This window comes from Esox lucius, chromosome 15 (assembly GCF_011004845.1).
Source record: "Esox lucius isolate fEsoLuc1 chromosome 15, fEsoLuc1.pri, whole genome shotgun sequence".
NCBI lineage: Eukaryota > Metazoa > Chordata > Actinopteri > Esociformes > Esocidae > Esox > Esox lucius.
In genome coordinates this window covers 27,395,069-27,453,819 of record NC_047583.1, presented here as the reverse complement: position 1 = coordinate 27,453,819, position 58,751 = coordinate 27,395,069, and the positions used below count along the sequence as shown (strand labels likewise).

Here is a 58,751-nt window from a genome sequence, read left to right as displayed (position 1 = left end):
CAATTCATGCCAGAAACCAAAAAAGATTATTGAATGCTCCCACCACAACCTACAACCTGAACAGCTTCCCTATTTGGTGCAACCAGAGAATGGATGTTTACACTTGGTTAATGTAATTGTTATAAAGTAGTGGTTCCCAACCAGGGGTACTAGGACCCCTGGGGGTACTTGGCCTCTCCACAGTGGGTACATGAAAACACTCATGACACCATAGACTTACTAGTGAAATGAACATGAGGGGGTACTTCAGGGGTACTGAAAGCAGTGCAAACACATTTTGGGGGTACAGTAACTGAAAAAGGTTTGATAATAGGTTCCGTCTAGACTATGTTCTGATCTGAATTGGTCTGCATGTGTAAACTCAGTGTAACGTCTACTCCCCGTGGCACAGCGGCTGCCCTTCCTCTCTGGTGCTCCACATCGCCGGTGTACTAACCACCCACAGGAGAGTGATGGCAGCAGCGCACCCCGAGGACTCACCTGTTTCCAATCACTGTTTAGTTTTAGTGTTTTTTTAGTGTTTATATTCTGTTGTTCACCCACAGCACCTCACCTCATTACTGTTTGTCTGTTAGCAACCGTACTGTTGCTCTCTTTTTGAAACCCCTAAAAAAACCATGGAATCAGAAAGAGTTCCCTTACCTGCTTTCCAAACTACCTTTTTCCAGGACTCTGCATGTCCTTCGTAATACCTTTTTTCAGGAAACCGTAACCTGGTCATCCTATTTTGCCATGTAGCCTTGGTAGGTTTTCTGCAGATGTCTTCTAGGCAAAGTGATGTTTTTTTTACTATTACGGAAAGGGGTTTCCTCGGCTTACCAGGCCGTTTGCGGTGTCTATGTTCACTTTTCAATCTTTTTAATAATATTTTAAACTCTTTTAGTTACACCTAATGTTATGGATATGTTTACTTTTGCTGTTTCAGCATCATAGTGGATACCTTGACCGCTTTCTTCACTGACCCTTCTTTGGTCTTGTGTTGACAGACACCAATAGAAGTTGCCAAAAGCCAATGTAAAGCCTAGAATAAGACTACATATTGACAGATGTGCGACGGTACACACTTGACAACCTGAAAGGACAGTAAAGCCAATAGTTTTTTGACTATGTGAAAAACATTTCTAAATGCTTAAACCAATATGTAACACAACTACCCTTAAATAAAAGTGGAGATTTATTTTACTTAACACTGCAAAGTTACATAAAGTGCACATATTTTTATTTTTTTTACTGTGCCCACAATAATAATGAACGGAATGAAATACTATGACCTTGCATTAGAGCATAATCTTAGAACTAAAGCAGATCATTCAGATCAATTTTAACAGAAGGGTTAAAATTAAGGGACCACTGCAAATTGAACGCTTCTGTTCCTTACTAAAAACGTTCCTTTTCAACTTTTTGGAGAGGAAAGAAAAGGTGCAGTGGTCTATTCCGGAGCTGTATATTTATGATGTGAACCTAATCAGTTTTTTTTGTAAAGACTTGATTGTTAACACAGACAGGGTGGGGTGACTCACTCTCAGATAAGGATTCCAGAATGGTTCTTCCGCTGTCACATAGGGGAACTATTTTTTGGAGCCAGACAGAAACTTTGTTGTTTCCATTGAGAACCCAGGTATTTCATGGATTCTATCTTTACATTGGTGTCTGAGGAAAATGCTAAATCCAATCTTTATATTTGACAGCCTGACATTTTCATGACTCCAGGTCCCAGAAAATGTTTTCAGAATAACCTTTAAAGAATCATTGTTCGATTATGTGCTGTTTCTTGGAAAATGTCTGTTTTAGAGATCAGTTAGCAACAATAGAGCAATTAGACAATAAGGCATCAGTGTTACTTATTTAATATAAGGAACATTACAATCAAGGGTCAAATACAAAGCTCAAAACAACACTCCATTAGTACTGCCCCAAAACATTTATAATGTTGAGGCACTTTTGAGGCCCTTTGCTCCTCTAGCAGCCTAAAGGAATTAAAGTAATTGCATGAAGTGTAATATGTTCACTTTCCATAGGCTATTGTTTTTCGATTGTCATGAATGTAGGAATTTACCTAAAACTAAGTGCCTTTCCACATGAGACCACCAAGCAGACAATAATAATTACAGTAAACAGGTTTTATATCGACCAAAATCAACAGGATTTGTTTGTCTCTGTGTCTCAGTGATGCTGCTGCACTTAGTGCAAATGTATACAACAATTAGCATGACCACAAAATGTCTGGTAAGGGTCTCTAAGAAACAAAGAATTATTGATGTGTTTGCTTCAGACAAAAACAGCAGATAACATGTGTTTAGATTTAGTAATACATTTTTTTTGTCACCAACACAAATCAGCAGTACTATAGAATGTCTCCAGCTTGACCAAATTTGACATGAAGCAATAACACATGACATTGAACAATCGTCTCAGCTGCTTTTCAGTGTGAGTAATAGTCATTGCCAGAGGAGAGTGGCCATTGACCTCTGGGAGCTGACTTCTACACAGGATCAAGGGCCATGTGGTCAGTGATGCTAACACTCCAGCAGCCTCTGTTGCATTTATGCGGGTCTTGGCGCCGTGTTATTTTCAATCAGTCTGTCTCAAATGACAGGTCCTATGTGTAGCATAACCCATACTAGGCTTCATCCCGCCATCATACAATCTAATAATCCTTTGGTGTCATATAGGACTTCCTAGTCTGGCAACCATTTCCTCCACTTGGAAATTACAAAATCACAAGCAAAAACTTGGAAGACAGATGTCTTGCTATGATTAATCAGATTTCATGGTTTGATAAGATAACAACTGCGTCATCCACAAAACCTGCCATCTGGTGTCTAGGACTGAACTTTTTTTGTTTTTCCTCAAAGTCAACTACTGAGTTGCCTAAAGTACCTACAAATAGTAAAGAAATATGGTTTGCTGCTGGCTTTATACAAAGCAATGGTTTTAGATTAATATGTATTGGGAATTATTGACGAAGTAACACATCCATTCTAAGCCAACAACTACACTGACTTAAAGCAAAGAACAATGAACACTGGGTAGTGTAAAAAATATAATTCCAGGAACTAATTTGCATTTCAAAGCGTTTTAACTTTGAAATCCACATGAGTGCCTGGAATTGAATTGTTTACGCTACCCAGTGTACATTGTTCTTTGCTTTTTGTCTATCATCTCCACTCCAAGTGCACCTGTGGTGGTTTATAATTTTTCAATACTTGACGCGCTCCTGTTCCAACTTCGTTTCAAACTGCACTGACTTCGTGTTTACATATTTTACAGGTTTACAGATCTTACAGGTTTTTTCAAGTCATACATAGTTCATACATTAGGTAACCATCTATAACTGATCTTTCATTTTATTTCATTAAGACTTTTACCTAGTTATATAGATCTTACATAGAAACTTCCCTAAACTGTTGAACACAGCCAAACCCAGCATAGTACTTTTAGTTCATACTTTTTATACGACTGCCAATGGAACCACAAGTATTTTTCTCATTGAGAAAGTTTTTTCAGGCTCCGTAAATATTTAGTGATCTTTTTTTTAGGTCAGTTTGCTGTAAGTCATGTTTCTCAAAAACACTGAATCCCAAATTGTTGATTATGGAAATGTGACCATAGCTACAAAAACATATATTTTACTCATAGCTATATCCAAACATAACCAAACTAGTCTGCTTTTTGTATATATTATAATCTAAACCTGATTCTTTGTATCATTAACTAACACTTCACCTACAAATGAAATATCACAATAATCTCTCCACTGTTACCATAAATCACAGCAATGTTAGTTTGGGTGAGTTATCCAAAAATACCCTAATCTTTGGTCCACAAAACGTGCATCCCACTAACCAGTTGATTGAGTGCAGTTGGAGAGAATAAACTGCAGCTACTTGAAGGCAACTGTAGTTACAATTAAATTACATGGCTTTTATAAAGTTACAGTAATCCAGTAAAAATGTTGATGCAACACTGACACTGTTTTTGATGACTCAAACTTCTTATGCTGAAGTACTTCAGTTGCATTCATATAGGTAACACCAACATGTGTTGTACAAAAGCCATCAGCGATCGGATGATCTCTTACCAGCATCAGAGTATCACAATGTTTCAAAATGTCTCTTTAACCACGTGTGTTCTGGCTCATGGCCCAGACCAATAGTTTCTGTGACCCCATGAAGTTCGGTTGTTGTTGCCACCGGGCAGTCCTTAGTGAGGTACTCAGATCCAGACTCATTTATGAAACGAAACCAATGTCTGCTGGTGTGGTGTAAAATAGCTGTTTTTGCATTATGGGTAGACTGTGTTTTGGAAAATTGTCTGCAGCTGGGGGAAAATGGTATTATGTCTGGATGCGACACCAGCTTTCGCAGTTTATTTCTCAAACATTATATTTTCTGTCTTTTCCAGTCTCCCGCTGGCTCAACTCCAGGTTAGAAAACCACAGACCTATAAGAAAGAATATCATTTTGGGGAAAAGGAAAATAAAGCTGTGAGAGGGTGAGGGAGGAGCACGGAGCAGTGTAGGAGTAACACCACCAAAAGTTACGAGGGGAAGTTTTGTGCAGTCATCTGTGATTCAAAACAAACACTTTTTAGAGAAGTACTGCATAGATAACATTGGAGGAGTCGATGATTCACCTGACTATGGAGAATTACAAAAACACTTTTCTGATAAGTCAAGTAAATAAGTATAAAAAATACACAGATCGGTTAGCGTGCGTAGCCACTACAAAAAAATGAATGTACAATTGTAAGGCAACAAGCTGTGTTAACTTTTTTGAGTTTGTTAACATTTGTTGATTAAATTGTCAAATTCACAATTTTATCACAGCTGGTTGCCATACATTTGAATCCATATGGCAATGTTATGTTTTTCAACATGCAATAAAGAAAGATGGAAAATATACATGGTTTTATGCAAACCCAGTTTTTTCGTATGCACAGCAAAATCTGAATTTTTACTGAATTAATCTGACAGTCCAATCATGTGACTTGATTCTGAATCATTCGGTTTTGATTTTGCTTTGAGGACATGACATCACCTAGTCGTGTCATTTTAATACATCCAATGATATGCTATTCACATTTTCACTTCCCGCCCTTCAGGGTTCAACATTAAGACCTAACGTCGTGTGCACTATGAACAATGTCTTGTCTGTTTTGACCAATCATAGTTCATAGTGCATTCTAGAGCTGGACCCAAATATGGTATTGTAAACTACTGTACAAGGTAAAGTAAATGCGATCATTTATATTTTGTGGAAAGAACTGGCTCTGTGGGTCAAAAACGATAATGGCAAAGGACCCATGTACTGCCGTTCATGTTGTACGTTTCCGACGAAAGCTGATAAGGCAGGGTCATTTATTAAGGGCACAAACACCAACCTCTTGTCCCTGCAGCATGTCGCGAGTACAGGTGCTGGTCATAAAATTAGAATATCATCAAAAAGTTGATTTATTTCAGTAATTCCATTCAAAAAGTGAAACTTCTATATTATATTCATTCATTACACACAGACTGATATATTTCAAATGTTTATTTATTTTAATTGTGATGATTATAACGGACAACTAATGAAAATCCCAAATTCAGTATCTCTGAAAATGTGAATATTACTTAAGACCAATATAAAAAAATGATTTTTTGAAATGTTGGCCAACTGAAAAGTATGAACATTAAAAGTATGAGCATGTACAGCACTCAATACTTAGTTGAGGCTCTTTTTGCCTGAATTACTGCAGCAATGCGGCGTGGCATGGAGTCGATCAGCCTGTGGCACTGCACAGGTGTTATGAGAGCCCAGGTTGCTCTGATAGTGGCCTTCAGCTCTTCTGCATTGTTGGGTCTGGCGTATCGCATTTTCCTCTTCACTGTCTCTTCAGTGTCTTTGCATTCATCATCTTCCCCATGACAGACCAAACACCTCTTGCAGGCCCCCAGCTTTTCTACAGCATCCAACTTTTCCTCAGGCTTCAGTTCTTTGAAACGCTTGCAAAAGAAGATCTTGTCTCTATGCTTTTCATCTCCACAGACAACACAACCGCATTTCCTTGTGGAACGTGTGGACGCATATCTTCTTTCCGTACAAGCATATTTCTTTTCTGGCTTTTCACTCACTCCCAACTGCTCTAATTTCTCTAGAATTTCTTCTTGTGTTTTCAGGAATTTAAAAAGGTTTTCAAAGTGATTGTCCGGCGTGACACCATTTGCTGGGTTAACCATGAAGACAAACCAATCTCTTTTCATGTTGTCAGGTAACTTACTTTCTATTGATTTGATCACTAGAGGTTTGTTAATGGCCCCTGTGTTTCCAAGCTCTGTGAGGTCATCCAGGGCCTTCTCTATATTCTGGATTAAATCAATGACTTTCCTCGGCTGATTTGCTCTCAAAATGGGAATTCTTTCAAGATCTTCAATTATTTCCAAGGCAATTGTGGACTTGTTTCCATATCTGTTCTCCAGCACTCGGAAAATGTCTTCAGCAGTGGAGCTCCCTTCTGTCTTCTTCTAGTCTTTGTGCAATGATGAATTCCACCTTCATTGCTTCAAGGCTGTTGTTGCATTCTTTCAGATCCTTGACTCTAGCTTCCAGACTGGATTTATCTTCTGCTGGAATCCACATCTCCCAAGCTGCTAGACTTGTAAATACACCTTGGATTACTCTCTTTGCGCCATCCAGCTGGAACTCATAACCATCTCGGTTTACAGTGATAACGGTGTTGCAGCAGCTCTATCACAGGCTGTTTCTGCTTCCTGGATTGCTGTTCCTATCTCCTCTTTACCATATCTTGACCATAAGTTGAACAGGACAATTTCTCTGACCTCTCCCAATCTTGTTTCACATTCATGGATTGTCTTTTCGAAATCAGCTTGCTGCTGCTTACCAAGTTCAGCTTCTTCACCATCATCGGTTTCAGCTTCAATGTCTGCTAGAAGGCCAGCCCTGTATTAATCATTTGTCCCGCTGACATTCCTTGCCTCAGAAATTAGCTTCTTGAACTCCTCTTGTAGTTCACTTTTCGTCAAGTGTTTCGCTCCCCTGCTGAGCAGCAGTAGTAGATAATCTTTAAAAGATAGATTGAAACAACAAAGACACCTTAATATAAAGAAAGATATTATTTAAAGTAACATTTAACGTCTCATCCACAATCACATATTACCTACAGTTTAATCAACTAAATCAATTGATTTGACAATAAATTATAAATATTAAACTTAGAACACATTTCAAACTCAAATATTTAATCAACACAAATCATATAAATCTTAGCATCAATCAATACTGTAGCAAATTGGCAACATCCATCAAATAAGCTGAAACACAATTCTAACATTTTACACCTTATATTTACGTCAACAATTGAAATTAATGTTCATACCAGTTGCGTCTTCAAGTTAGAATTTTGAGCTGAATGTGTGAAAGTCTTTGTCAGTAAAACAAGAGGTCTTCTCCAAACTTTCCCACCGGCATGTGCTCTCAGAGGGGCGCCACTATATTGTTCCCCCCTGGAAACACAACTTCTCAGGTTCCTCCACAGCTACCCCACTGCACTGCCCTCTTCAGGAATTTCTTGGTATGGAGGAACTTGAAGTAAAGCCTCATTTTCTTCCATGACGAAACAATACCCATAGATTTTCTATAGGGTTAAGGTCAGGCCAGATTGCTGGCCAATTAAGAACAGGGATACCATGGTCCTTAAACCAGGTACTGGTAGCTTTGGCACTGTGTGCAGGTGCCAAGTCCTGTTGGAAAATGAAATCTGCATCTCCATAAAGTTGGTCAGCAGCAGGAAGCATGAAGTGCTCTAAAACTTCCTGGTAGACGGCTGCATTGACCTTGGACCTCAGAAAACACAGTGGACCAACACCAGCAGATGACATGGCACCCCAAACCATCACTGACTATGGAAACTTTACACTGGACTCTTATCTTCAATGCTGGCCTTTTTTTACCTATCTTCCAGGGTCTGTCTTCTTTTGCCCATCTTAATTGAGGAGTGGGATGTGATGGAATATACATGATGTGATGGAATATACTCTGTAATGGTTTTCAAAAAAGTAGTACAATGCCTCGCTCTAAATATACTTAAGTAAAAGTAAAATTACAACTGGTAAAATTGGATTTTTGTAAATGGTTTCACACACACCTAGAGCTGCTATCAAAACCATTTACTCAAAGCTTGCACACCAGTAGCTGAGAAACCATTTACTTTCCATTGGGAAGATTAATTTATGTTTACAGTAACAGCATATGCACTGAGCAAGTGTGTTATCTTTCTGGAAGCCAACCATTTGTCGTGTTTACTGAATACTGGTGAGAGCAGTGTGGGAGCATAGTAAACTGTGGTAAACTATGTTAGAGAAGGCAGCAAGCTTGGGAGGTTTGTTTGATTATTAAGTCAATGTTTAATCACTGGATATTCAAGTTGTATTACTGAAATGGAAGAAATATATATATTTTTTCCATTTTGGTCCTACCACCTACCGTTTATCTTGTGGATCAGCTCATTGAGTATGTAGAAGGAGACACATGATTTCAGTTTCCTGTGAGGCGGAAACCAAACATTCCTCTGGCACCAGGCTAGTTCTACATACTTATGTAACCAATGTGAATGTCAGATTGGCCATGCAATTCATAAATGCCCCTGTTGGTCCACATGGAGCTAATTCAATGTATATGAATTCTCAATGCTTAGATTGTTTGACTTGCAGTGTTTTCAGAAAGTATTCTAACCCCTTGATATTTCAAGGTTTCCTACAGTTGTATTACAAAGTAGTAACAAATATATTTTGTATTTAAATTTTATATAATACTAGTCTTATTAATTTCTCAACAGGTCGTTGAAATCAAAGGCTGGAAAGACAAGGTATGTAGCAGAAGCCAGAGAAGGGCACAGATATTTATCGTGAGATCTTGGCCAACAACCTCCTTCCCTCAGTAAGAGCATTGAAGATGGGTCGTGGCTGGGTCTTCCAGCATGACAACGACCCAAAACACACAGTCAGGGCAACTAAGAAGTGGCTCCATAAGAAGCATCTCAAGGTCCTGGAGTGGCCTAGCCAGTCTCCAGACCTGAACCCAATAGAAAATCTTTGGAGGGAGCTGAAAGTCCATATTACCCAGCGACAGCCCCGAAACCTGAAGGATCTGGAGAAGGTCTGTATGGAGGAGTGGGACAAAATCCCTGCTGCAGTGTGTGCAAACCTGGTCAAGAACTACAGGAAACGTATTATCTCTGTAATTGCAAACAAAGGTTTCTGTACCAAATATTAAGTTCTGCTTTTCTGATGTATCAAATACTTATGCCATGCAATAAAATGCAAATTAATTACTTAAAAATCATACAATGTGATTTTCTGGATTTTTGTTTTAGATTCTGTCACTCACAGTTGTAGAGTACCTATGATAAAAATGACAGACTTCTACATGCTTTGTAAGTGGGAAAACCTGCAAAATCGGCAGTGTATCAAATACTTGTTCTCCCTACTGTAGTGGTAGGTCCACATTCTTGGACTCCTTGGTTGTAAGTATTCTTTCTTCCTTCATCACATCCCAGCTTGGGTTTCCACTGCAGGTCTGCAGAATGTCCTCTTGTGCTAAGATTTGGCAGAAAGAAAATGCACCTAGCAAGCAGCATGAGCCTCTATCCCTTTTATCAAGGGGTCATTGTACTGGATGATTGGGTAGCAGTAGCTGTGTAACCAGCAGTTAGCTGGATACTCCTATTCAGTACTCACTTGTGGTTGTGCGACCAGCTTTGTGCTGAAACCAGCTGGGGCAAAGTGCTGTCTGAGCAGTGAAGGTTCCATTGGGTGAAGGATTTTATCTCCCTGGCACATAGCATCAATGGCCCAAAGTTTCCTGTCAGTACTTCACTAAGGATGTAATGGTGCACTGAGCAGTATATAAGGGTTGGCAGGGTATTCCTGGAATATCCTCCAGATCTGCTAAGCCTGAATTGTGAAAGACAGTTGATGTGACAGATGAGCCAAACAATAAAAACAACCTCTCGCAGCAAATACATACTGTATGCCTACATTTTATAACATTCAGTGCCCCCTTCTGGTCAAAATAGTGACTTGCATATACGATACACTTTTGTGGACTGTACATCACAACATACATCTTTTAAACACCCACTCACACTGTGCGACCATATTTTGACTTAAACAAATGCGTTAAATGCATAACACCTTAACAGTGGTTTTATTGCAAACATTTTAACTAGGCATCAGAAGTATGAGAAAGCAACAGGGGAAAAAACTCACCTTGATGTACTTTAGGGTCAGAAGGCAGTAATGACGATAAAATTATAAAAACTTTATTTGTATAGCACTTTCCTAGTACAATTACACAAAGTGCTTTACACACAATAAAAATAGGAATACATTAAAATAATAATAAAAAATATATAAAAACACATTATTTAAAACAAGTTAAGGAAGTCAAAAGAATAAACAAAATAGAAAATCACAATAACAAAATATTCTTAAAACCCAAGTTATAGAAATTTGTTTTTAGGTAAGATTTGAAAGAATTCACTGATGCAGCATTTCAAGAAAAGTCTCTCACTGCCATTCCATACTGTATGCCTACATTTTATAACATTTTAATGTTATACATTTTATGAAACAACAATCTCACCAGCTCATATTGTGTGAACATCAGCTCAGACAATAATGACAGATAGAAAGAACCCCTGTTTATTTTTCTCCTTCATCTTCTCCGTCATTCTCTGTTTGACAGATGATGCATAAAACATGCCATCAGAGTGGCTTCTCCCCATTTTGGCCAACGGCTCTGAAAGAGATATTGTAGGGAGGCTGGCTAGAATCTGCAAGGCTGGATGAGCTGGTTAAAAGACTGATACATGTCAATCACTGTGGTCACAGGAGACCTGCCCTGCATGCTGATATCCATCCTTTCTGTGACAGTCCATAGACACACAGTGGAGACACAAGACTCATTAGGAAGATGGGTGTAGTTGCAGGAACATTTGTTATGAATCCTGGTGACATTTGGGTAACTCTGTGCGCTCCGTCAGCTACCATGGAGGTGCGGCAGTGGGCTCAGGTGAAGCAGTGGCTACATTATTATTTTCTGAAAGGGCAGCTTTCTCCAAAATTCATCCCACGAGTATGTTTGCTGTCAACAAGCAGAGACCCAGGACCACCTCGATCCTGAAAGGATTCAGGTTGTTATCCACTAGAAAGAGGAAAAATGGTGGATAATGTCGAGGGTTTGCTATAATACAGCAGTCAACCGTAAAAGAAATTGAGGTGTCAGCTTGATTCCCTTTTATAAATAAAGGTAACATTAATAAAAAAAATGTAGGTTATTACACACCTCTTATGTAAAACACTGTTGAAATAAATCAGCATTCCATCACAGTGAACACGTAGTTTTTGAGTTAGTATGTCTAAATCTTATCTGATAACCTTGGGTCGAGTGGTCATGACTGTGCCTTTTCAGTTAGTACTCTTCTCTGCTATAAAACCCATTTGTGTATAAAAGCAACACGATTAATTAATATTCTGACAAAAACCCCCAAGAACTTTCCAAATACACCCTCTATAAGATGCTATTTATCGATTTGAATACAAAACATGGAATTACCGACTGTAGTCTACAGATGATATGTGATTTGTTAACTTGTGTTGCTAAACTGTGTTATTTCTTACAGTATATCTTGTTATTTCTTTGCACTATGAGATTTCACTTGGCTTCACCTGTGCTGGTTTCTTTGTTAGCCAGGATGTCTTTCAACTGTGGGCTGAGAGATCTACACATTCAGTTATTCTCTCCTTCTTCATTATCTATCATTTATAAAGCCTGAATCCTTATTTTTCTTTGGTCTATTATTTTTCTGGGGAAATTGTATTCATATCCAAGATGTATGTATATGGAATCTTAACTAGAACAAAACATTTTTGACACATTACTCCAGTATTTGCCTCTTTACACTGGCTGCCTGTTAAGTTAAGGCTAGGGCTGGTTTTAAGGTTTTATTGTTAACCTTTAAAGCAATACATGGACTTGCTCCTACTTACCTTGCTGAAACGATCCAGTCATAAATACCCACATGTAACCTAATATTGCAAGATACTGGCCTTTAATTGTACCTAGAATTTCTAAACAAACAGTTGTAGGCAGGGCTTTCTCTCATAGAGCTCCACTAGTGTGGAATGATCTGCCAATTAAGGTTAGAAATCAGTGCTAACTTTCAAGTGTCTACTAGACACATCTCTTCCGCATGGTCTAAAATTAAGTGCAGTCTGGCCCAGGGGCGTGAAGGAGACCAGAAAAGCTTGATACTGTCCACCCTTGCTGTCTTGCCAGATGGGCTCTCATCGCCACTGGGACTCCTTCCCTCCAGTGCCATTCGGGGGCGGAGTCACTGACCTGTTGTCTCTCCGCTGTGCCCATTGTACAACTGTTGTGACACCAAAGGCTAGAATCTAGAAAAGAGACTTCTACATCCATTTCAGTTGTACAACTCTGCTGGCAATACCCGGCCCTCATTTCAGGGTAGTTGTGGTTGGTTGGTGTCCCTGTGGTTAATGCTTGGCAGTGTGGATGGATTGACTCCCTGCATTTTTGGCCCTCTTCGCGACCTCCCCCGAATAGGCCACAGTGTCACTGGACCCCCCTGTCTCAGCCTCAAGGTTTTACGCTGTTATAATATTGTACTGGGGAGTAGGGTCAGTTCCCCTTGTAAATCCTTGTAAATCCAAGGAATGCGCTTTCTAAATTTTCCTTGTCTCCTGCTCCATTTAAACATTGGAGGACATGAGGTCTTGGCCCACACCGGAGTACCAGATTCGAGACTCGTTGCTGTCCCTGTCCAATGTCCTCCTGGTTGTGTTGCAGCTGAAGATTCCAGGTGACATTCTGCTGACCATCCTCCTCTCCCCGGGTTGTCCCTGTCCATGTCCATCTGATCATGCTTCAGAACTGGATTAGGTTTTATAGACTCTGGACACAGCCCACTTGCCCTTATTAATTATTACAACTTGTACTGTTAAATTGTTCACCCAGCACAGCCAGAAGAGGACTGGTCACCCCTCAGAGTCTGTATCCTCTCTAGTTTTCTTCCTAGATTTCGGCCCCTCTTAGGGAGTTTTTCCTAGTCACTGTGCTTCAACACTGTTGTTGCTTGCTCCTTGGGATTTCAGGCTGGGTGTTTTATAAAAGCACTCTGAAAACTGCACATGTAAAAAGGACTTTATAAATACATTTGATTGATTGTTTTTGTTATTTCACTGTGGTGCTTTGGTCGTAAAGGTATTTTAAAGTTGCATTTTCTGTAATTATAAAACAAATTGTGAGTTAGGCCCATCCCTTTAAAGAGAATGAGACTGTTTTTTGGTAGTCTCCAAATTAGGTTGCTGCAAACTTGTTTTTCCAAGCGTATTGCTCAAGTCCGGATTCAGACCCCATCATAGCACTGAGACACACTTGTCTCAGACAATGGCTTAGCTCATGCTTCTTGATCTTTGTGTTGCCTTGATCACTCCCTTCTCTTGGAGAGATTGTAAGCCCATGTTGGGCTACGCCGACATGCTCTAACCTGGTTTAAATCTTCCAGAGTGCTCAGGACCTTTTTTAATAAATGTGCAAACATTTCTACATTTCTGTTTTTTTCTGTCAAGATGGGGTGCTGAGTGTCCATTAATAAGAAATAAAATTTACTTTTTTGATTTTAGCAAATGGCTTCAATGAAACAAAGAATGAAAAATGTAAAGGGGTCTGAAAACTTTCCGTACCCACTGTACACATTAGGCTCTCATGATCACCCCTTCAAATTCCCCTGGTACTTGGTATAAAGCCTAAAGTACTGCGCAGTTTGTTTTGTTGTTAGATTTTATTAACACCTTTTAAGGGGTGTATAAAATCTGTGTTATTTCCTCCTCCAATACTTCACCTACTCAATTTAATTTTCCAACAAACTAAGAGAATAGTTCTGTTGTACTGGACATCCTGCAAAAATTAACTATGAAGCAATACCTGCAACTTTGCTCTGAAAAAGAAATCACTGATGCAACAGAATTAAAGAAACCTTTACGTGTTTATTTATCTGATTATAATTGTCCTGCATACGTTACAAAGAGGTCTTTCAACATGCTTCTTAGTGCTTCTGTAAATGATGTATTTGTGGTTGATCAAAATGTATTTTTAGACTAGAACAGTTCTTTAGGGTGGGGTGGGGTGGATTTCCTGTTCTCCATTCCAACAATTTTGAAAAACATGCTGTAAAGAAACAAGCCAAGAGGGAGAGCACCTGGGTGTATGTGAACCCTAGTGACCTCCTCCACTGGTGTAAAATTCCCATGTCCCTGCTTCTAGACTGACTTGTAGTCACGTTGTCCTTTCACAATATATTTGGTGCACTGGGAAAGCCTTTAAAGGAACAAACCAGTTCATTTGAGTTTTTTTGTAGCTAGAGTATATCAGCTACAACAACGCCACTGTTGTGGTATGTTCCTACCATGAAAATCAGCATTATAACATAAGGAAAACATTATACGTAATTATAGGCCGTACATATATTATGGAAATCTGAGAAATTATTATTACAATATTATCCTAACTGGAAAGGCACAGATGGATTTTTTTTTTGTGCAGTCAAGAATTCAACATTTTGCTACATTAAAAATGTATTCTAAAATTGATGAAATTCTGTTTTTCCTTATCAATCTACAAACAACACCCCATTATGACAAAGTAAAAAAATATTGCGTTCACACAACCATGGCTGGGGCAATGCTGAAGCGATGTCTGGGATAAGTCTGTAAATGTCCTTGAGTGTCCCAGCCAGAACCCAGACTTGAAATCGATCAAACATCTCTAGAGAGACCAAAAAATGGCTGTGCAGCAACATTCCCCATCCAACAGACAGAGCAACAAGAATGGGAGAAACTCCCCAAATATAGGTGTACCAAGCCTGTAGCATTATAGTTGTCAGGTCTGCCATCAACTCACTCCCTCCGCCAAACCACCAATCCCCTGAATGCAACTCACTCCTCAGATCAAAATCACCGGAATTCTAACCACCTGTTTCCCATTAGCCCCAATATTTAGTTCAGTTCCACACACTGTTTCCTTTGTGAGGTATTGTTTCCCCCCCACTGCAACTATACTAAGTCCTTTCTTGAATTTCAACTGTTATTGGATTTTTGTGTACCGACCTGTTTTTGCCTAGTTTACAGTTACGTCTGTACTTTTGCCTGCCTTTTGGATTCCCAGTGTATTACCTTCTGCCTGTCCCTTGACCACACTTCCTGCCTCCTCCTGTGGATTATTTCAATAAACATCAGCTGTGCTCTGCACTTGAAACCAGCCCCTGTATTCCCTCATATTCCTTACAATTGTCAAGAATATGGAAAGTTATCCTCTCTACCAAAGGTGCTTCAAAAACATACAAAGGGAAGGGGTTGGAATACTTTGCAAATGTGATATATCTGTTTGTTTATATATTTGCAAAAAAGTTCTAAAAACCAGTTTCTGCTTTGTGGGGTACTGTGTGGACCTTAATGAGGGGGAAAAATCTATTTAATCAATTTCAGAAAAAAGCTGTGATGTCACAAAATGTAGAAGAATTGAAGGGGTCTGAATACTTTCCAAATACACTGTATATTAAATAATGGGATGCCATGAAATTGGTACATCAAACATCTGTTTCCAACTGACTTCATAATTTATATTGAAATGTTATAGCTTTCAAACCCTTATAAGCAGGAATCAGCAGTTAAAACAAAATCCAAGTGGTGTCCTGGCCCCTATTTGTGTAAAAAGGTGTGGAATGGGGCTGGAGAAATTTAACCACACTGAATGTAATTGCATCTCTTTAGTAACAGTAACATGATCAGGACAAACTTACTTCAAAATCTGAAAAGCAATTGTAACTTTTTTAGACCTGCTTTTGAGCTACTATCCCTTGCCCTGTGTAGAAAACTATGAATGGCTATAAACTGAGGGTCATTGTAACAAGTGGGCTGGGCAGTTTTTGTTGATAGATTGCATGAGCAGGACCAGGGACAGATGACTGAGGTTAGCTCCTACTAGTAAATGTTTTACATTGCCATTATATAATACAGTATCTCAGTATTCTTTTACATACATTTGTATTGATGTATTTCCCTTTTGGATTGAATAGAACATTTCAATATACACTCTCCTAAAGGATTATTAGGAACACCATACTAAACTGTGTTTGACCCCCTTTCGCCTTCAGAACTGCCTTTATTCTACAATGCTCAGGTAGGCTGTGGCATTTAAACGATGCCCAATTGGCACTAAGGGGCCTAAAGTGTGCCAAGAAAACATCCCCCATACCATTACACCACCACCACCAGCCTGCACAGTGGTAACAAGGCATGATGGATCCATGTTCTCATACGCCAAATTCTGACTCTACCATCTGAATGTCTCAACAGAAATCGAGACTCATCAGACCAGGCAACATTCTTCCAGTCTTCAACTGTCCAATTTTGGTGAGCTTGTGCAAATTGTAGCCTCTTTTTCCGATTTGTAGTGGAGATGAGTGATACCCGGTGGGGTCTTCTGCTGTTGTAGCCCATCCGCCTCAAGGTTGCGCGTGTTGTGGCTTCACAAATGCTTTGCTGCATACCTCGGTTGTAAAGAGTGGTTATTTCAAAGTTGCTCTTCTATCAGCTTGAATCAGTCGGCCCATTCTCCTCTGACCTCTAGCATCAACAAGGCATTTTCGCCCAAAGGACTGCCGCATACTGGATGTTTTTCCCTTTTCACACCATTCTTTGTAAACCCTAGAAATGGTTGTGCGTGAAAATCCCAGTAACTGAGCAGATTGTGAAATACTCAGACTGGCCCGTCTGGCACCAACAACCATGCCACGCTCAAAATTGCTTAAATCACCTTTCTTTCCCATTCTGACATTCAGTTTGGAATTCAGGAGATTGTCTTGACCAGGACCACACCCCTAAATGCATTGAAGCAACTGCCATGTGATTGGTTGATTAGATGATTGCATTAATGAGAAATTGAACAGATGTTCCTAATGATCCTTTAGGTGAGTGTAGTTTCATGCAATACAGATTTATGGAGACAGAAATCCTGGAACTTTCATAGTATATATTTATTTTACAAAAAATGAATATTGTGCATGTGAATTACAACATTGCTAACACGTACACATATACTCTCATAAAAAAGTACAAGAATTAACTTATCTCAATTTTTTTGATTAATATAGTACAATTCAAAGGAAGTTCTATAACAGATGTTTAATGCAAGTACCAGTGTGTTGTATAAATAAACACCAATATGTAGCATGGGTAGATGCTATATAGCCAGACAACTCTCTACAACTTTCTTTCTACAAAGTCTTTTTTTTTCTTCAAGAAAGTATACAAAAATTATTAATTGAACAAAAAAAAGGCGCTAAGATTTAGAATGATATCATTAGAATTTACAATACATATGCTAACAAGTCTCCATCATCATATATTGAGTATTGTATGTTCTTCTCAGGTCTTTTCTGCACTGAAAGCAGTCATTAGTTTTGATCGTAATAGCGCTGTTACTGGCAACCTTAAGAGCAGTAGAGCCCTCACATCCAGGTACATGAACAACAATCTGTGTGCTAGTAGAACACTTGGATGGAGTTTGGGATGTGAGAATCCCCACTGTGGTGACACCAAAGGCTAGAATCTAGAAAAGAGACTGTTAATATTCTCAATTAAGGATAAGGATTAATCACCATGGTAACAACTGCCTCTGGATCCCATGGCAGCACAAATGTGATTCACTGTACAGTTCTAAATTTAGAGAAACTAGTTTGACAGAAACAGATGAAATAATGCCCAGCTTTATTATTACCAGACTTTTTTTTGTAAATGAACCAGACATCTAAAACTTGGGCTGACCGTATTTATTGTTTTAAGATCCCTAGAGTTTGAAAATCTGTTACAGCAGGGTGTCAATGGTAGCTTTCTGTGTGATATCACATATATATTTCTCTCATATGGTGTGTACCGTCGGCATGTGAGAACGCTCAAGTATACCCGTTAAACATAATAAAACCTAGATTCACTGGTATCCACAGGCACATATTTGGAATGTTCATGTTAACACAAATTAATCTTTGACCCCAAGGGTACATTTCAAAATGACCTAAAATATTTTTTTGATTAATTGCCACCATAGAATTCACACATTAACACAACAGAAGCTTCTCAATTCAGTTTTATTGTCTAATGACAATACCTGCATGAGGAATATATTTCTACTTAAACATATATTTTAATGGTAATGTATACTACACAACCACATGAGCCATGTGTACCAAGTACAGTTAAAATATTATTCACAAAATTATTCACAAAATTGTGGCAGCAATGTGCTAATGTATCAAATAATACAATGAATCAAATCAATCAAAAGCTTTTTTATGGCAACTCCCAAACAACGTGTGGTTATATAGGTGCCGTCTAATCGTAGTTTTGGATACTTTCTGGTGCCAAAACCCAACTAATCATCTGCAATTCTTTAGTTGTGATCCTTGGAGATTCTTTGTCCACTCAAACCATTTAGATTTTTGGGAATATTTGAAATGAAAGATGATAAACCAAGAGGATTAACAGCAAAAAAATTTAACAGGTGTCAATATTAGTGGAGGGCACTGTAGTCATGAAAATGTGTTCAATACTACCCAGTTGAGTTGTTTGCTATTGAAACGTTTCTCTGTGGGTTAATGCATAAATTCTGTTGTAGCCTTTTATCTACAACTATTTGTTAAACCTTGAAAAGTTGAAATTTGGTCAATTGTCACCGAAGTTAGAATCCAAACCCCTACAGCTGCCATATTACATATCTAAGCTTCCGACATTCTAATGGAAATTGCACAATATGGGCAATTCTGAAACCACAGTGGTAGGTGGTGCTTTCACAGTCGATAATATCGTACATAATTTGATATTTTACCATGTATCATAGTGTCCGTTTTAAAGTAATTACTGCGGTTCATTCTGAAATGTGTCCTAGGGTACAAAGGGCAAGTTGTGTTGATCTGAACATTCCAGAGAGTTTTGTACCCTGACATTTTGTCATACTATAAAATACCTATGGGAAGAAAATAATGTAACATTTTCTATACTCTGTAGATCTTTAAAAAATTACTCTGAGACATAGTAGGCCCAACCAACCCCTCTGCCTCATTGACTATTTTAGCGTATACAACACAATACACTCCAAAGAAAGAAGCTAAATAACAACTAGGTTCCCAACCTACAGTAAAACTACATAATCTTCCTGCCCATAAAAAGAAAACCGAGCTTATACATTTCAGGTTTACCTTGTTCATATACTTTGATGTCTTTCTGCAAAGTTTGTTGTAAAAAAGTTAAATGTCTGCTCAATGTATTTATTGATTGGTTTCAGGTGCAGATTTGCTCTCTGAGGATCTAAAAGCCATTTGTAGGAATTTTTCATGAGAGGTCCATTTCCTGTTGATTTAACAAAGGAAATATAATACTTTAAGTCTTCCTTTGGAAGAATAGATAATGAGCATTAAGAAGCTGAGCCCACAGCTAATGCAGAATTAATCCCAGCGTCCCTTAAATGTTTTAAAATTCATGTCTCTGTTCATCCAAATAATTAAGCAGTAGTCCTCCTAATTGCCTCTCTTCTATCTGGGGAACATTTAAGATGGTCCTGTTCATCAAGTCTGTGTCTTAAGCCCCTTTCAACCCCACAATGCAACACAACAACATTCTGGAGTGCAATGTCTTTTGAAAGTTGGGCGACTAAAGCTGAAAATGCCCTTCAGACATCAGTTGAACTTGTGTGTATTTAATACACTCTTCCTATCCTAAACATGATTTTATTGAGCTATAAAACCCTCAGACTCCATGAGCCCTTTGATCATATATTATGTGACACTCTTGCTTAGAGGCTCTTTAGTTCTTGGCTAGGTGGAGAGGAAGGTGATTTAGAAGGTGAATGCGTAGACCACTCCCACCACCACTATGTTGCCAATAGTAGCGATGATGGCAATCCAAAGCCAGACAGCATCACTGGACGAGGACGGGTCATCCTGCTGGGCCTGGGATGAGGCAGCCATGGAGGTAGCATGGACGCTGGCCGAGGAGTTGAAAAGTGAGTGTTCACCACTGTAGTTGTCATTGGGTGAGGAGTCCATGAATGCCCCAGTCATCACCGGTATCTGGAGGGGAAGTAAAAGGAAGGGGAGGAGGGAGAGATATGATATGACTAACCAAATGGTGTCTAATTTTACATTCAGTTCACTTTACAGTTTCTTACCATCGCTAACATCCTTTTGTCCAAAATGTAGTCACATTTTCAAGCCTAATGTTCAAAGCCTTAAATATAGCATAACGGCTCGACTTCTGCAACAACCACAGTTCAAAAGTTATATTGAAACAGCTGATAAGCATTTTTGAATGAACAGATCACTGAAACACTGAGAAATAGCTGGTTTACTGTAATTTGTTTTGTTTTTACACATTTGGAAGCAGGGGTCATGTAGGGTGAATTTTTTGTTGAACACTGGCAAGAGTTCTATGTTGCTAATAAAGCTTTTACAGCAGCATTTCTGTCTCTTACTACTTTTTTCTACTGTACATTCTGTAAAGTAAAGATAGTATGTTTCCAAAAATGCAGGCATTTGACACTCCAAAAAATGGGGAGTGGTTTACAGTAAAAGGAATCTGAATTATAAAAAACAATTTCCTATTGTCTTTTTTATGCAGATAGAACTGAAAAGTAATGCAGTTTTTGTAATGCCATCAACTGTTAGCATTTTGAAAATTGCACTATGATTAACTATATGTTCCTCTTGGATAGAAAACGTGTTTTGAGAGGATTATTAGACACTGAGTTGGGGTTGCCATGCTTGATAGTGTACTGTATGTATAGAAAGTGTTTTGCATTTTGAATTGTAGAGTTGGTATTTAATTTACAAAATGTGGTTTTGAGTCGAAAATATAATATTAGGCTAATTGTGTGTTGCTGTGTTCATCACACAAAAAGTATCTTAAATATAGGTAAATGGTTGTTTGCAATTGTCAAAATTAGTAACTCTTTGCCAGTAGCTACAAAATATTTGGTCTAACATTAGAGGGAAATGTGAATAGAAGTTATTTTTGAATTCATAACTGCCTCTTATTGCAAATGGAAACTGCTTGCGATGTCTCTATGCTTACCCTATTCTTAACCTGGGAACGGGAGCTTAATTAACATTAAACCAATTTCTAACAAAAGAAAAGTGACAGTGATATTTTGCTTGGGAGAATTAGAATCCTTGACCGGGCCCCTGGTCGACAACAGACGAGAGAGGGAGATCATACCCTAATACTGTATGAAGTGTAGGTAGTGTTAGAAATCAGCGGCTACGTATAGTGGTCAAATAATGTAGAACCCGTATCAAATCGAGGGGGAAGTTTGCTCAAGTTTATTGGAAAATTGCAGCACAGATGTCATTCGGTGAATGTTCCATTATCTTCTCACTGTAAAGATAGTTGCCAGCTAGCCTATACATTAAGGGCGTTTCTACCTTGCAAAGATCAGGTTTCCAAGACAGTAACCCCCATGCCAAATGGTCAATGTAAACATTCCTGTGGTTATCAGAGTGTAACCTAAAGAGAAGAGGTTTCTGTTGTTCTCATTATCTAGGCACATTCACTTCCAATGAAACGTACATTCATATTGTAATTGTTAATGCTCAGATTCCACACTAGTTAATGAACATGACATAATGCTTGGTGTGAATTATCCTAGGGGTCTTGGTCACGAGTGAGGGAAGGATAGAACTGGAGATTGACAGAAGGATCGGTGCAGCTTCTGCAGTAATGCGGTCGATGTATCGCTCTGTCGTGGTGAAGAAAGAGCTGAGCCGCAAGGCAAAGCTCTCGATTTACCGGTCAATCTACGTCCCTACTCTCACCTATGGTCATGAGCTTTGGACAAGATCCCAGATACAGGCGGCCGAAATGAGCTTTCTCCGCAGGGTGGCTGGGCGATCACTTAGAGATAGGGTGAGAAGCTTGGTCACCCGGGAGGAGCTCAGAGTCAAGGTCATGTGGTCTGATAAGACAAAAATAGAGCTTTTTGGTCTAAGCTCCACTCGCCGTGTTTGGAGGGAGAAGAAGGATGAGTACAACCCCAAGAACACCATCCCAACCGTGAAGCATGGAGGTGGAAACATCATTCTTGGGGATGCTTTTCTGCAAAGGGGACAGGACAACTGCACCGTTTTGAGGGGAGGATGGATGGGGCCATGTATCGTGAGATCTTGGCCAACAACCTCCTTCCCTCAGTAAGAGCGTTGAAGATGGGTCGTGGCTAGGTCTTCCAGCATGACAACGACCCGAAACACACAGCCAACAACTAAGGAGTGGCTCCATAAGAAGCATCCCAAGGTCCTGGAGTGGCCCAGCCAGTCTCTAGACCTGAACCCAACAGAAAATCTTTGGAGGGAGCTGAAAGTCTGTATTGCCCAGCGACAGCCCCGAAACCTGAAGGATCTGGAGAAGGTCTGTATGGAGGAGTGGGCCAAAATCCATGCTGCAGTGTGTGCAAACCTGGTCAAGATCTACAGGAAATGTATGATCTCTGTAATTGCAAACAAAGGTTTCTGTACCAAATATTAAGTTCTGCTTTTCTGATGTATCAAATACTTATGTCATGCAATAAAATGCAAATTAATTACTTAAAAATCATACAATGTGAATTCCTGATTCTGTCACTCACAGTCGAAGAGTACCTATGATAAAAATTAGACTTCTACATGCTTTGTAAGTGGGAAAACCTGCAAAATCGTCAGTGTATCAAATACTTGTTCTCCCCACTGTATATCATGAGGATAATGCGATCATATACACAACTCTGTAATTAGCAGAACTTTAAAAAGAGTACTGTAGATTAGCAGCAATATTGGTAGTAGTACTGAATATTGTAGAAAAGGCAAGTATGGCAGTAATATACATAGAAAATGTAAACTAGCATCGATTTTTAAATGTAATGTCCATTAAATTACCTGAAAGGGCATCAGAGCATCTGGAATGTTCGTGTGTGATCATTGTGATCAGTGTTACTGATTGAGGAGCCTTATGGCCTCTCTGGAGGGACTTGCAGTCTTTAGCGGAACAGCTGCCGTACCAGGCAGTAATGTAGCCTGAGAGGAAGCTTTCAATGGTGCAACTGTAGAGTTGGTGGGAGTTTTTACAGACATGCTACATTTCACAAGTCTCCTCAGGAAGCAGTCATTTTGGGGCAGTTTTCAATGCTGCATTCGCTTGTCTGGACCAAGTGAGGTCATCTTTGATGAATAGACCAAGAAACTTGAATTTGGAGACTCTCTCCACTTCAGCTCCATCGATGTGTATGGGGTCATGACCCGCTTCCTGAAGTCCACGATCATCCCTTTAGTCTTACATACGATGAGAGAGAGGTTGTTGTCCTGGCACCATGTAGCCAGGTTCCTTACCTCCTCTCTGTAAGTGGTCTCATTGTTGGAGACAAGACCCAGGATGGTAGTGTCGTCCATGAATTTGAGGTTGATGTTGAAGCGGTGTGTGGCCTTGAAAGTCATGCGTGAACAGTGAGTACAGGAGGAGACTGAGTACTCAGCCCTATGAGACTCCAATGCTCCGGGTCAGTGTAGACGACGTGAGGTTGCCCATTCTCACCACCTGGGGTCGGCCCGTCAGGAAGTCCAGGATCCAATTGCAGAGGGAGGTGTTACTCATGTATGTGTTACCTTCTTCCAGGTGGGAGAGGGCGGTGTGTATCGTCAGGGTGATGGCATCATCCGTAGATCTGTTGGGGCGGTATGCAAATTAAAAGGGGTCGAAAGGTATGGGAAGTGTGGATCAAATGTTCTGACCATTCGCTCGAAGCACTTCATGATGGTGGAAGTCAGTGCTACAGGGCGGTAGTCGTTCAGGCAGGTGATGGAAGGTTTCTTTGGTACAGGGACGATAGTAGTCTGCTTGAAACCGGAGGAGACTACAGACAGAGACAGGGAGAGGTTGAATATGGAGGTGAAAACCAGCGCTAGTTGGCCAGCACACCCACTGAGGACACGGCCTGGAATGCCATCTGGCCCTGGGGACTTCTAAGGGTTCACTTTTTTTCAAACTCCTCTCATGTCAGCCGTGGTTAGGGACAGAGTGTAGTCGACCTGTTCCTCAGCAAGCCTCACTGAAGGAATTGTGTTGGTCGCCTCAAACCTTGCATAGGTGTTGAGCTCGTCAGGGAGCGAGCATCATTGCTGTTTCTCCATTTGTATTCTGTGATGTGCCGCAATCCTCCCCACATGCATCGTCAACATGGATTATTTAGTCATTTCTGGGACCTACTGTATGTAGGAATAGCAAGAATTAACTCATTACAATTATGGAAATCTCCAAGTGGTCTACATTACAATCCTGCCATTTAATAAAAAATGCTTTAAAAACATATTGGTGCTAAATGTTTAGTTAAAATGGTAAAGAGACAAACTTCTCTCGTCCTACAAAGGCTGTTCAAAACTATGTTATTTCCCTTGGAGGAATGTGTAGACCCAAAACCTCAATAACTTAACTTCTATGCTTTATCATTACCCTAACATCAAAAATATTCAACCTAACACATAACCCAACATAACCCTAACCTAACAAAACCCAATTCATATTTTCATGTGACACAGAGCACACACACAAACACACATTCTTTTTCTTCTTGTATAGCCCATTGAGATTTGAATTAAATATCCTTCACCTTATTGCTTCATCAACTTAAAAAACCAAACAACACAGTTAGCAAGAGTCCTTGATAATCAATCAAGTTCAAGGTGATTTACTGTCACAGCTGTGTGCTGTGATGAATTTAAAATGTATCTACAAAATACAAAAAACTCTCCAGTAATGAGGATTGGTAATCAGTTGAGTGATTCAGTGAAACATTATAATGCACAATGAACAAAAGATAAAATCTTGGTAAACCAAAACTCTGCTCATCAGGAATAAATATCACATTTAGTGTTTATATAGACGTATTTTTCCATAATATCTGACAAGACTTTGTGGGGCAGTGGTTAGGCGTGTGCATTGGGAAGGGAAATTAGAAAGTGAGGTTGGTATCCCACATTCTTCTTGCCTTTCCAGCTATCTTTTTTTGCACTGTCTATCCATTCTAATGTTTTGGATTATAATGGCCAGAGTGTCATAAGATATACTAAATGAAATTTAAAACGGTATCTTTTGACCTCAAAAAGTTCACTAAACTCAATACATATTCAATCTGGCACTACTACCTGTTACTGATGACACCATGCACATTTTTATTTTGTTCCTGGGTAATAAGTGTTACTTCCTAACTGCTTATGCCTCAAAAGTATAGAAAATGGCTATTATTCCCCACAAACTTTGCTTTTGTAACCACGACAGTGATATTTTGAAATATATCACTGTACCTACAAATATTTCCAATGAGAAAACGGGCACATTTTTCTTTTCATTAATAGAAAGTCAGAAAAAAAAAATGTGAATCCACATTAACATGTATTCATACTAAGGTAATACAAAAATGACAAAAAAACATTTAGACGTTTTTCGAGATTTACGATTATACTGTAAATTACTTTTATGAATCAGTCCCCACATGTAGTCTTCCCTCATGTTCTCGTTATAATGTCCTTGGTAGCGGCGTTCAAAGTCCAGCACATCCTGGTGGAAGTGCTTGTCTTGCTCCTCCGAGTATGCTCCCATGTTCTTCTTGAATTTATCAAGATGAGCATCAAGGATATGGACTTTCAGGGACATCCTACAGTCCATTGTGCCGTAGTTCTTGACCAGACTCTCAACCAGCTCCAAATAGTGTGTGGCCTTGTGATTGCCCAGGAAGCCTCGAACCACTGCGACAAAGCTGTTCCAAGCTCCTTTCTCCTTACTAGTGAGCTTCTTGGGGAATTCATTGCATTACAGGATCTTCTTTATCTGTGGTCTGATGAAGACACTGGTTTTGACCTTCGCCTCAGACAGCTTAGGGAAGAAGTCTTGAAGGTACTTGAAGGCTGCCTACTCCTTATCTAGAGCTCTGACAAATTGTTTCATAACGCCCAATTTCATGTGCAGTGGTGTCATCAGCACCTTCCGGGGTCCACCAGTGGCTCCGGTCGGTCCGCTGTGGCCAGTCCCACCTGTGGTAGTGTGCTTTGGTCCCAAAGGCAAAGCTTGCATTGAAACTTGGTCAAACCGCCTTGGAGACCCATCAGTAATGCCACCATGTTGAAGTCTCCTATGACCTTCCAGCCGTACTCATCATACTTCAAGGCATCCAGTCTTGATGCTGTTGTAATCCTCTTTGAGGTGTACTGAGTGAGCCAGGGTACTTGGCACTTGTAACCATTATGGAATGAAAAATCACAGATTTGCCCATTTTCTCATTGGAAATAGGTCAATTTCTAAATATATAATAGTTATCCTTCGCTGCCTTCTGCGCTTGAGTGATTTGCGCACGTTTTTAAATGTTTTATTGAACAAGAATACCAGACCGCCACATGTCACATCACTGCTCAACTCTTGACTGGCCAACAGCACTCGCAAAGTGCTGCAAGGTAGTGATTTGTGCGTGCCAGATGATGAAAAAACTGGATGATGTCAAGTTTATAATGCAATAAAAAAAAAAATGGCATTGGGCCGAACGGGACAGTGACTTACTAGTTTTATTATTCCAACTTCAGTTTTTACTGGCCCGGTGTGACGGTTCCGGCCGGAAGGTACCGTTCCACTTTGTTTTTTCTGTGTGTCCTTGGTTTGTCATGTCCTTGTTTGGTCTTTTCTGTTCTCGTTTCAGTTAATCAGTATATTCCGTTCACATGTTTAGCCCCCACCTGTTTCTATTCTCCTTGTTAGTCTATGTATGTAAGTTCCTAACCCTAACCCTGCCCCAGTGTTTCTTGTCGGTCATTGCGTTGTCACCGTGGCGTTCCAGGTTCCAGTGATTAGTTTGTTTTGTATCTCAGTGCACAGCACTAAGTTTTGTTTTCTTTCTGTTTATATTAAAAGCTAAATTTTTCGACTCTGCGTTTGCCTCCATCTCCTTGAATCATGACCCCCAGGGCCATCAGGCCATCGTTGTTGTCGAGCCCTGCTTTTCATGGGAGGGATTGGTACTGCATATTTTGCTCATTGTCTATGGGGATTGCTACACTTCTAAAAAAAAATTAAGGGAACACTTAAATCACACATTGGGTCTCTATGAACAAAATATATTAAAGATCTGAATCTTAACTGTACATTGTGTAATTTGTTGAGAATAAAATTACAGAACAGTCAATGGAAACAAAAATCACCAACCAACGGAGGGCTGGATTCAAACTCACACAGACAATCAAAGTAAACAATTGAAATCAGAGGCTGTTCCAACTTGCGGGAATTTCATCAGGGCAACTCATAATGTGACTCAGTAGTGTGTATGGCCCCCACGTGCCTGTATGCACTGACAAAGTCTGGGCATGCTCCTGATGAAACAGAAGATGTTGTCCTGGGGGATCTCCTCCCAGACCCGGACCAGGACATCAGTAAGCTCCTGGACAGGCTGTGGTGATACTTGGCGGCGTCAGATGCACCAATATGTAACGTCCCAGAGGTTCTCAATTGGATTCAAGTCTGGGTAACGTGAGGACCTGTCAATGGCATCAATGCCTTCATCATCCAACGACTACACACTCTGGCCACATGAGGCCAGGCACTGTCCTACACTAAGAGGAACCCTGGGTCAACTGCACCAGCTTAAGGTCTGACGATGGATCTGAGGATTTCATCCTAACAGCAGTCAGGGTATCATGGGCTAGCAGATGGTAGTCTGTGCAACCTTGCAAAGATATGCCTCGCCAGACCATCACTGACCAACTGCTTCAGCAGCTCAAAATTTTTTATCAAACAAAGAAAATGCTAGCTATTTGCTCTCAGTAAGTCTGTGGAACTTCTAGAAGTCCTAACACGTCATTTACCCCCTCCACAGCAGTCCCACCTATTGAAAGTGAAATTGTGATTGGCTGATTCTACTGTCTTGATCCTGAATGGCTAGCTCTGGTTGAGCTGCCTAGAGACCACCAAAGAACTATTCTGATTGGATGTTCTTTTCTTTGGTATTAACCCTTCTTTTTCCAACCCAGACCAATTAAATGCAATCAGAAGAACAGTAGAATCAACAACAAAAAAAGACAAAATAACTCTCTACTGCAGAGTATTTGTTAACCCTTGGTAGCCTATGGGGCTTTCGGCCGGATTTCACTACTGGGACATTTTGGGTCCTAGATTTATTTCTGTAACAGATACAACCTATTATGATGTATCCTGGTAATAGCAACCCCTCTGGCTACAATAAAAACAGCACTAGATCGCTAGTTACGTTTGGACTTATATATTTTATAAACTCAGAAAAATTACCAACTTCTTCCCAAAAACTCAAGAACATCCCCATACTATTTTGACTAAATATTTATTTTTATATCTTATATATAATACAAACGATGTTTTATGGTTCAAAACATCATATATAGTGATGTACACGCTTGTAATATTTATTCTGGTGTACAAATGAGCCTTTCTAAGATGCATAGGCAATGTCATTGCCTGGTGAAAAGTTCTCATAGCAACCCAAACTATACAACTATACAACCCATTTTATACACGGAAAACCCCAATTATACACGGAACGCTTCAGGAAAGTGGCTACAAATAATATACCATTGGAATCGGACGATTATGGCGAATCTATTTTTCGAAATATTTATGACGTCGACTATGGATGGTTAAGTGTTGGTTTCAATACCTTTGTTAGTGTTCATGCTTGTCCTTCCTTCTGTGTTCCATCCATTTTCCTTTTTCAGGGAGAAAGGACAGGTAAGATACCCTGGGTTAAACATTTCCCCGCTGATGACCCTCTGTTATATACACTAGGTTTGATGTGAGCGGGTGTCATCCCTGTATTTTTGCAGTGGTTTGCCAGGCACGGATAGTTACGCCTCCACCTCCAAAAGAGCTACACCTGGGAGGATCTAGGGGCTCATCCAGGATACATTGAGAAGCCTGTGCCCGCACTCTTTGTTTGTAGAGTTGTTTTGTGTAGTTGTTGTGTGTGGTGTTGTAGCTCAGTGTTGAACTTTGCAGCTTTGACAGCATGATTTGTTGTAGTTTAGTGTAATGGCTTCTTTTGAGTTAAAAACACTACATGGGAGGTTTTAATAAGTGTTGTAAAGTGGATCTAGATCCTTAGCCGAACATTTTTCTATATTCATTCCAAAGAGTTAAATGGTTAAAGTGGAGGATAGACAGATTGTGTTAGATGTGCTGGCACTGTCTGGTCCTAGTGCCCCTACTGGGAATGCGGTTGCTGTGTCTGTAAGCCTGGATAAGGCTCCAGAGAGCCAGGATAAGGCTCCAGAGAGCCAGGATAAGGCTCCAGAGAGCCAGGATAAGGCTCCAGCCACACTGCCCAGTATAAACCAAACTCTTCACTGACATAAAGTGATGCCTGGCTGGATGTCAGGATGAAAAGGCTCCAGATAGAGGCAGAAGAGGGCACAAATATGGCGGGATAACAATACTATGGGATCAATATTTTTGGGCCCAATGGTCTTGACTACTAAGCAAGGCTGTTGCAGGAATCCTGCACCCCTCAATGCTTCTGACCACTAAGCAGGCCCGTCGCCTGGAATCCTCCTTACGATATATGCACTACTTGTCAAAAGTTTCAGAACACACCAACTTTGAGTTTTATTGAAATTTAAGCAGTTTAAGTCCAGTGAATAATCTGAAATGGTTCAAATGTAAGCAATAAACTGACAGAGGTTAAAAAAAAGTTTAGGTCACCAAAAACTAAAATAATATACATTTTAGAGTTATAAAAAGGCATTTGTCAAAGAACAAGTGATGGGTTAACAACTTACAGATGTTCTGCAGCAATTAGAGTAAATTAAGCTTTGAAAGTTGATGCTAACTGTTCCTACCAGTGTCCTAACTTTTGTTGATAACTTACAAATCCCGTCTGTTTAAAAGCAGTGTTGGAACAGACTGTTACTACAACCCCCTTATTTGGACAGTGTTGTACTGCAGGAAGTAATATAGTGCTATCATAATGGCAATTAACAAAGAAAGACAGACAGACCATTATAACCCTTATAGTGTATGTCTTTCCTTTAGAGAAATTGTAAAGAAAGCCAAGGTGTCTGGGAGTATAGTTTTGTACACCATCAAACAACATTTGGAAACTGACAGGAAGAGGTCTAGTAGACCCAAAGCCGCAACAGAATCAGAAGACAAGTTTCTGTGAGTCAACAGCTTGAGTGATAGGCAGCTGTGGAATCTGAGCATTAACAATTACAATGTGAATGTACGTTTCATTGGAAGTGGATGTGCCTTGATAACCTTTCTGTTTAGATTATCTCTCTGTAGCTTGCGCTCTGATAACCCCAGGAATGTTCACATTGACCATTTGGCATGGGGGTTAATGTCTTGGAAACCTGATCTTTGCTAGGTAGACACACCCTTCAATGTATATATCAGCTTGTAACGTTACAGTGAGAAGAGATTGAGTGAGATGAGATTGAGGTTGTGTAAGCAAGACCAGGTCCGTAACCTTGTGAACAAGACTATCTAATGCTGCAATAAATAATTGAATTACTCTCTCCCTTGACAAAGGGGTATGCGATAATTATTACAACCACTATACAAAACGGCTGATTTCTTGTCAGCTCATGTGACAAGAAGTTCAAACACAGCTTACCACTGGTCAAAGTAAGCAATTAAGCAACTATGAAGCACCACCAGTGAACTACTGATGACTGGAAGGTCTTATGGACAGCTTAATCACATTTTGAAATCTTTGGTTCATCTTGCAGGGTTTTGTATGCTGTCAAGTAGGCAAAATGATGGTTCCTCAAAGTGTGACACCAACTGTCAAACATGGAGGATGAAACGTGATGGTCTGATGCTCAAGCAGTATCCAGAGTCTATGACTTGCACAGAGTGGCACCCCCGAACCAAAATGGCTACTACCGCATTGCAGCCCCATGCAATAACCTCTGGTGTACACCTAGTTGGTCAGGGGATCATCCTACAGCAAGATAATGACCTCTAGGCTATGACCTCTAGGCATACCTCTAGGCTATGTCAGAAATACTTAGAAGAAAAGAGTAAAACATTTGGCTTTAAATCAGGGAATGGCCAGCACTGTCTTCAGACTTAAACCCCATCAAACTGGTTTGGGATAAACTAGGCAGAAGGGTGAAAGCAAAGCAGCCTACATGTCTAACACATTTGTGGGAACTTCTGCAACATTGTTGGGAAGAACATTCTGAACAATATTTGATTTCCATTGTAGAAAGAATGCCACCATTTTGCAGGCCTTCGGCTGTTAGGCCTGCAAAATGGTGGCTGCCTTGATGAGTCAAACATTTTTATTACAATTTGTTCCATATTTTTTCTTGTTTCTTTTGTCTCCAATTGTTTATTTGGTTTATGCTTTAATTTCAGAGTACATAAAATAGTGTGAATTTCAATAAAAACTGGACAAATTGACGTGTTTTGACAGGTGGGTATTATTACAATCAGTGTGCCCTGCCAATCCACAGGCCCCGTGAATCATATCCACCTTTCCACGCATTAGCTACGGCCCTGCCACTAGGCAGAGGTGTGTGTAAAAACTTAATTATAATAATCATAATAATATTAAAAAATATATATATTATGCTGTGTTCACCAGTAACGGAAAGTTCCTAATTAAGACATTAATTTCCAAGACTCATTTCATTGATCACTGGTTAGTGATGAACCCTTTACCTGGTCATTTAGGTCTACATTAGAAATGTCCCTTAACTGGTGAACACAGATGAATACAGCTGAGTACATTTTACAACGGTGCCAATAGGCTACTCTGCTGCAACCTGTTTGATTGACTTTGTGGTGTGTGCAACATTTGTCCAAACCTCTACGTCCCAGTGTCTAACTCTCTGTCTGAAGTTCTCTGGGCTATGACTCCACGACACTACATTCTACTGACAGACAAACCAACATACCATCTAAACTTCTTACACTGTATAAGAATGAAGCATCACAAACAGGGCGGAGGCATTGGTATTAGAGAATTAAGAGGTTTTACAGCTTAAATGTTCCTCATGAGTCAGAATTTCATCCTTAATCTCCTTCAAAATGCCTCAGATATGACTTAGAAAGGCTCAGAAGGTAAGATATCTTTATGAATTATTATATAATTTACATTGGTTGAACACTAATGTCATATTACATCCTTGAGAGAGATTGGTTTTTGGTGTTATACTGAGTAATAAAAAGGGCTTTGTACACTATTTGGTTAAGGAAGTATTTTGCCAGTTATCTTTGTGTAATTTTTTGTCTTTGTGTCATCTTGTCAGTTTCAGTGGGAAAATGTTTAAGTGCAAGTACAGTCACACTGCTTAACAGGGGTATTTATATAATATATATTTAACCTCCAAAAAGGACACCTATACTTCTTTACAGAGTCCATTGTTTTGGATAACCTGAGTATGTTTATATGTGGAAAATACAGTTTTTACTCATGAACAACATAATAAAATGAGTTTGTTTACTTTCAATTGGCTTCCTTAGCCTTTATTTGCATAGTTAAGTACTATTTATTCATCTTCATCATGGCATCATTCTTTTCAGTCTACAACTGTAATTCATTAGTAGTTTCTATAAGCATAAAAATTATGAATTTGTTACATTTTCACCATGTGTTGAAGCCCTGTCTCAGAAACAGAGTTTGCTCCTCTCTCTGCCATAAACTCAGGTAGCGATATTCCCCTGCGTCCATCTCTGTCATGACATTAACAAGGATGAAATCTGTTCTTCGTATTCTCCTTTGAACTAGTCCACCACTATGCATCTGAACCCCCCTTCCCTTAACTACATCTTTCTTTGGTCCATTCTTGCAAATAGCAACTCATACTGTAGGGGACCTCTTCATGAATAACAGTTCATTGCTGATTAAATAATTGCGTCAAGAGGATTTGTATATGTTAACAGAGTTTCACATTCAAGATAGTAGTTTGTATCAGCTGTGCCCAAATGTATATATTTTGTTTGGCATTAATTTCAGAGTCATTTGTTTTTAGTACAGTTGTATTTACTCTCATGCAAAACTGTGCTTAGAATTGACATTTTGTGTGAATGCAATGGAAAATTACTCTTACGCAAACAAAGAACACTGCTATGCTCATTACTGACAGTTCAAATGATCAACTGGTCTCCAGTTTCATTAAAAGCATTTTAACAATGAGAAAAACTGTAAAATGTAAATGTCTTCCAATAATATGTTTTAGTATAAATAAATTCCCACAATTTATTGTTATGAATAAACTATAAATTACACCAAGACATAGAACACAGCTAAATCCTGACATTCAAACTTGAATGAATGAAATCAGCATTGAATCGTGATACCAATGGTTATAATTAGTTTAGAGCTGACACGTAGGGAATAGGTGTTGGAGTAACCATCATTCTCAAAAATATTCTGTTTCTACAGTATATAGAAATCCATTCCCAAAACCATATTACCAACAAAAACAAAGACATGTGGGTATCACATATGGGTTCACCAGGTGTTGTCCAAACTAACAGAGAAACATTTTTTTGATAGTGTGAATGAAACCTGACAAACATTCCATTAAGTCAGTTGGAGGCTAGTTGATTGTGTACAGTACACCATTTAAACACCATTTTTGTTTTAAAGACATTTAAATCATTCAACTACATTGCTAGGACAGGTTTCACAGACACAGATTAAGCCTAGTCTAGGACTATAAAAATCTAATTTAACATAAAACTACATTGAACTTGTGTTTTAGTCTTGGACTACGCTTAATCTGTGTCTGCAAAATGGCCCCTAGTGTTTTTTGCCGGACCGCGTAAGTGGAGCCGACCAAAAATAGCGAATGTCTGATTGTGTGCCAGAGTGACTGACTGAGTGACTACCTATTGTTAAATAACATAGTGGTTAGAGACGCGGACTGCCACGTAGTCGACCTCACCACAGACAAAACAAATTAAGCTTTAGGATGTACATTCTAGAAAGTCTAAAATAAAACTGTTTTTGTTTATATTGTGATGGACAAATAACTATGGCAACAAACATATCGCTTTTGATTTCGAGTTACATAGCGTAGTTCACCTGTTACTGCATGGACGATCATCTCCAGTAATCTTTGTACAAGAGCACACTTTTGTTCCATTTGATAGGAAATGGGCATGAGAAACCTAACACAACGCATAAGTGCTGACTAACTCTGAACAAAGGACAATAGATAGGACTTGATGCCTGTTACTGATGGGCCCCACAAATCCTGCCCATACCTCGTGATAGGAGTTGTCCTAACACATTAATAAACGTTCTGTTGTCAAAATTATTTCAGCAAAAATATTTAAGGTAAAAGTTGCATTTACAGAGTATATGGAGTATCATCAAGCCCTGTTGTCTTGTGGGACATCCGAACTTGATGCCCATTATTAACATTTTGACCCCGGTTCAATGTAACGGTAGTCATAGTGGAGGAACCAGGCACAGGCGAAATATACTCGATGTAGGGTTTAATGAAAAAACAAACACAAGCATACAAAAACAAACTTAAAGAAAACAAAGGGGCTGAATCCTTTAAACAGCACAAAACGGAAAACACTCGCCAGTTAAGTGTGCATACAGACAGTGACAAAAATGGTCGACAAATATGGGGAGCAGAGGGGAAACATTTAAACACATACTAACGAGATGATTGGGACCTGGTGTGAATAGTTGAAGACGTGACAGGAAGACAAGTCCGGGATGTGTTTGTGGAGTGATGGGAACTGGAGGTGTACGGGATGGTGGCACTGATCCTCACCACACCGTGACATTCAATACCCCTCTCAGACATTCCAATTTTTACCCACTCAGTACTTTTAAAGCCGTTGCACAACAATATACAGTTAGGTCCAGAAATATTTGTACACTGACACAATTTTCATAGTTTTGGTTCTGTACGCCACCACAATGGATTTGAAATTAAACAACTGTGATGCAATTGAAGTGAAGACTTTCAGCTTTAATTCAAGGTTTTGAATGAAACTATCATATGAAAAGTTTAGGAATTGGAACCATTTTCATACAAAGTCCCATTATTTCAGGTGCTCCAAAGTAATTGGACAAATTAAAACAATCATAAATAAGAAATGTAATACTTTTTTGAGAATCCTTTGCAGACAATGACGGCTTGAAGTGCATGGACATCACCAAACGCTGGGTTTCCTCCTTTGTGATGGTTTGCCTTTATTGCACCTGTCTTCAGTTGTTGTGTCACGACCCCTCCTCCGTGATGTGTGTGTTGTGTGTTTTTCGTTAGTCTCGTTGCTGAATGAGTTTCTTCCCTGTGCGCTTGATTCTGTCAGTGGGTATTTTGTTATCTGTCTGTTTTCCGGTCTCCCGGGCTACAAGTGGGGGTCTCACCTGGATTTCTGGACCTGCCCCGCCACCTGGATTACTCACCTGCCCCGCCACCTGGATTACTCATCTGCCCCACCACCTGGATTACTCACCTTCCCCGCCACCTGGATTACTCATCTGCCCCACCACCTGGATTACTCACCTTCCCCGCCACCTGGATTACTCATCTGCCCCACCACCTGGATTACTCACCTTCCCCGCCACCTGGATTACTCACCTGCCCCGCCACCTGCCCCACCACCTGGAATACTCACCTGCCCCGCCACCTGGATTACCCACCTGCCCCACCACCTGGAATACTCACCTGACCCGACCCCGCTTCTTAATCCAACCCCACCTTGCATTTCTCACTGTTGCTTCAATAAATCTTCTTTGCTACTTTCTGTATCCGATCTGCTTTTGGGTTCAGGCCCTGAAAACCCTGACACGTCATTTGTTTGTGGGTCTTTCTGCCTTACATTTTGTCTTCAGCAAGTGAAATGCATGCTTGGTCGGGTTGAGATCAGGTGACTGACTGGGCCATTGCACAATATGCCACTTCTTTGCCTTAAAAAACTCCTGGGTTGCTTTCGCAGTATGTTTTGGGTCATTGTCCATCTGTAAAGTGAAGCGTGTCCAATAAACTTAGCTGAATTTGACTGAATCAGAGCAGACAATATATCCTATACACTTCAGATTTCATCTGGGTGCTTCTGTCTTCTGTATATTCTTTACCATGGACAGGATCCTACGATCATCCACCACTGTTTTCTTCTGTGGACGTCCAGCCCTTTTTCTGGTGCAGAGCACACCAGTGCATTCTTTTTTTCTCAGAATGTACCAAACTATTAATTTGGCCGCTCCTAATGTTCCTGCTATCTCTCTGATGGATATTCACTTGCATTGAGAGCTCCTTCGACTGCATGGGTTCAAAGCAACAGCTTCCTAATGCAAATGCCACACCTGGAATCAACTCCAGACCTTTTACCAGCTTAATTGACAAAGAAAAAAATGAAGGAATAGGCCACACCTGTCCATCAAACAGCTTTTGAGTCAATTGTCCAAATACTTTTGGTCCCTTGAAAAAGAGTTGGCTACATATTAAAGAGCTGTAATTCCTAAGCCCTTCCTCCAATTTGGATGTGAATAACTTCAACTTAAAGCTGAGAGACTGCGCTTCACGCCCATGTTTATTATTTAACTGTAACTTGAATATATTTTGGTAAACAGCCAAAATAACAATACTTGTGTCAGTGTCCAATTATTTCCGGACCTAACTGTATATTCACTTTGTTATATCATGAATCTCATAATATATTTAAGAGATTAATTGAATTACGTGACCTTTTATATACATTAACGTGAATTAAACCAAATAATATATGACATGAGACAAGCTGTGTGTCAACACAAGCTGTGTGCCCTCCACGATTGAATTCTAAGGAGAAATTCTCTAAACACTACACCACTAAGAAGTGATAGCGGTGGTACAGTGGTCTTCACAATATATAAGCAGGGCAACAATATTCTTTTGTAAACCATAGGTTATAGTCAATTAAAATAAACATGTTCTGTTCCTAATGTGATTTCTCTAAATTATTTCTAAACAGATTTAATCTTTGGCCTATTCATCTTGGAAAAGTTAAAAAAGAAACTAATTACTAGAGGATCTCCCTTCCTCTGAACAGGATACACTGAAATATGTTTACCTCAAACCCAAACAAACATGTTTCAGTGAAACACCCACGGTTTTGCAGCTGTGTTAGGTTAAAACCGAAGGACTGAACATAATTTATCTACTATTTTCAGACGGGAGCTCGCTTCAGATGAGCGCGTTATGTTCAAAGCATCAAACTCAACCAAACATGCTGCCAAATTAACATGCTTCTATCCCATTTCTATACAATTTGTGGTTGTGACTTTAATGTAAAAGTTACACTTAAGGCCAATACACCAAGCGTCCCCTTTAGGGCAGTGGAGGCTTTATGCGGCTTGTAGGTGTGTCTTCAGCTTGTGCAAACAATGACCCACAAACTAAAAGTAAAACAGAGCAACTTAAATAGGGTCCCCAATTAGAGGCAACACGGGACAGCTGCCTCTATTTCTGGACAACCAAAACTGCACCTCTGCATTCAGGTCCTGACTGTGGCCCCCAGCCAGGACCTGCCAAGACCGCAGCCAGGACCAGTGGATGGTCAGGAGGCAGAAAAATATTTATAATAATTACTACAAACAATTTGTGCACAGAAATGTCACCAGAACTATACCAAAAAGATATACAAACAATTGCATTTCTTAATTACAATGGGACTCAATCACAAAATTTCTATTTTAATTTGTGGGTATACCAGGTAAAAGATTTCCTAACCTGACTTCATTAAAAGCAGCAGTAAACAAAATCTAATTTGTAATGGGTCTGTAGTGGAATATTCATATGAATGCATTATTCATCCATTGGAATGAGCATCAGAAAATGTTGGCGGTCACAATGGATATGTCAGGCACTCGTTGGTTTGGAAGTCCACCATGATCATTATTGTATCATACTCCTCTATCAGATTTGATTACATCTCATTTCACTTGTTGGAGGAACTTGATTTAACATGCAATCACTTTTGTCAGCGAAGTCTAAAATAACATTGGCATTGTAGCTGACCTCTACGCAAATGATGTCTGCTAGCCATAACAGGACATCAGATTAAGCTTCAAGCACACAAATTCTATTTTGTTTGTCAATTGAAACCGTGCAGGGACAATAAAAACATCTCAGTTTGATAGAAAATAGACAGAACCTCAGGCTGCTTGATAATCCCAAGTTTTACGATGTGCAGTGGTTGCCAATGGCTACAGCCTGGTGACTAACAAACACAGATACAATCCATCCAGTATACATTGCAGTAGGGCCTCAGCTCAGTCAGCAATCAGCCCCCACATTGAAATGTTTCATGTTCTGTCTTCTTGCTTATATACTGTAGGTGGAAACATCAAACACCAGTAAACACAGAGGTAGTGATGCTGTACAGTCTCCAGCCCCTGCAGTGAACACCATCTATTTATGGAGACATGTCAAATAGGGTTACTTCATTGTCACTTCAAACTCGTTCTGTCTTCAACTTCATACCCTCGCAACAGCCACCATCGCTACCCCCTTACAAGTCTGAGTAAGATATATAATCATTTAAAAATAAATAGCAAAACTGTTACAACCAGTGGCTAAAAATCCCAGACTGCATGTTAAACTGCAGACCATCCTATGCAACAAACTGAGGCAATACAGAAGAATTTGGTATTCATTATTTATGTTGCTCAACAGATCGATCACCTTTAGCTGATGTATCAGATGTGTTCTGCAAAGTGGAGTACGAGAGGAGGGAGTTTCAAAGTGTTTGATTTCTCCCTTTTTCATTCCCTAACGATATTTGCAAAAAAGACTGCAACAATGTTCAAACTGAGTCAACCAAGCCATGAAATACAGGTGCTGGTCATAAAATTTGAATATCATCTAAGTTTTTTTATCATCTAACATTTCTAAAAATCATTTTTTTGTATTGGTCTTAAGTAATATTCTAATATTTTGAGATTCTGAATTTGGGATTTTCATTAGTGGCCAGTTATAATCATCACAATTAAAAGAAATAAACATTTGAAATATATCAGTCTGTGTGGAATGAATGTATAAATTATACAAGTTTCACTTTTTGAATGGAATAACTGAAATAAATAAACTTTTTGATGATATTCAAATTTTATGACCAGCACCTGTAAGTTGTACGGTGAAAGAAATGTTGCTAGGATATTGTTTTTGTGGATTGTTCTTTAAAGGATCACAGATTTAAGGGGGAAATCGATGTGATAGCCTTAAAGTACTGAATGCTCTAGCTATTCCAGTGAATCTGCCATCAAGTCTGCTTAGACAGAAAAGGGTCTCGGAGGCTGGAAGTACAGAGAGTCTGCGTGGGAAGACAACACGTTGTATTAACACGATACGGCAAAGGGACTGCATATTTCATACGCAACTGAAAGACAGAAATCACATAAATCATATCAAGTACAAATAGAGGCCTGACGTTGAAGAAGACATATAGCTCTGTCGAAGAGATAGAGGTCAGAATAGATCCCTGATCTCTTTCTCTCTCAGTGGAACGTCCGTTATCCTCATCAAATATTCTGGTTTTCATCCCTCTGATGTGGTTTCCATTAGAAGGGTCCTTCTCAGGCCACATGCCACTTATCTGTTAGATGATTTCCCCAGTGCCCTACTTGGAAGCACAGTGAGTAGCTAGGGACATCCAAACACCCAAATGTGGTGTCTGTGTCTTGGAAAATGATGCATCGTACTTTATTCATGTGAGGCTTTTGGTGATAGTGGCAGAGAGAGAGAGAGGCATTCATTTGCTGCGACGCAGCATGGGAGCATTGAGCAGTCTCCTTTAGGTACTTTGTAGTGGGCCTGAAAAAGCAGTCTCCAAGCAGACAGGAGCACTGTGAAGGGATCAGTAGTTTAATAACAAATGCCTACAGCCAGCGTGAAAAGGAGACTCAGTCTGGAAGGTATCAGTGCCAGAATATGACAGAGCCTAGTTTTGAGAAGAAAAGTAAACTTTTATATACTTGTATATATCTTTTTATCATACCTTTTAGAATGATTGTGGCCTCATCATATCTCTTCAATCCATGTAGCACAACATGTGACTTTGACCTCAATGCTAGTCCCTTGCACAGACCTTTCAACAAGCTTGACAAATAATACATTAAAGTGGCATGTCTATGATAGTTTGTGCCAACCCTGGAGCACAGCAAGATACAATACCTGTAAAATTATATCCCAGAAACCTCATTGCATGCTCTAAAATGTAGCAATACAAATGTATGCAATATTTAAAGATTTTATAATATTTTGAAAACAATAAACAATCACTTTACAAAAAGACGTTAAGTAATATTGTTTTCTAATATTTTAATGATGTTCTGTAGATTGTTTTATTGTGACAGAAAGTTACAGAGTGGGATCTCTTATGGCCTGTTTTTTTCGGAGATGTTGGCATTAAAGGCAATGTTACAGATCACTGTTTGCTTGTATCATTTCACATCTCGCAAATCACTAGCAGATAAAACATCTCTCTAAAAGATCTCTTAGAAAGTAACAGAGATCCTAATCTGGAACTTAATAAAGAATTATAATGTTCAAAATGTATCAATACAAATGAACAATAGTATATTTTTATAATTATATCAAAATATTTTTCTAAATTAATTAAATATTATAATAGAATAAAATACCCATATTACAGAGCAAGCGCCAAAGCTTACATATAATGGATAAGGTCAGTATTTCTTGAAAACTGATTACATTTAGTAAACGTAATCTAAATAATGGTCTATTTTCTCTAGGTTTCCCAAGAAATCACAATTACTAGTCTCGGCCCAGTGCATTTTCAAGCCATAGCTCAGCTATGATTTTTTACAAGATCTGTTGAATCAATGAAATGAAAAGGCTTTTGCTGCCTTTAATCCAAAACATGACTCACTCAAGTCATGAAAAGAAGTTTAGGAACTTGAGCTTGCTTAGCAAGGAAACATAGCCCTATCCCCAAATGCAATGCTGACTAATAACTTTTTTAAGCTAGGGAGATTGGGGGGATATATCTGTACCCAATCGGCCAGCACAGACAAGTCTGAGGGGATGGAAAATTGGCTGAAGTGGACTGTACTGCAAAGAGAGCTGGGAGTAGAGATCTGAAAAGTATGGCTCTGTGAGATGGATTAGTGACTAGGGCAATGACTGATTCTGAAGAACTGACATGGGCACTAAAACCCAACATGGAATCACACTTAAAACATTAGCCCTGCATCACTGGGTGATTGTTGCAACCATACCTCTCAGGAATTACGTTCGTGTGGAAACTATTTTTTAAATTACATTCGCTATAAGTATCCCCAGTGCTATTGGTACTTCATGAGTTGCAGTTACGTTGCTCCTTAACGCTTTGCATTTACGTTGGTCTTTAATGTAATTTGTAAAAAATTATAAGAAACGTTACGAATAACATTTACAGTAAATGGTTACGGTCAACTTAAGGTTAGGCATCAAATTACTGACATAGGGTTAAGATTAAGGTTAGGTTACAGATAAGGTTAGGCATCACAGGACTGAGGTTAGGGTTAGGATTAGGATTAGGTTACAGATAAGGTTAGGCATCAAATTAATGAGGTTAGGGTTAGAATTAAAATTAGGTTAAGGATAAGGTTAGGCATAACAGTACTGAGGTTAGGGTTAGGATTAGGGTGTTATGTTAAAAAACTGAAAAAAACTGCAGAAACAACACAAATCCCCAACAAAAAATGTTCCTGTCTCACTGGAATCAAACTCACCACCATCGGACTGAAACTCGATTATGGAAACGCCCACCCACCGACCATGACCACAACTTGCTAGCAAACAGACACTAACTATTAATATGTTCATAGCTGCCCCTGAGGCCGGTTTCCAATGGAAGGTAAACAGCACTTCTTATGTTGACACTGAACTAAATTGTGAGTCCTTAAGGAGGACCAATAGCACTGGGATATGTTCGTACTGAAAGTATAGTTTCATACGCGCGTTCCTGCGATAATGTGTTGGATCGATCAGGAGGTTTCACCTCATTAAAACGAAAAACACTGTCCATTTGGCTCAATGTCTTCTTCAATATGGCCAAACCACATTCATATTTATATTGATTCTATTGAGTTTACAGACTATGATAGAAAAGAATAAGTATGAACTATTTCTTGGGTATGTATAATGTATGCAATCTGTAGAGTATGGTATTACTTCAGTGTCACTGGGTGAATCTTAAGCTATGGCGAGGCATAATGTATACGAGTCATAATTGTATATTTTCATCTGTCCATTGTAGACAACATTATCACTCTACTTTCAAAAGCTTTGGTGTTATGATTGTCATCTATTAATCCATGTTCTGTAATGCTTGAAGATACCCCTGCTGTCAACCTAATGAAGTATGCCCTTCTTATTTGTAATCACTGAGGCAGTGCCGGCATATGCAAATTGTTTATCAACGACAATAGCACGCATTGTTTACATTTCCATTCAAGGCTGTTTTATATTTTTATGCTAAATTGATTTAGTCAGGAGTTTCTGCAGGTGATCAACACCAAAAAGTCCATCATGTCAAGGCGAAAATATAATCTGAAAAATAATTCTGAATGAATTACAAAAATGAAACAAAATATAACTGACTGTATAAGTATTCACCCCCTTTGCTATGATACACTTGTATGATCTGCGGTGCAGTCAATTGTCTTTAGAAGACACACAATTTGTTGAATGGAGTCCACCTGTGTGCACTTAAGTTTTCTCCCACGTTTTTAAGTTAGAGGCACCTGTCTCTAGGAGGTCCCACAGTTGGTTAGTTCAATTTCTAAAGCAAAATACATCATGAAGATGAAGGAAGCAAATCCGGAAAATGGTTCTTCAAATACACCAATCAGGGGCACAGTGTGACATAGGGTTAAGATATAAGAATATCTCCAAGCAGAGTAAACTCCACTATTAACTAGAGAAAATATGGCACAAATGTGAATCTATCTAGAACAGGCCGTCCTCAATAACTGAGTATTCGAGTGAGAAAGGCACTCTGACTAGGGAGGCTACCAAGAAGCCTATGACAACACATAAAGAGTCGTCTACGGTTGAGCTGGGTGACAATGTGCATACTACAGCAACAGCCCAGTTGCTTCAGAAAAGTGGCCTTTATGGGAGAGTGGGAATAAGAAAACAACTCCCATCAAATCTCGGCTAGAAGTGGAAGAAGATTCTATGGACTGATGAGACCTTATTGGCCTTGATTCTAAGCGCTATGTTTGACACTAGCCTAACACACAAAACATGGGAACACCCTTCCTACTGTGAATCATGGTGGTGACAGCATCATGCAACGGGATGCTTCTCTGCACTGGGGTCTGGAAAGCTTTTGAAGAAAGAGGGCGAAGTGGATGCAGCAAAGCAAAGAGAAATCCAGGAGGAAAACCAGCGGAAGTCTGCAATAGACCTGTGGCTTGGAAGTTGATTACTAGCGTGACGATCAGGGCTCAGCGCTAACTCTTTTCCCAATGAGCTCCTAAATAAAAAACTTTATGAGCACACAAAGAAGTTTAATAACAAACAATTTATTATATACATATTTATACTGCATGTATGTGTGTGGGTGTACTAAGGGACACATCTGTGAAACAGCATATACCACCAAAATCACACACTGACCCATGCCTACTAGATGCAAAGGACATCAGTCTATATCTACATTCATCTACAGCTCCAATGTATATGTTCGCCCTCCGCCAGCTAAAGTGGATGTTGAAGTGAGAGCAGGGGTCATGGTAGCTTCGCTAACGTTGTTCTCTGTAACTTCTCTAACATTGTTCTCAGTATTGTTCTCAACGTTAGCCGCCATGTCAATGTTAGCCGCCACAGGGAAACCTTGTGAAGAGGCTATATTAGTTGAACCTTGCAAATCCCCCTCACCAGATTCCCATTTTTCGCTTATAAAATTGAATGGCCTTAATTTTTAGCAATGTCGGCACATTAACTTATAGTGTATACCGATATAGTGTATACCGATACTTTTTCCAAGTGTTTTCACCTTTCTCTCATTTTGACTGGACTGCGTCATCACAGAAAACTCTTTTGTGGTTGGCTCATGCTGCTTGTGGAATTTGAGACTAGTTTTTAAACAATTAGCAACGAGAAAAATAGATTTTGTTAGGTTGTAATCTTTACTTGCAGTGTGCGATGTAGTGTGCACATATCTATTTTTCACAAATGCAAGTATAATATACTGTAGAGCCCTGGTGATGATGTCCCTAAAAATGCAGGTAACTGTTCTGGAGTGGCCCAGTCAAACCCCAGACTGGAACGATTTGAAAATTGCTGTTCACCAAATGTCCCCATTCAACTTGAATGAGCTTAAGCAATTTTGTAAAAAAGAATGGGCAAAAATTCCTGTGTCCAGATGTTATAAGATGATGTGGTAGAGACTTATAGAAAAGTATAGAAATAGACTCAAGGCTGTAATTGCAGACCAACTTGCCTCTACCAAATTTTGATTGAAAGGTGTGAATACTTCAACTATTAACTATTAATCTATTAATCAACTATTTTATGTATTTTATTTGTAATTAACTTAGAACAATTTCTGAATGTATTTGTCACTTCTACATCATGACCTTTTTGTGTTGATCAGTGGCAAAAAAGTCATTGTTTACACATATAAAAAGCTCACATTATTAACTGAACTATTTGATCAGTTTAATTATTTGATAACTTTATTACCTAGTCTTCAAGGTTGGATAAATTAAAAATATAGTCACAGAGTTGCCAACCCTTGGACTACTGTGGAGTAATTCAATAGCAACTCAATAGCAAAACAACCTCACCCACAATCCACTGCTAAGCAAAGTCAACATCAAAACCTACAGCCTGCAATAGCACAGAAAAAAAATTATATTTTCTTTAGCATAGTCATCTTTTGGAGACAGTATAAGGGTAGGATTTTGGTTTTCACACAGTGCTGGTAAACTGAGATGAATGAGAAAGAAATTAAGATGTTTTCTTATTGCAAAAAGACTAAAAGACTTCAAGACTAAAAGCAATGCTGCATGTGTTCTGGGACATAATTATGGGGTCTCATATTAGAGCTCTGGTATAAATCGCAGTTCCATTATATTATTACAGTAACCTGAGATAAGCACTTTTAAGATAAGCAAATACAACTTGTTTCCAAAAGGTTGGGACACAGCGTCAAATGCAAACAAATACAGAATGCAAATATGTGTAAATCATTTATTCCCATATTTAATTGAAAACCGCACAATCACAACTTATCAAAGATTTTACCAGAGAAATGTTATTAAAAATATATGCCCATTTTCAATTTGATGTAATAGACACATTTCAAAAAAGTTGGGACAGAGGCATGTTTATTGCCGGACCGCGTAAGCGGAGCCGGCCTAGAAGAGCGAATGTCTCCTACTGACTGACTGACTGAGTGAGTGCCTGACTACCCCTTGTTAATTAGTGTAGTGGTTAGAAACGCGGACTACAGAACATCATGTCCTGCGTTTGCTTCCCATCACTGTCAAAACACATTATGCCTTAGGATTTGTTCAGGACAGACAAAAGCTTTGCTAGCTACAACCTTCAGTAGTTACGTTATAGGAAGCCTAAAATGAAACTGTTTACTGTTATATTGCGACTATATCTGGTGTATTTTCAAATGATGTCTTAGGATTTGTTCAGGATGGAAAAAGGATGGAAAAAGTCAGTTATCGTCCCCTATATTGATACACTATTTATTGTATCAATGTCATTCACGAATGGCTTATAAGCTGTTAAAATGGCTAGTGACAAAAGCCATAAAGTTCATAGATGCTATCTGTGGTGGAGGTAAACTCAATAAGAAACGCTACGCAGTTTAACACAAAGGTTAATGGTTTCTAACAAAATATTCAAACTTGGCGTGATATTAACGCGTGACAAAATTATATAATGTCAAGAGTCTATACCGACACCCGGCAAATGTATTGCTCAGTAGACACAGCCTTTCACGTGGGCGACCCAGGTTTGAATCTTGGGAGGGCAACAACGATCAACACTTTCTATATTGGGCAGGCTGAACTAGGCTTGCCTGGTTTCTTGTTACTGTGTTGCAACTTCTCTACTTTTAACAACACTCTGTAAGCGTTTGGGAACTGAGGAGTCCAATTACTGTAGTTTTGAAAGTGAATTGCTTTTCGCATTCTTACTCGATGTAGGATTTCAGCTGCTCAACAGTTTGGGGTCTCCTTTGTCATATTTTTCATTCATAATGTGCCAAATGTTTTCAATGGGTGACAGGTCTGGACTGCAGGCAGGCCAGTACAGCACCCAGACTCTTTTACTACAGATCTATGCTGTTGTAATACGTGTAGAATGTGGTTTGGCATTGTCTTGCTGAAATAAGCAAGGCCTTCCCTGAAAAAGACATTGTCTGGATGGCAGCATTTGTTGCTCCAAAACCTGTATATATTGTTCAGCATTAATGGTGCCTTCACAGAAGTCACCCATGCCATGTGCACTAATGCACCCCCATACCATCACGGATGTTGGCTTTTGAACTATGCACTGATAAGAAGCTGGATTGTCCCTCTCCTCTTTAGTCCGGGGGATGCGGTGGCCATGAATCCCAAAACCAATTTCACATTTTGATTCGTCAGACAGTTTACCACTTAAGCTCAGTCCATCTTAAATGAGCTTGGGCCCAGATAATGCAGCAGTGTTTCTGGATCTTGTTTATATATGGTTTCTTAATTGCATGGTGGAGTTATAACTTTCATTTGTGGATGCAGCGACATACTGTGTTCACAGACAATGATTTTTGGAAGTGTTCCTGAGGCCACGCTGTGATGCCCACTACAGAATCGTGTCTGTTTTTAATGCAGAGCCGCATGAGGGCACGAAGATCACGGCCATCCCATTTTGGTTTTCTGGGCTTGTCTCCATATTCTCTGAATCGTTTAATTATATTATGTACCGTGGATGATGATATCCCCGAACTCTTTTACATTTTACGTTAAGAAATGTTATTCTTAAATTGTTGCACTATTTGCCTACGCAGTCTTTCACAGAGTGGTGAACTCCTCCCCATCCTCACTTCTGACAGACCTATCATCTCTGGAATGACCTTGAAATACCATGTTACTGTTGCCAGTTGACCTAATTGTGATATTTCACAAGACTTCGTTTTTTAGCATTAAACAACTATTTTCAGTCTGTTGTTGCCTATGTCCAAACTTTTTTGAACCGGTATTGCTGGCATCAAATTCAAAGTGGGCATATATTTTTCAGGAAACAATAACAGTTCTCAGTTTCAACATTTGCAATGTTGTCTTTTTACTATTTTCAATTGCATATAGGGTATAAATTATTTGCACATCATTGCATTCTGTTTTTCCTGACATTTTTCACAGCGTCCCAGCTTTTTTGGAAATGGGGGTGTATGTGAAAATGAGACTTATGGAGCCAGATTCCCACTATTCAGACTTAAATTGCTCCCAACTCAGGCATACACAAGTGGAACGCATGTACTTTCCTTTGAAACAGGCCAGTACCAACTATATTCAGTCAATTAAACCCATGACCTCATAATACTTGTACCATGAATAAATACATAATTGTGTTATATTCTGAATTGGCTGAATTAAACTTAAATACACTTAGATGTCTAATTGGCAAATGAGTAGCAATAATACTGTGACTATGACAAACAGTTTATTTAACAGATGTATATGCCTGTCAGAGTAGTTTTGTTCAGCTAATTAGTGTCTTTAAATTTTAATACTACTATAACTAACTTCTATCTGATCTCATTTTCCCTCCACCCGAGCAAATGAATGAAAACAACCCTGATACATTTCCAAAATAAGCAAGTGTGATAGAGTCCAATCTGAGTGTCCCTCTGTCAGTAATAGTTGACAACATGCCATCTTCGGTGGGCAGTTTCCCAGTGCAATGATCAATTCAACATCTCATCATTCTAATGTGGCTATATTTTAGCTTGGCTAAACTGAATGGAAACCAGGCAAGGTTTAAAATAAATAGCATTATAAGGCGCCATCATAAAACACACAAACATCACTTAATATGCCACACCTTCAAAATAGGCAAAATAAAACAAAAGTTAAGACAGACATTTCAACAACTTAATCGCTAAATAAACCACTTTCTCACACCTAAACACAAAGCATTCTTACCTGTGCAGCCATAAATGAGAGATCCATGCTGTTGCTCTACTTAAAGCCAAATAGCCTACGCAGCCAAAATGGAATGAACAAATGGATGATTAGTTTATCTTATTCCAAAAAGAGCATTGGTCTTCTTTTCCGCACAGCGTTCTTCGGGGTTTGGCAAACTGAATGTGAAATACGTTTCGAACAATTACAAGCAAACAGCAGTTGTGTGATTCAAAATGGGATTGACTGATATTCGGGTTCACATCTGTGCGAACAGAGAGCGGGACAATGGGATGTGAGCAGAAGAGACGGCACCACACCAGAGAAAAGGCAGACGAAGTGAATGATGCTCCCGTGTAGCGTGCTTTCGAAGTAGCAATCACATAGGATGGAGGGTCAACGCTCACCAGTCTCTCCCTCCGCGCGCATTTTTCATCAGTCTTTTACTTACACAGTTCCTACATCTACAACCAATTACCTCATGCATTTGATTATAGATAATTTTACATACTCTGCCTCCTCTATGGTTCAGGAAATTAAATTGCCACTAATTTTCCCATACAACATAGCCAATATTTTGGTTACTACATGATTCCTTACGTTATTCATCATAGTTTTGATTTCTTTATTGCACAAGGTGGAAAATAGTCAAAATAAAGGAATACCTTTGAATGAGTAGCTGTGAACTAAAAGTGGTCAAGCAATCAAGATAAACTGCAATATTGATCACAGTATGTTAGCTGAGACTGAATGACTCTGTCTGTCTGACTGAATGGCTGTCCATCTCACTGACTAAATGACTGCCTGACTGTCTGACTGTATTACTTAAAGGCTGTCTGTCTGTCTTAATTAATGTCTGTCGGTCTGTGTCATTCAAGAGTATTCCTTTCTTTTTACAATTTTATAAAATAACAAATATGGGAATCTTGCAGTAACCAAAATATTGGCAATGTTGTCAACATTCGTATGGGAAAATACAAGAGTGTTCACCAAGTCAAAACATATTTTAGATTCTTTGATTCTTCTGTGTAGACGCACTTTGCCTTGATGACAGCTTTGGCCAGGCCAGGTCATCTGATGCAGCCCCATTACTCTCCTTCTTCGTCAAAAACCCAACACTACCTGGAGGAGTGTTTTGGTTCATTGTCCTTTTGAAAAACAAATGATAGTCACATTAAGGGTGGCTACTTTGAAGAACCTAAAATATTAAATGTATTTTGATTTGTTTAACGCTTATTTGGTTGCTACATGATTCCGTATGTGTGATTTCATAGTTTTGATGTCTTCACTATTATTTTACAATGTTGATAACATAAAAACTGAAGAAATACCCTTACATGAGTAGAGTTGTCAAATGTTTTGACTGTTACTATTTAAATACATGTTCAACCTTTGGGTGAACGATAACCACCAACATTGTTAAAATGTGTATGATAAAAACAAAAGGCTGCTCCACTTTTGAAAAGAAGCTTGTCAAAGAAAGAGCAAATTGTGTGTGCCTTGAGGGTATTCAAGCTTTTATTGATAATTGAGTTTTCAAGGTTCTGGTTATGGACGGATGAATGCTGCCAGTATATGACAAGGTTTGAAATAGACCTATCTTTTACACCATTATCTGCGGCTAACACTAGAGAGGAAGATGGAAAGGGAGAGGATTTTCCAACACCTACAATCTGTCAGAGAGTTAAGAAAAAGGCTCTGTATTGAAGTAAATTTGTGTTGAATTACATTAGATTAATTTGGCTAGTTTTTTTGCTGTTCACTGCTGCAACCTAAAACATTTTTAGGCCAGTGAACTGTTTTGCTCTGGGGCACGGGAACATTAAACAGTCAGACTAGCTCCACCCTTATCATGAGAATTAGTGGGGTCTCAGAAAATCACATTGTATGATTTTTAAGTCATTAATTTGCATTTTATTGCATGACATAAGTATTTGATCACCTACCAACCAGTAATAATTCCGTCTCTCACAGACCTGTTCGTTTTTCTTTAAGAAGCCTTCCTGTTCTCCACTCATTATCTGTTTTAACTGCACCTGTTTGAACTTGTTACCTGTATATGACAGTCAAGATGACAGTCAATCTCCCTCGGTCTGGGGCTCCATGCAAGATCTCACCTCATGGGGCATCAAGGGATCAGCCCAGAACTATATGGCAGGACCTGGTCAATGACCTGAAGAGAGCTGGGACCACAGTCTCAAAGAAAACCATTAGTAACACACTACGGCGTCATTGATTAAAATCCTGCAGCGCACGCAAGGTCCCCCTCCTCAATGTCCAGGCCCGTCTGAAGTTTGCCAATTACCATCTGGATGATCAAGAGGAGGAATGGGAGATGGTCATGTGGTCTGGATGAAACTAAAATAGAGCTTTTTGGTCTAAACTCCACTCGCCATGTTTGGAGGAAGAAGAAGGATGAGTAAAACCCCAAGAACACCATCCCAACCGTGAAGCATGGAGGTGGAAAAGGGGACAGGACGACTGCACCGTATTGTCAGGGGAGGATGGATGGGGCCATGTATCATGAAAGATCTTGGCCAACAACATCCTTCCCTCAGTAAGAGCATTGAAGATGGGTCATGGCTGGGTCTTCCAGCATGAAAACGACCCGAAACACACAGCCAGAAGGTCTGTATGGAGGAGTGGGCCAAAATCCCTGCTGCAGTGTGTGCAAACCTGGTCAAGAACTACAGGAAACTGTATGATCTCTGTAATTGCAAACAAAGGTTTCTGTACCAAATATTAAGCTCTGCTTTTCTGATGTATCAAATACTTATGTCATGCAATAAAATGCAAAATAATTATACAATGTGATTTTCTGGATTTTTGTTTTAGATTCCGACTCACAGATTTTTAGACTCACAGTTTGTGTTGCCTATGATAAAAATTACAGACTTCTACATGCTTTGTAAGTGGGAAAAACTGCAAAATCGGCATTGTATCAAATACTTGTTCTCCCCACTGTATATATTAATGACAGCAACAAACAAAACACTGATAAATCACTGAATCCAAAGACCCATGGGATATTTTAAGTAGATTGTTGGAACGAGCAGAAGCAAATTTGTTGTGAGTGTCTGAAGACTGCAACTTGTGTGAATAAAAGATTCCAACTACCTGAAATTTAACCATTATAGCCAATGGCGACTGTTGACAGCCTTCCTTTAAAGTTCATGCACAGCAAAATCAGCACTTCTACTATATTTAATCAACACTTGAACTAAGGAGATGCACTTATCACCACATGTTGGTCTATCTAGATAGCCATATGTATAATGGATCGGAATAATAAACATTAAAATTTATAACAGTATCCATACAGCCATTTTCAAGGAGAAATCCTGGTTTCAGCAAAAGCTGTTTTAACGTAATTATTGATGAGTATGATTGAAAAAAACACAGGTAACAGCTTAATGATACTTTAAGATCATTGTTTGTTAAACTCAATTGAAACTAACAGCTGTGCATATGCTTTAAATTACTTTATCGGCTGCAAATGGCCTTGTTTATTTAACAATAATATTTGTATAAATATCACACAATAAACTTGATGAAAACTTGCTACTGTATTCGTATGGAGGTTGTCATTAAAAACAAATCATAAACAAGGTATGATGTCATTTGACCTTTTAAAATTTTAATGATTTCTTTACTCAAAATTACAGCACCAAAGCAACAACATTTCTAGATTCTTCAGTGATACATAGCTAGAGATGTCATTGCTCTTTGAAAGCCTTATTGTAATATAAATAAAGAGCAGGTATAAATTTGATGACTTTAGCAAACCTGACTGGATCACTTGAAAGGCAAGCACATCAGTTGTTGAATTTGAATGATTGCATGCTCAGTTTTGTAATGGGAAAAGTGGCAAGCTTTAGCTGTATAATTGGCAACCTAGTTGGATTTTTTCTCATGTTCCTTTCGATATCTTTCAAATATTGAAACTGCTCCTGCTACTTGCCATAGCTAACTAGCCAGCTAACTTTCCGGTTCATCTGTCAGGCTACCTAGACAAGTTGTGTGTCTACAAATGTATGCTTCGCTCAGGAAGCATCAAGCTGTCACTTCCAGTAGCTAGCCATGAGTGGAGGCGGTAGTGTTGTGCTTTGCTCATAGCTGTCACATGATTTCAATGATGTGCTGAATCTGCAAAAAGATGTGCCACATATGTTTATTTATAGCAAGTCATCAGACTGTTTACCTTATGGAGCGTAACTGGTTGTTACCCTACTGGTCATATTCATGAACATAAACAGTATGTTGTGTCACAACTTGTGTGCTCTATCCTATCTGATAATGCAACTGTCTGACAAACATCAGTTTCATTATGTGTATTATGGGCTTTAACACACATTTTTATGGATACCCCTTCAGGTGATTAAGGAAAAAGAATGGTGTGTGTGTGTGTGAAAGAGACTGAGGCAGAGATTATGATCCTGACCCCGTGTCCAATTTTCATCACTATCCCAGTCTCATTCTCGCCCTCTTTTAACTCTGTTAGGTAGTGAAAACGAAAAGTGATGTGGAGAGTCAGAGATGCTGAGGACTTATAGATGATTGGAGGGATGGAGTGGTAAAGCAAGGAAAAGGAGTGTGGAATGGATCAAAAGTAGAGTGAACAGAGAGAGGGAAATTAGAGTTGACCCAAAGAGGAGGAGGTAAAGAAGCAGAGATTTGGTGAGTAAAATGGAGAGGATGACATATGGGACAAAGGAGAGTAGGGAGAGCACACCAGAAATGGGAACCCGTTCTCAGTCCCAACATTCACCCTTGTTCCACACAGTTAGGGCCTAAAGTAACAGAGGCAGGGGTGCTCGGAGTTGTTCAGAAAAGTGCTTTTTCCCCAGATCTGATGTTTGGTGGGGAATACAAATATGGTGTCTCAGTGACTACTTGACTGGCTACTGTCTTGGTTTCTTATGTACACTGGTCGTGGGAAATGAAGCAACTGAGATTGGCTTGTCATGTCCTTTTCATACTGGCAGATTATTTTCATCCATACCTCTGGTGACATCTTGATGTGTACACATTCTATTGCCGCACACTACAGCCCAATATAAATAATGTCCCCAAGGCAATTATGGAGGGCAAGTTCAATCTTTAAGTTCAATATTTTTCTTTAAGAATCATAAAAAAAAAAAATCAGGATGAATATGTGAGCCCACCACCAGCTACCAGTAAGTGGTATGACAACTGCAATCAGTACACCGGGCTGTCATCAAATGTTGTTTTTTACAGTATTACATATTGTATTATCAAGATGATCCGGGTAGCTAGCCTGCCAGCGAGCAAGGCTTAGGAATTTTAAGATGAACTTGACAGGTATGAGGATCTTCTCACCTACCTGAGAGAACATTGAAAATAGCTTGACAAACTTGAGTTAGTGCAGTAACTTTAGTTGACTTGCTGACAGATCATCATTACCCCCCTACCATTCTCTCTATATTTCTCTGTCACAGAGAAAAATACATAGTCAAGTCACTTCACACCATGTGACTGTGAGACTTCATCAACAGTGGCAAAATGTGACTATTGGACCTAGGGCTTCTTTGGGGTGAAAAATTGTGGGAACGAGGTATCTAACTTAATAATCATTTAGTGACATGTCTGTATGCCTTCTAGAAGTCATAGAATGTAATTTGCAAGTCACATTGTGATTGATTGAGTCTGCTGTCATTCCAAGATACTGCTCATATACAGTACAGTTGAAAGCAGGTGCCTTCTGTCCAAATCCTGAAGGCCTAGCTAGATTTTGTCTACCCAGAGAATACCAAAGAAAAATACTGATTGCTTTTCTCTTTGGTATCATCATATCTCTTTCCAAATTAAACTGAAGAAACTGGATACGAAGACCATTAAAATAAATTACCAGATTAAAAATCAATAAAAATTTATAAAATAATAAAACATTATAATATGTAGAAAACGTATGTCAATCAATTTGTATACAATTTGTATACCTTATAACCACCATGGCGGTTCTAATGATTATTAGGGCAGCAGCTACTTTAAGATAATAGTTCATTTACATGGGATTATTAAGGGAATCAGCAAGAAAACATGATCTGTCTTTTTTGGCTTATGTAGTAGAAAGCCTGTTAAGTTGTGGGGCAAAGTTGAAAGTTATGTTCAACATTGTGCTTACAATAATGTTTGCCACTGAAATTATGAATGAATAATTAGCAGATGGCACTGTCGGATAGCATTTTACATTTATGTAGCTAGAAACTGATTCTCCACTTTATTTTCTTCCCATGTAGCCACAATTTCGGGGAAAAAGCAAGCTACTGACAGTGTAGTGTAAGCTAACATTAAATGGCTCAATCAGATGTTTAACACTGGATGCTGACACGTGGAATTATAACTAACTACACATCTAACAACACCCGTTACAATCAAACACTTTTTGTTAAGTCATAGCTAGTCACCAAGCATTATTCAGTTAATGCAGGCATACATTTTTTGTCTGGCTGATGTTATGACTAATGTTCAGTTTTGGATAAGTATTAGTATATGCATATAACAAACAACATCCTCACTAAAGTATAGAATCAACAGTTTTTAAAACCGAGCTAGTTACTGTAACCTAATAAAATAATTTCAACTCTGCCATTTAATAAATCAGTGTTACTTAATTGCAATCGTACTGCTTGGCATCTGCTGTATGGTGTTGTTAGATATACTCTTTTCCTCACCTTTGCCCCCTTAATCCAAATGCCACCAGATTATCAAATCATCAGTGGCTTAGCTGGTTGTATGATTTCTCAACAAATATGCTGCTCACCCAAATTAGTGATATAATGTATCAACTGCACTAATTTGACTTAACACTGTGTGCAAATATTTAACATGATACAAAAATAACAAATGTAAAACGCAGCCACGATGAACAGCAAACTAACAATTTTACCTTCTGATTTAATGAGATTGAATGATTTTTGTCATTGACAGCATTCCAAACATATTGTGCAGTGTTATTGGGCTTCAAATATATATATATATATATATATATATATATATATATATATATATATATATATATATATATATATATATATATACTCTACTGAAAAATTCAGTTATTTATTAAAAACTATTTAAAATGGTAGTGTTTTTCTCTTTTTGGGAAGTACAATGATTGTGTGCATTTTGATAACAGTGCATATCCTAATGAGGAAAAATGAAAGTTATACATACTTTTAATAGCACTTCTGTACTTTGTTCCTATCGTTGCTAAAAGGGAACATGTCTCAGGTAAGTTGGCTGACAGATTCCTCCATTCTAATGTTCAGGGACTTAAGAGGCCTATCTAAAGTAGTGTTCTATATCTATGGTTTGCACCTGACCTGTGTGTACTAAATTTTTTGGCTGGGGACAGAAATGATTGATGTACTTGTCATTGCAGGAAAGAGTGTACTCATACTGAATGCAGATTGTGGATGATAAAATATAACAATAGTAGGATATCCTCCCAGCTTACCAATTCCAATTGGTAATACTTTCCACTTAACAAGAACATGCTTACAAGGACTTGGTTGTCTGGTGTGGTCCTTGAGGCATGGATTTTAGACAATGGAATTCATGAAAAACGATGAAATGTATAATCAATCGTTTACTGATTTGAAGGCCAGCATCCTGCCTTGAAGGCCAGCATCCCATAGTTCCCTCTTCACTGGTGACATTGAGAATGGTGTTTTACGTGTACTATTTAATGAAGCTGCCAGTTAAGGACCTGTGAGGAATAGCCTTCATTTCTCAGAATCAGAATACACTTACACGTTTTAGAAGAAAGTTCTTTGTTTCTGGCCATTTTGAGGCTGTAAGCTAACCCAAACACACTGATGCTGAGGATACTGAACTAGTCTAAAAGTTTTATTGCTTTCACAGTTTTCAGCATTGCTAACATAATCGCAAAATTGTTCTAATGATCAATTAGCCTTTAAAAATTATAAACTTGGATTAGTGGATAATGTGCTTCTGTACGCATACGTAGATATTCCATTGAAAATCAACTGTTTCCAGCTAGAATAGTCATTTACAACATTAATAATTCTGATCAATTTGATGTTATTTTAATGGGCAAAAAAATCTATTTTTCTATCGAAAGAAATTGCTTTTCTAAGTGACCCCAAACTTTCAAACAGTAGAGTATGTGGATAATACTTTTCTGTAGTTTACTTGAATTTCACATCACATGATCATTATTGTACTGCATGGTGCCTTGCAAAAATATTCAGTAAGCCCTGACCATTTGTTACATTTTACTGAATTACAAATGGTACATTAAAATGTTGTTTTTTATATTTAATTGAAAACTCTTACTCTAATAATAAGGAAATATTTGTAAGAACAATACAAAAAAACTGAAATATGTTGCTGACAGGTATTCAACCCCTGGATGCTCCCAGTTTACGCAGTTGAACAGAATTGCCCAAACGAGCACACAATTACCTTACCATTGGGCTCCACTGATTAACCATTACAGTCGCTATCACATTTCTGGGATACAAATACCATTTTTTAGGCTGTAATTATAATATGCATTGGGGGACACATCCGCCCCAGTATTCAAATATGCTCACAATGTCCCCCCCAATATATTGATATAAAAAATAGAAATAAAATAAAAATGTGCTATGTTACGACAGGCACCGCTGTCCAAAATAAAAAGTAGCAAATGTAATCATAATCATAACTAAACTCAACGAACTCAACAAATTGTATAATTGTATACTCATATAGTACTGTATAGCTGTACCTGCTTATGATAAATAGCATTATTAATGTTTGTTTGATTAAAGTGCAAGCAGATTGATAACAGTCAGCTTTCATTCACAGTGAGTGTCATTCTAAGGAAGAGGAAGGGTGGCAGTGACATTCGTCAGTTTTTTGGGCAACCTCAGAAAAGTTGAGGGCAGTGAGAAAATGAGTGCCAGTCAGATGACAGAACTATAAAAGATGAGTATATGCTTCTTGATATAATAATCATTGCCATTCAGATCAGAAAAGGTTAGTAATCCATTTCTGAACTTCATGGCAAGAAACACCACTTTTTACGTTTACTGATAATATTTATTTAATGTTCAATCTGGTGTGTTCAGAGTAAAGAGAGGGAGAGACAACATGAGGAGGCTGACAGGTCAGAGAGATCAGGTGACATGGAGGTGAGTAAGAAAAGGAGCAAATATTGATGACTCATCTGATATCGCCGTGTTGGTAATGTTCCTACAACATCATAATTAATGTTGTCACAACTGAGGTTAGGTTTATGCACAGCTGCTACTGAGGTTAGGTTTATGCACAGCTGCTACTGAGGTTAGGTTTAGGTACAGGTGTCTCTGAGGTTAGGGTTCGGTCAATGGTTGGGGGGCAGGGGAATATTCTGTCTTTGGACTGGGGTAACCAACTAACTACAGGTCAGTTACAATGATGGTCCTGGAGCAACATTAATTATGGTGTCTTAAGAACATCAACACAGCGTTATCAGATTGTGCAAATATTGATGTTTAAGAGTCCTTTTTCAGGGACCTGTAGACCCCCTGGCAGATTTCGTCCCCGCCAATGTTGACTCCATGGCTACAGCCTTGCTGTGAACCAGAGTAAAATATTAACCAAAGATCATCTTACAGAAGTTAGAGTTGAAGTAATACAAATGCATGGATTCAGAACAGGGTACAGAATAATATCCAAGAATATGAATATCTGAGTGAGAAATGTAATTCTGAAACAATAGTCTAATGAAGATCTAATGAATATTTTGTACCTCACCACAATCACTTTGAAGGAGCTGGGTTCAGTAGAAGGGAGTCTATTAATGGGGCACCGATCAGTCACATCAAGAGCACTACATAAAAATGGCCTTTATAGGACGACGATTTAGTAATTAGGTCACATTGTGATTTTCCTATCTTCATCAAATGAGCTCTGACGAGGAAAACATATATAGTAAAAGACAAAGCAATGTAAAAACAAAACATAAAAACACAACATTAAGTACAGAAAGGGAGAGGTTAAGTGCAGGGATATAAAAGAAATATCTCCAGGCATGTTCACTAGCTCCATGCGCCACACAATACCCAGGGTGAGTGGGCGGTGAGTGAGTGGCTGGCTAAAAGGGATAGGGTGGGTGGTTGGCATGGGGTATCCTGATGTGAGCCACTAGAGAACAAATAAGCATTGCGGCACGAGGATTAGCTCCTTCCCTCCACCCTTCAGCTCTCATTCACCCGACCTTCCCACCAGGCAGTGGCAAGCATCAGAGTGCATCATTCATGCCTGTTAGAAAGCTCAGTTTTATATTTCACTAACCTGAAAGTCACAGCAAGTGGACAATACAGTTGTTGCTTTTGTCAATGTGCAAAAAAAAGAATTTGGCAGGTGTATAAAACATTTCTATTTTACTGTATATTACGGATTGTGTACACTTGGGTACCTACCATTCTTTTCAGTTGTTATTTTGTTATGCAAGTGGAGAGAGGAGTAATGAGTAAATTAGAAGCT

The 58,751-nt window shown here is 39.0% G+C and overlaps 1 protein-coding gene across 1 annotated transcript; it reads right to left on the bottom strand.

Annotated features, from left to right (window-relative positions):
- Positions 1-17,179: 17,179 nt before the first annotated feature.
- Positions 17,180-48,689, bottom strand: LOC106024658 (uncharacterized protein C14orf132). Its single transcript, XM_013137370.3, has 2 exons — positions 48,273-48,689; positions 17,180-20,202 (listed from the first exon to the last, which is right to left on the bottom strand). The coding sequence occupies exons 1-2, from the start codon at positions 48,297-48,299 to the stop codon at positions 19,969-19,971; spliced, it is 261 nt and encodes an 86-aa protein (XP_012992824.1). The 5' UTR covers positions 48,300-48,689; the 3' UTR covers positions 17,180-19,968.
- Positions 48,690-58,751: the final 10,062 nt, after the last annotated feature.

Excerpts from the sequence above, each read along its gene's own strand:
- LOC106024658 (XM_013137370.3), bottom strand. The coding sequence starts at position 48,299 with ATGGATCTCTCATTTATGGCTGCACAG. Across the intron at positions 20,203-48,272 it reads TCTCATTTATGGCTGCACAG|ATACCGGTGATGACTGGGGC; the intron begins GTAAGAATGCTT and ends CTTCCCCTCCAG.